Source organism: Anarhichas minor, unplaced genomic scaffold, assembly GCF_050575085.1.
Source record: "Anarhichas minor isolate MPS153535 unplaced genomic scaffold, ASM5057508v1 ptg000079l, whole genome shotgun sequence".
NCBI lineage: Eukaryota > Metazoa > Chordata > Actinopteri > Perciformes > Anarhichadidae > Anarhichas > Anarhichas minor.
Genome location: NW_027466525.1, coordinates 1797113 through 1867504, shown reverse-complemented (window position 1 = coordinate 1867504; position 70392 = coordinate 1797113). Strand labels below are relative to the sequence as shown.

General features: G+C 43.0%; 6 protein-coding genes and 1 long non-coding RNA gene across 9 annotated transcripts in view; 5 read left to right on the top strand and 2 right to left on the bottom strand.

Moving 5' to 3' along the window:
* The window catches only part of LOC142938059 (soluble guanylate cyclase 88E-like), a 14780-nt gene extending 3937 nt beyond the window's left edge, over positions 1-10843 (top strand). The window contains exons 6-18 of the mRNA XM_076081266.1: positions 235-326; positions 1237-1494; positions 1587-1707; positions 2328-2453; positions 2544-2664; positions 3400-3529; positions 3854-4000; positions 5301-5447; positions 5964-6120; positions 7398-7507; positions 7892-7981; positions 8284-8402; positions 9461-10843. Coding sequence (XP_075937381.1) covers positions 235-326; positions 1237-1494; positions 1587-1707; positions 2328-2453; positions 2544-2664; positions 3400-3529; positions 3854-4000; positions 5301-5447; positions 5964-6120; positions 7398-7507; positions 7892-7981; positions 8284-8402; positions 9461-9830 — 1988 coding nt within the window. The 3' untranslated portion in view covers positions 9831-10843. The remainder of the gene's footprint in view (positions 1-234; positions 327-1236; positions 1495-1586; positions 1708-2327; positions 2454-2543; positions 2665-3399; positions 3530-3853; positions 4001-5300; positions 5448-5963; positions 6121-7397; positions 7508-7891; positions 7982-8283; positions 8403-9460) is intronic.
* A 3503-nt stretch (positions 10844-14346) lies between these two features.
* tnfaip8l2b (tumor necrosis factor, alpha-induced protein 8-like 2b) lies at positions 14347-21808 on the top strand. The gene is made up of 3 exons (XM_076081245.1): positions 14347-14717; positions 19481-19809; positions 20524-21808. Exons 2-3 carry the CDS (start codon positions 19492-19494, stop codon positions 20764-20766), a joined length of 561 nt encoding a protein of 186 aa, XP_075937360.1. The 5' UTR covers positions 14347-14717; positions 19481-19491; the 3' UTR covers positions 20767-21808.
* lysmd1 (LysM, putative peptidoglycan-binding, domain containing 1) lies at positions 21330-25210 on the bottom strand. Its single transcript, XM_076081244.1, has 3 exons — positions 24460-25210; positions 23486-23784; positions 21330-23102 (listed from the first exon to the last, which is right to left on the bottom strand). Exons 1-3 carry the CDS (start codon positions 24604-24606, stop codon positions 22907-22909), a joined length of 642 nt encoding a protein of 213 aa, XP_075937359.1. The 5' UTR covers positions 24607-25210; the 3' UTR covers positions 21330-22906.
* Positions 25211-25243: 33 nt separating this feature from the next.
* scnm1 (sodium channel modifier 1) lies at positions 25244-27909 on the top strand. Its single transcript, XM_076081243.1, has 8 exons — positions 25244-25389; positions 25538-25608; positions 25733-25821; positions 26375-26469; positions 26821-26921; positions 27011-27147; positions 27244-27364; positions 27467-27909. Exons 1-8 carry the CDS (start codon positions 25339-25341, stop codon positions 27573-27575), a joined length of 774 nt encoding a protein of 257 aa, XP_075937358.1. The 5' UTR covers positions 25244-25338; the 3' UTR covers positions 27576-27909.
* A 1728-nt stretch (positions 27910-29637) lies between these two features.
* tmod4 (tropomodulin 4 (muscle)) lies at positions 29638-44499 on the bottom strand. Of its 3 annotated transcripts, none has more exons than XM_076081239.1 (10): positions 44326-44499; positions 37214-37390; positions 36279-36435; positions 35475-35594; positions 33123-33215; positions 31678-31808; positions 30914-31021; positions 30490-30633; positions 30240-30384; positions 29638-30080 (listed from the first exon to the last, which is right to left on the bottom strand). In XM_076081239.1, the coding sequence occupies exons 2-10, from the start codon at positions 37313-37315 to the stop codon at positions 30058-30060; spliced, it is 1023 nt and encodes a 340-aa protein (XP_075937354.1). In that variant the 5' UTR covers positions 37316-37390; positions 44326-44499; the 3' UTR covers positions 29638-30057. The 3 variants fall into 3 exon arrangements, with proteins under 3 accessions (XP_075937354.1, XP_075937357.1, XP_075937355.1); XM_076081242.1 differs by lacking the exon at positions 44326-44499 and adding an exon at positions 39532-39556; XM_076081240.1 differs by lacking the exon at positions 44326-44499 and adding an exon at positions 38389-38410.
* LOC142938047 (uncharacterized) lies at positions 34614-43210 on the top strand. The gene is made up of 2 exons (XR_012949479.1): positions 34614-39361; positions 39527-43210. It is a non-coding gene; the product is annotated as an uncharacterized LOC142938047 (long non-coding RNA).
* A 15119-nt stretch (positions 44500-59618) lies between the features above and the next one.
* Positions 59619-61059, top strand: LOC142937985 (tumor necrosis factor ligand superfamily member 6-like). Its single transcript, XM_076081139.1, has one exon. The coding sequence runs from the start codon at positions 59748-59750 to the stop codon at positions 60429-60431; it is 684 nt and encodes a 227-aa protein (XP_075937254.1). The 5' UTR covers positions 59619-59747; the 3' UTR covers positions 60432-61059.
* Positions 61060-70392: the final 9333 nt, after the last annotated feature.

Genomic DNA, 70392 nt, shown 5'->3' with positions numbered 1-70392 from the left:
AATTCGGTTCCAATTGTTCTTTAATTGAAAATCTTACATAACAGATGAATAAATCAATGATACATTAGCCTCGTACAGTAAGCTGCTTCACCAGATCAATCTATCCAAGCAAAGGCATTGACTCAAAAGGAATCAGTGACTCTAGTTAACTGCTCAGTTCGCTCTGTAATTAAGCTCACCCAAGCCCGTTGTGAGTGAAACTTGACCTCCACACACCCCAACTGTCTCCTGCAGGCCAGCTCTCTCAAGTGGGACGGCAGTTCTACAACACGGACATCGAAGTGGAAATCCTGTCCAAAGAGGAGACGGAGAAAATGACGTATGTGGTACGTAGTCGGGGGCTCGGGGGTCAAGTGAGGAGGTGAGCCGTCGAGCGTCCGGCCTCGACCCCGCCTCGGTTCCATCGGCAAAAAAGTGATTTCCGTCACCTTCCATGAGACGCCAGGAGGAGTTCTTATTTACTCTCAGACAGCAAGTGTTTATTGTTTGGAGATAAGTGTTTATTGGGAAGGGACTCCTCCGTATTGTTGCATCACTGTCCATCAACCTCACCTCTAATGTTTGGGAGTTCACATTCAGTACCTAATCAGGTCCACTGAAATCCATTTCATTATTTTAATAAGGCATAATTTATAAGATGTAAATAATTACTTTGTTAATTTAAATAACCATTTAACACTTTATAGATCAGACATAAGATATTTGTAACAAACGTTACTTGATGAGTTATAGAACAACCTTTATGAATGACTCACCTGCATGTTTATCATTAGATTTTACGGCGTATTAGAAGGTGAGAAATGCATTAGTTACGGGTTCTGAAAAGCTAAATATTAACAAGTACGGTTTAGGTTTCGGATGCTGAAACTCTTTTCCAGAGAGACGTAAATGTTGTCTTATTACTGACCTATAAACATTAGTGGGTGCAACTTAAAACCCAATTATAAAGTATGACTAATTAGACAAAGCCGCCTTTTATTTTCTTTAGATATAGGTTTGCCAGTTTATTAGGTACACCGAGCTAAAACTAGTGCAGTTTAAAGACTGATGAATACTTTCACGCACAACTTGAATTTTACGCAGAGAAAAAAGCAGCTTTTTCTGAGCCATCGCAGCGCAAATAAACGAATCGACTAATCAAGTTGTGCGGAATTAGTTGAGTTGTGACTATTTTTATGAAACTACAACACAGAGGCTTTATATACTGTATAAATACATATATGTCTATATATCCAGGTTTACAAGATGAACTTCGACAACGCCGCCTTCAAACACCGCATGCCGCAGCAGATGACGGCGCCGGGCTACGAGAAGCTGCCGATGAAGCGAGGCATCTTTTTTGTCATGTTCCCCTTCAGCGTCATCTTCCGCCGCGACATGATCATGTACCGCATCGGCGACGGCCTCAAAGAGGTCTTCTCCGACCTCCAGGGCAAGAAGGTGGACGAGGAGTTCACCCTGATCAGACCCATGCTGGAGTTCAGCTGGGATAACGTGAGTTCAGAGCGGAGTCGTCCGGTCTTTCTCGTCTTTATTGGTAAATACTAAAATGCTCAAGTGACCTGCTGAAATGTTGTTTCCATCAGATCTACACCCATTTGAACAACGTGTTTGAGCTGCTGACGGTAGCGGTGGTGGAGAGCAAGCAGAAGGTCAACCTCACAACGTCACAGGAAGAGAACGAGAAGGCGAGGGAAGAAGAAAGAGGTGCGGGTCTCTCCATGGCAATCACTTCAAATGCATTATGTATAAAAAAAGAAAAGAAAGAAAAGGTCTCATTACAAATATATGGGATCACAGAACGTCCATCAAGTCACTGCCTCATTTCAGTCACTTCAAGGTCATTGAAAGAGAAATATAAAATATTTATAACATATTCAGGTGGAAAGAAGCCAAACTACTATTATTCATATAATAAAGTGAATGGTCTGCAAGCTCAAATCACATATAACTATATTTAAATACATACTGTAACAAAAACAGTAGCACCAAACCCGTAGCCTGCAGCCCGGTGACTGATAATTATGAAACCGGAAGATTCGGGATGCATATCGCTGAGCGTGTCGTTATTTCAAGAGGAAATGACAACACCAGTTTTTATGTTATGTGTAAGAGTGAAACGTAATGGACGTAATCCAGAGCATGACCATCAAGAACGCATTACAACGGATGAATTTGTAATATAATTCTCATGTTGAACATTGCCACTCTGATTGGAGTTCACCGCACCGTTTTACCACATTCACGCCACACGTTAACTCACTTGCTCAACTCACAACCTTGATTCATTCAGTCATCTGCTTGCTGCTCTCTCCCTCCTCCGTCAGAGCCCAACCCAGTGGAGGAGAAGAAGGGCACGGACCAAGAGCACAGCAGCGCTCTCACCCAGTACAACAGCTGTGCCAACTCCGGCGGGGAGGACATTGAACTGCTGGCGTTCCAGACCATCACCGGTCAGAGCCTTTTTCTTCTTCTTCTTCTTCTCCTCGCATGTATCCGATCGCTCCCGATCCTGTTGACCTGTCCCTCGTGGTTCTCCACAGGAAAGTGCAGTGAGACCATCTTTGAGGACCTGCGAGAGCCTCCGAAGAAACCCCTCCACCTGAAGGGCCAGATGAAGTACGTCCCCCAGTGGGACTCCCTCATCTTCCTGGGGACACCCATGTAAGACCACGGCCGACAGACTGACTGCGTTTCATGGTTTTTAAGTCCACTTGGTTTCTAGAAAGTCTCTTTTTTAAGTTCATTTTAAAGTATATTTGTCATTTTATTAAAAAGCTTTCCTGTTGTCTGACCCGGTCGTTTGTGTTTTAATGAGCTCGTAATGCTAACTCAACACTTCATCCGTCTGTTTCAGGTGTCAGGGGGCATATTAAGACACACACATGCAAGTGTTAGTTTTCATTATGCTAAATTGAGAAAACTCGGTAAATATGTAATAATCAGAATTGAGCAGAATGTGAGGAGAGTATTTCTGTTGAAAAAGGAACGGCAGCACTGCTGGGTTTACTGACGATAGGTGAATCCACCACGTGAGCCACCACAGTACTGGTCATTCTCTTTCTTCCCCAGGTTATATTTAGGACAAACTCAAGTTGTTTTCTACAAAAAATAACCCAGATATATTTTAGATTTTTTCAATATTTGACAACTTATGGTAATTTAAAGACAATTGCAAGACATTAATCTGTCTGAATATAGTATGGAAAACTCTCTTTTATTCCCTAAGAAGGAACATATTTCAGTCGTGTTCCACCCTATTTTGTTCACGGTTGCTTTCCCCCCAGAAATTAATTTTGGAGACTGGATTTATGGATGCTAACTCTGTGAAATAATTTCCATTCTCTTGCTTTTCTTTACAGTTAATTTACCTTCATTTCTTTCTCCTCACTTTTAAAGTATAGAGACAGTGGAGGACATGATAAAGATGGGTGTGTACGTGAATGATCTGAACCTGCACGACTCCAGCAGAGAGCTGATCTTGGCCGGGACACAGCAGTCGGCTGAGCTGCAGCTGGCCCTCGACCAGGTGATGGAAAAAGCACCCTGCTAACAAAGCAGGCTTCAATGGGGAGCTCAAATGTACAAAATCGCCTCGTAAAATGTACTGAAATGATTGTACGATTCAAAGCAGACGTCGTACTGTATGACATGAGTGCACTGAAACAGCCTGACCAGGTGAGCCGGGGTGAAAGCTCTGCTCCCGTATTGATTTCACCCATTAAATTCGACTCAGTCAAGCAGGAGAAATATGGATTAAGAGGATTAGAGAAGGCAAAGAGGTTTTTTATTAATCTTTAAGAGAGGTTAGACTGTAACCGTAGACTCTTTTGTCCCATTTCTGATCCTCTAGGAGCAACAAAAATATGCTCAGCTGCAGGAAACCATCAAGAAGCTGGACGAGGAGAAGAAGAGAGGAGACTCTTTGCTGTACGCCATGATCCCTAAAGCCGTGGCCGACCGCCTCAGGAAGGGGGTCACTGCACTGGAGACATGCCAGGTACAAGGCAGCGCTGCTAACAACGATAGCGGTACTCGAACACCACAGATATCACTGCCAATGTGCACAATGTAACCGCTGACCTGAGGTCATAGATGAACATATGCTGTCATCATAGCACAGACTTCACTCAAAAGGCAGCGCACATCTTGCATTTCAAGTAGGTTTCGCCCCTTCGACACAGCACGTGGAGGTCGGAGGTCAGCCATACGACAGTGCTCGTAGCTTGGCAGTGACCTCCGCGTGAAATGAAACTGCCATTTTCTCACAAGTAAAGAGTGTTTTGACCAACAAAGGGAAAACAAGATTTAACGTCAGCTGCTGCAGCCGTGCAGGAGGAGTGAGGATGAGAAGGCTCATTTCCAGCGCGGTTCAAGGATAAAGCTGTCCTCACCAAAGAACAACAATGTCCGCATAGGTCATCTGTGCAAGCAGCTTCTTACAACCCGTATTTACGTTTGTTGTGCAGCAGATATGACGGGAGCAGAGGAAAGACGTCAGGTGAATGGATGGCTAAAACAAGCAAAGAACTTTCACCCAGGAGACCATGTGAAACCAAAACACAACACATTGAGTTATTTTCAGTGAAGGAGTTATTTTATGTTACAGAACTATGTTAATACTAAACCACGTCATGGTTGTGTTACATAAAGGGCATACTAATTTAACCCAAACTATAATCTTTTCCCAGCCCAAACCAAGTAGCTCGGTTTCACAACGTTCACCATGTGTTTAAAACGGCGACCGCTTCACGTTAAATAGAACGATCAGGTTTCGGGAGTCATTGGCAACGACCTATTCTGCCGGTTAGGTATGAGGACAAGACCATACACATGAACGGTGCACAGCAGAACAAGTGTTTACCCCTGTCCCAATGTGCAAAATAAAAACGCAGATAAAACAGAAACCAGGCGACCTCCGGTTCTGAAGCCAATGCAGAAGTGTGTTAAAGCTGCATTCTCTCTAATGACCAGCAGAGGGCGACTCCTCTGGTTGTATAGAAGTCTATGAGAAAATGACTCTACTTCTCTCTTGATTTATTACCTCAGTAAACATTGTAAACATGAGTTTATGGTCTCAATCTCTAGTTTCATGTCTTCTTCAACACAGCATGATGTTTATTTGGTAAATTATGCACGTCTTACAACAGACGTGCAAAGACAACTATATGGATTAATGTCTATAAATGGTAGATAAAAGCAACAGTTGCAGTTTTTTTCGGACATATAAAATTACAAAATGACATCACCACAAACTAGAAACGAGTATCCATCCAACTTTATGTTTCTCTGTGTCCCAGGTCTTCCCAGATGTGACCATCTTGTTCAGCGACGTGGTCAAGTTCAATGAGATCTGCATCCACATCACACCCATGCAGGTGGTGGACATGCTCAATGAGATCTACATCGTCTTCGACACACTCAGCGAGAAGCACAACGTCTACAAGGTCAGTCTAAGGACGCAGTCTGCATATGATTCAGTAACTTTCTACTAACCGTCTCGTGTATACGGAGGATTATCTTGAAGTGTTTATGATCAGTTTTTGTTGCCTGCTCAAGTTCGTCTATTCCCCAAATGTAAATTGAAAGCAGATGATTTTATTTACACTATAAAGTAGAAAATGACAGCAGAATTTCCCTGTTTCTGAAGATGGGAAAACTTCTGAAACAACATCTTGAAAACAATGAGAAAGCAAACTTCACAAAAACCTATATTTACTAAAGCCAAAGTGAAACGTTGGCTTTAACTGTAAAGTATAAATGTACTACATTTAGATAACAGCTCAGATTTCTATACATTACACAAACAAAAGATGATGGCGTGTTTAAGTTTGAGGTAATACACCTAGAACATACATTGAGAGATAAAGTTGAATTCATGTCGGATTCATTTTAACGAGTCAGAACGTTCTGGTTAGTGTCTCATTACAACGTAGAAATGGCCGCTCTTCCCTTCTGTCCAGGTGGAGACGATCCGTGATGCCTACATGGTGGTGGCCGGCGTGCCCAACAAGACCACCTTCCACGCGCACCACATCTGCGACATGGCCCTGGACATGCTGAGCTCCATCGACCACCTCAAAGACCCCTCCACCGGAGACAACATCACGATCAGAGTCGGTGAGCAGTAACACCATAGAGTTGTTCTATTTACTGCATGTGTGGTTGGAGTTTTGACCTCCTCAGACTTTCCTTTCCGTGCACCTTGGAAGTAAAAAGCCCCCACTTTGTTTTGGGTTTTGGAGGTCACGGCTCCGGGTCACCCATCACTGATTCAATGTCATGATCCTTGTGCTACTAGACTTTTCCAGGTTGGGCTTTTCATCCACTCAACCACCATCTATAAGTAACAGCCCCCACAATATAATCTTGAGATCTTGCTGCACAACAGAACAATTTTTCCAAGGTAAAATAGTTCAAGACACTGTTTCCATACCGCCACAAGGGGTCGCTGTTCTTACGCCAACCCTAACCACAGACACATATCAATCATGCTTTTTTTATCATTTGTACATCCCTACCCCAACTGTGTTTGAGATTTATTAAAATCATTTTACCTGAAGACATGAGACCGTCAGGTTGCCGAATTTGAGGTGCGTAAATTGTGAGTAAATATTGTGGAAATTGGCAGAATTTATGGCAAATACGATCATCTTATGTCCTGCAACTGCAAAGTCATGATGCCGCATTAGAGCCTGGAAAAGCGAAACACTCGGGGCAGAGATACGTCGACGCACAAAGTGGGGATCCATTCATCCATCTGTTCTGTGTAAAGCATTCCTTCTGATCGGGGTTTTTAGGGGGCTGGAGCCCTATCCCAGAATGCATTGTTCTCGAGTGTTTGTCCCTTGATGGGTCACTAATCCTGGTTCTAAACTGAGAGAAAACATTGCTTTCTCCAATGGCAAGAAAATCAACATCCTTCTAATCGCAGCTGGAAAGCAACTCTTTGAGTCATTAGTAATAATCAACAAACCCAAATATAGTATTGTCATGCTAGGAAGACAAGTGGTACATTATATATAAATTACATATCATATAGATTATACTGCTGCCCCTTCGAGGTAAAACAAAGTGCAACTTGTGAATGAATTGTAATGTTTTTAATTGTATTTCCCGCTCTAAACACAGGAGAAAGGACTTATGTTCTGCAGGTTGTAGTTCGAACCTCTCTGTTGTCACTAGTGGTTGCTTATAAAGACAACCTTGGAATTTAAGGGTTTGGATAAATGTTGGCTCAGTGATGAGTGGGAGCTAAATAACTACTTTAACTGTAAACCAGTTCAGACATCTGACAATAGCTGCAACAAAACGTGGGCAGTTTGTTGTTTGCTCATGTTTGTTTCCATAAACCGTTTTCTCTCCCTTCCCCCCCCCCCCATCCCTCTCTCTCTCAGGTGTTCACTCGGGTATGGTGGTAGCCGGCGTGGTGGGTCTGAAGATGCCTCGCTACTGTATGTTTGGCGACACCGTGAATACAGCCTCGAGGATGGAGAGCAATGGAGTGGTGACGACACCAACATATTTTACAAGCCTGGCAAAATGTGCCAAACAACCCACGGCAGTAGCAGCATCCACGATCTCCCTCAGTCACATTCTAAAGCAGATTAGTATAGTTTAATGACGCCATTGTGCGTCCTGCTTTTTAGTTAATGCAACTGGCAAATCGCCTCATTTGCTTTGCATTACTTACATGCATTACTTACTTATATGATGTCATGTTTTGCATGAAATCTGTTTTATGAACAAAGTGAGTCAGGGAGGCAGCTTGTGCGGACTGAATGCCACTTTACTGCCCATGAAAAGGAAGAAAGCCCTGAATGAACTCTCCCTCTCTTTAGAATCCAAACGTTCTCACAGCAGTTGTGTGTGTGTGCGTCTGTCTGAGCAGGGCATGCAGATACACATCAGTCAGACCACCAAAGACAACCTGGAGCACGAGCCCTACATCATCGAGGAGAGGGGCAAAATCTTTGTGAAGGTGAGTCCCTTCGTATCAGCTGCACACCTTTTGCTGGTGATTTATTGAATCAAAGGATGTCTTTCTTCCCGCCATCACTGATTGAGACGGACTTTATGATAACTACTTCGTCAGGTTTAGTCAGTCTGGTAGCTGTGAGACTTCAAGCACATTATTCCAAGATGAGGTGGAAAATTAAAAATATATATTTCTGAAAATACCTGAGCCAATTCTAAGATATTATGTGTTTTATACGGATGGATTTTAGATGAAATGCTCTTTCCAACATCTGATCAACACACTGTCGTCCGGTCTTCTTCCAGGGTAAAGGCTACATGAAGACCTACTGGCTGAAAGGAAAGGGGGATCTGTCGTTCAAGACCCCGGCGGAGATGCGCTACAGCGGGGAGCCGAAGGACTCGGAGGACAGGAGCTCTAATGGGTGAGTGGACAAAAGGAGAGCAGTCAGCACCAAACAACCACTTTTTTTCCCCTCGTCTGTGCACAGTGTGGACTCTGGATGCCCCCCCCCCCCCTGTTGATTCAGACACAGCTGTGCTCATTGGCCCCCTGCAGAACCAGACAGCAAGTAGACCGAGAGGCTGTGTTAGGTGCTTTTGTTTGTTTGGAGGAGTCATGCTAAAAAACAACTACATTTTCAGTCAGACGGGGCAGTGCAACTGTTACTGAGGTTACTGAGGCAACACAAAAACAAAACAGGGCGAGACAAAGCAGGAGAAACAGCACAAACAACTGTTCCTTTAAGTTTTGTTTATACTTTTGTGTGGCACCAAACACGAGATGGCGTGCGCTACGCACAGAAGTATGTTGCATTATTCTCCGAAACACCGGAGGGCGTACAAACAAAATGTACTGAGAAGAAGCAAATGTAACCAAATAAACACCATAAACCAACCTCCACAACGCCCAAGGAGGGATTATAATCAACTGTAAACTCATATTCATGGTTTACTTTATTGCTTTTGTACAAGTCCTGTAAAGAAACAAGTCATGTATTAAATGCATTATAAAGAAACAAAGGTTTAATATCCTGTAAACTATTTGATTTGGCTGCAAAATATTTACTCAAATGTAGATGTTGAAGACCTCCAGTTTCCAAAGCATCTAAAACAATGAATTGACAGTCTTTCTTAAATCTTCAGACATGTTTATTGTGCTTTTATCAGTGAATGCAGGACGCGCCAAGTTACCGCCTGTGCACAACGTGCAGGCCGCGATTATGTCATTTCCTGATGACCTCAGCAAGTATAAACTAGGCTTTAGTCTGATGTCAAGCCTTTGAGACTTGTTCTTCTAACTGTATTGTTATAGAAAATGATTATAAATGTTTTGATCAAGTTGAGAATGTGTGCAATAACGTCACTCCAAGGACAGATTTATTGACTTGTTAGAAGAAACTGTAGAAATGTTTGATTTCCGACAGCGTGACTACACCTTTGTGAATCACTGAGAAACTCTACCACTGTGTAACCGCACTAGTTCCACAAGCACCAACGCCAAGCGCATGGGCTCCAACCTCAACATCGGCGGCAGCGAGGAGCAAGCTGAGCGGAAGCCGAGCACCGGCGACCTCCCGCTGGACGCCCTGCCCCCACCAGAGGTCGCCATCGAGCCCCCCGCCGTTTCCGCCGAGCCTCAGGAGAAGGAGAGAGCCAAAATGACTAAGAACAACAAGGGGGCCAAGCTGGACGTGCCCCACGGGGACGCGATGCCGGAGTGTTCGTCGCCCGCCGACGGGCCGGAGAACCCGGCTCCTCGGCTCAGCGTGAAGAGGAACAGCTTCAGGGAGCAGTACGCCACGCTGCCCGCCAAGCTGCCCATGCGCAGCGCCTCCTGCTCCATTCTGTGAGCAGCCGGTCGCAGTGGGAGAGATTACAAGGCGACTCCGACACGTGACGAGGGTGTGATACGGAAAATATCATTAACGTTTAAATCTGGGGGCAAAACAAAATTGTTTTTCAACATTCACGGCCACCGACGAACTGCATTTTAACGCCTTTTGAATGCCACGTCAAGCCGAGGAGGTTGTGATTTATTGATTAAAGTAAGAGTGAAATGGCAACTTAAACTGATGACCAACACTTTTAAACACATTTAAAGATCTCCTACTTAAGTCCCTTTATATTAAGGTAAAAACGTGCTTGATAATTGGATGCAGTTATCTTGATTACAAGATGCACTCAAAGTCACTGCATTTAACTTTACTTGAGGAAAAGCAGCATGTTGCTGCTTTGTCTCATTGATGACATGCAGCTAAAGAACTTGCCTTGCATAGAAATTGGGAAAGTACTTTTTTTTTCTTCTTCTTTTTATAAGAATACCTAAAATGTGAAACTTTCACAACCTGTTTCACAACATGCCTTCCTTCTGTCGCCTGTTTGTTTAGGGAAAAAAAATAAAAATAAAAATAAATAAAAAAATAAAAAAAAGGAAGTGCAATTTCCTCTACACGAAAACAGCGCACACACAGAGAACCAGAGGACTTTAAAACTGTACTCCAGGTGTTGACAGCCATGACCATGACTTTATTTGCCTTTATGCTATTTGCTGTATCGTTCTACAAGACATTCACCGAGTCACTGCTGCAGAAATGATGTCACAATGACAACAAAATATACAGGATGCTGTGAAAAATGAAAGGGAGCCATTTTGTGAGCGGCCTCACGCGGACGGCTCCAATGAACTCACTGAGAGCAGACGTCATCAGAGGGTGCAGTTTAAATTAGGCATGTAGTAATTCCGTAGGTATTTGGTTGGACCTTCACAACATTGTGTTTAAGAGTTTTGGTTCTGTATGTAGTATGACTGCATTTCACTGTTTGACAGTGTTTATTTATATAAAAACTATATGTACAGCCACTAAAAGTGTCACGTTTTTTTATTTGCTTGTCATGAGGTCATGACCGTCATACTCATCTACCGGTTGAAGGAGTTGGTGGTTTCAAGAAAACATTGAGCTGCCAGTTAAAGGTGGGACCACAATGCACCTGTTTCTGGCTTGTGGCACGGTGTGTGTGTGTGTGCACTTCTATCCGGACCGTTAAGCATCAAAGACGGGTAACGCTTCAATACTGCTGAAGCATAGTTTTCTAATAATTTACGAGTTAGTTTTATTCAATTACATTGTATTTGTTTGGCCAAAATCACAAATCACAACTTTACAATCTGTACAACATACGACATCCTCTGTTCGCTATGTCGCTAACTTGGCTTTTTTGCAACCAGTGAAAGGAAGTGACGTAGGGACGTTTGTTCGGCTCTGGTAGCAACAGAGTGATAAGCACTGTGTAGCCCCGCCCTAAAGCATCCCCTGCTTTATGGTCTATGTGACTTTAAATGGACCATAATGTACTAAATGAACATCATGCTGTATTGAAGAAGACTTGAAACTAGAGATTGAGACCATAAACTCATGTTTACAATGTTTACTGAGGTAATAAATCAAGAGAGAACCAGAGGAGTCACCCCCTGGTGGACACTAGAGAGAATGCAAGTTTAAAACACTTCAGCATTGGCTTCACTTTTCAGAAACGGAGGTTGCCGCCTGAATGTCTCTCGTCCCGGTGAAGTAGCCTCCAAGCAGAGGGAATTAATTCTGGTCTCATTTTTGTTCTGATTAACAGTAAATTCATTAAATTCACTGCTCCGCATCATGTTATTTTCCAAACTACTGGCAGTCATCGTTGTCGACGCCGCGTTCGCGTTCGTCACACGAGAGTGGCGTGACTCACAATTTACAAAATGATGCAGGGGACTTAGGCTCAGACCAGGAGATGAAGTTACATTTAAATAAATCAGGGACTGGGAACAATGAGTGAAGTTCTTCACATCTAAAACAAGTGAGATGGAAGGATCTTATATCTGATCATGCCGTGGGGGGGGAGAGTGAATCCCTGTTAGCTGCAGACCGATCAAATTAACTCTCTGGCCTCTCCTGAACCAACATCTGTTCCTCTCGATCTGTGCTCACCATCTATCTAGTGACGCTGCCAGTGGAAAGCACCTAAGCTCACAAAATCCTCCATCCAATTCAGGCTCCACATCTCCAGGCGTAATGTCCTGACCTCAGCGGTTAGCAGGTCAGTTATTCCTGTCTTAGTCATCTGATGATAACAGGCTGCCATGATGTGAGTGACTGTACGCGCGTGTGTGTGCGTGAGTGTGTAAGGTTGGAAGGTCCATACGATCTTTTAATGAAAGATAAGTGACATAATTGAAGTTCCTCTTATTATCTCATAACCAAAAGAGGCAAGTGTGTAAGCTGTGTACAGTACGAAGGTGAGACAGGTAAGAGCTCATTTCAGGTCAAGTGCACTCCTTCACACACACACACACACACACACACACACACACACACACACACACACACACACACACACACACACACACACACACACACACACACACACACACACACACACACACACACACACACACACACACACACACACACACACACACACACACACACACACACACACACAGCTGAGTGCTCCCTGCCGATGTTTCCTTGTGAGATGTCATTACACGATAAAGAGGAAGCCATCAGGAAACCGCTTAAATGCTACTTCCTGTCTGTTGCCACGACGACAGACCTCATTCTGCAGTTGCAGAAGTTTGCTGCGACTTCACCCGAGTTCATTTCTTGCAGAAGGGGGGGGGGGGGGAACAACAAAGGAGGCAGGTGTGTCGGGGTTTACGCCTGCACGCCGGTGGGGTGTCTCGGCCTCAGTCCAGCTGGGTCTCAGTGTCACCTTTGACCCCGAACATCTGACAACAATTAACATTTGCGAGGAGTTTATTAGACAGGTCCTTTTCTTTTTTTCTTTTGGAATGGCCTGAGCTTCAGCCAGCAGCAGCCCCCCCCCCCTCCCCTCCCCCCCCCCTCAACACAGCTGGTTGCCATTCAGATAAACCTACAGATAAACACTCAAGGGACACTTCCTGGTTTCTAAATTAATCGTTGAATTCATGACTTTGGTTTGCCGTCGTTGCCAAGACTGACTGCTCCGGGCTCGATACTGGTTACTCCTGATTACATCCTGCGCTGCTCCTCATCTGTATTTATGTTTCACTCGCTCAAATGAGACTTTGAAATGGCCGATAAGTTGTATGGCGACCGGCTCAAACAAAGCTCCATTAGGAGTGATGTTGGCCTTCAGATGTGATCAGCCTCTGCTGTGACTACAATGAAAGTCACCACTCCAGAGGGGGGATCATTTATCAAAAAAAGGGACAAAGTGCACTAGTTTGCATCATAATGATGTCAGTGAGTCAGGTTTAGTGGCTATAGTTTTATCTGCAGTTTATTCAGGTTCAACTTTATTGGTCAATTGACATCAAACAAACACACACACCATAAACACATCTAAAGTGTTAATACATAAAAGGCTGACAACATTTAATTTCAGGTTGGAAACATACAGCTGAAGCCCCAACTGCATATAAGAAAAGTCTGCATGTGATTCAAATTTACTGGCATTATCCCCCCCCCCCCCCCCCCCCCGAGTACGCTATCATGGCCCTGCATAACACCGGCTTGTATTAAAATAACGCATACTATATTATATTTGAGTCTAATAGTAATAGAGGCTTATTTATGCTCCGGTGCAAACGGGTCTGTGTAGCGAGAGGAGATGAGCCTCCTGAATTTTCAAAATGCTGTCAAAACTTTCATTTCTAGTTGCAAACAGTCTGCATAGTTCCTCACCCGGAAAGTGGCAGAAAAATAAAGGTGCAGATGACCCGTGTTTGCCAAATACGGAAATCTTTACTTGACAAATGACGTAATTAACTTGGCAGATTCGCACCGGATTAAGATCACAGACGACCTCAGGAATCATTACAAAAGCAGACATCAGCGGCAGATGTTACACAGAAACATGCGGCGAGCTGCATGAAAGTATTGCGTCAGGTTGTCCATAAACTTGATATCGAAAAGCACCACAGGTCAGTAGGAGAGTTTAGTTTCAGTGCAGTCAGCTGGCTGTGATTGTGTGCACGTGTGTGTGTGTGTGTGTGTGTGTGTGTGTGTGTGTGTGTGTGTGTGTCAGACTGAGACACACTCCTGGCTACTCATTGTTTTCGTTCTACCCTGAATAGGTGACACACACACACGGGGAGGGACATGGAGCTCGGCCGCACTGACAGGAGCTGCATTCCAGGGCAGGTGAACACACACACACACACACACACGCACGCACGCACGCACACGCACACAAAAGGGGGGGGGGGGGGGGGTTGAGCCACTCCCCTTTCAACCGGCTGCATCCCTGGATTATTGCTAAATTCTTTCTGGGGTTTTCACTTGTCAGAACAAGCAGAGGCACAACGTCAGCAACACCGAGAAGAGACGGGACAGAATCAGAGAGAGCGCCGAGGTGTGAGGGGCAAAGAGAGAAATACAGCGGGGCTGGAGAGTTCGACTTTCAGAGGGAAACACAAAGATAGGAGAGAGAGCGAAAGAGAGAGCGAGAGAGAGAGACACACTAAGGGGTGTGTCAAAGCAATTTAGTTCCTCAAGGAAGTACAACTCAACATTATCTTAAGACAGGGTGACAGCACTGACAGAAGCGCTGCAGGAGGGCTACTTTTTTTTTTCTCTTTAGGTTTTTGGTTCTGCTCGTGGTGAAGATGAAGGGATCAATTTAAATCAACTCGGCCTGTGCTGTCAACCTGAGAGAGAGAGCAAAGAGAGAGAGAGAGAAAGAGATCTGACAGACCAGCAGCAACACAGGTAAGAGAACTTCTACCGCGTTCATGTGACAGCAAAGAAGAAAAGAATAATCCTCTCGGCCCAGATGTTATGTTCCTCCTTTATTGTTTGTTTGTTTGCGGAAACATTAAGAGTATGATTGGAACAAACTGTGTGACTTCTCTCCACTTCCCCATCTTGAGCTGGGAGTCATGCAGTCATGCTGGAACAAGCACAGTTGACAATGCACAGATGTTGCGCTCACACTTTTTGTTTGCCCGACACTTGGGGGGTTGCTCAACTCAACTCTGGAGACGGTGGACTTTCCCTTCCTCACTGATTTGAAGTAAAGTCATAGATAGACGTTGGGGGGGGGGGGGGGGGGAGACGGATTCTATGTGAGGCCCTCGGCTTGTAAACCAAGCCGACTTAAACCAACGTCTGTCTGTTTCACTTCCCGTTTGAGCAACGACTATCTGGGAGGGTTGTGCAATGTTGAGAGACAGACTGCAATATGTGGAGGATTTCAAAATACCTTCTTGTCTATTATTAAAAAAGCACATAAAACATAAGATTGGTCAAATGAAGAAGTCAACTAGCAAACTAACTGACACGAACCCAATGCTTACAGATTTGCATAAAGAATCCAATACGAGACTAAAGGAATAAAACATTAAGTGTTAAAGACGGAAACAAGACCTTCAGCGCGGTGGCCCCCAGTTCAAAAACGCACAGCGGAAGTGGCATTTCATCCTGACACATCCTGTTTAACTGTTACTCTTTAATCCTCTTTGGTTCATCACCAGGAGAAACTGAAAAGTTTCCACCTGTTAAACTACAACCACTGTAGCTCAGCGAGGACCTTTCAACAATGGCCTCCTTGTTTCCATCCGATTGAGTGGTATGGCTTTTTTTGTTGTTTTTTTCTGGAACATTCTCATTGTTCAATCTGATCAAAGGCTAAAAGAGACCTCAGCCCCCCCCCCCCCCTCTTGCTCATCCCGAGGTGATGAAAGTCAGTGAGGATGTCTATCTGTCGAGCTCAACGAGGCCCTGTAATGCGCTCTAATAACACAAGGCACATTTTGATCGGCTGAGTTAAGAGGGGCCTTCATGAATCCCCCTATACACACACACACACACACACACACACACACACACACACACACACACACACACACACACACACACACACACACACACACACACACACACACACACACACACACACACACACACACACACACACACACACACACACACACACACACACACAAAGAAGTCTCAAGAACACCTGGACGCAAAAAACAACCGGAAACCACTTTTTACTCTAAAAGAGCACGTCCACATACACATGTTCACACATGTTCACGAAAAAGCTGAGGCTCAATGCTGGAGTCATCTGAGGAATGCTAATATTTACCTCTCCTGCATTCCCGGATGGCTCCACCAATTAGCACTCTCCCTCTCTCTGACTGTCCATTAACCTAGAGTCTAAGGACTCCTCCCCTTCTGGCTGTATACGGATAGTTCCACCTCTGTTATTTTTCATTTTGCCCCATCGTCACATCTCACTCGGTATACGGGTGCTTGTCAACTCCAGTGGGCATAAGGGGGGGGGGGGGGGGGGGGGGGGGGGGGGGACGACAAACACTTGAACATGTAATGCAGTCACTCCCCGGTGGATGCAAATGACGAAGCGACCCTTAAAAGCCCTCTTCAATCCATCTGCACCAGAAAAGTGATGCTCAGCAATGGAAAGTGGCCTCGACGTGACCGACTGACTGACACCCATTACGCAAAAAGTGGTTTCATGGCGATGTGCTGCCGCGACACAGAAAGGTTTCAAGGCTCTCGTCAAACGGCCTCAATCTTCTGATGGATCCGCATAAAATAAACAATGTAGGAGCACAAAAGAAGTAAAAAAAAAAAGAGAAGCCAATCAGCCAGCGTTCTCCAGCTGAGGAGTCACATCCCACTGTGGGCCTGTCCCTCAAATCCCCGTCGTCTTTTTTAGCAAAATAAATGAGATTGAAGCATGAATGTGAAACAGCTATCACGCTGCTCCACTTCCATCATCACCATTAAGGGAAATTAATCTAATGAATGTTCTTTAATTCCCCGCGGGGAAGCCCAAGCTTTTGCAACAAAGAGAGCTATTAGAAGTCGTGACACTTGTTCGGAGTGAATGGCTGTGCACGTCAAATGGAACCTGGTGAGATATCCTATTAAAAAAAAAATAAAGTGAATGTTTGCTTATTATGGATGTTGCATGCTGGGAATTGGGGTTGCACATCGGGGACGGGGAGAAGCGCTGCCTATTTGCATGATACGATCGTTAATTCGAGCCGGATCACTTTCTCGTTTATCGGGGAGCCGCGGAGTCGTTTGCTCACATCGCTGACAGTGAATCATCGACAATATTTACAAGCATGGGAGAAACACATTAACGCAACCATTAGGCCGTCGTTTAGCTGATGGCTTATGGACAATATGCTGTTGCTAATGCACAGGGTATTTCAATAACAGAGTAACTGTCTGTTTTTTACCCTAAGCCGGTTATGAAGGTATAGAGTGCTGCAGGAATGAGTCAGCATCTTTGACCTTCTGGTTAACTCAATGGGCTTTTGGTTAGAAAAAAAAAAAAAGTCTGTGGCTAACACAAGATTAAGAGATTCAAACATTTTGTTCTACGACATAAAATACATCTGTAAATTTTTAAGCTTTTACATTTCTTCAACAAGGTGTGCTAACAGGTGTGCTAACAGGTGGCTAGCAGGTGGCTAGCAGGTGGCTAACAGGTGGCTAAATGAGACTACAAAAACGCCGACCAGTCCGCCTCGTTGCCTCGTTCACGTCAAGTTTGTTTATAGCCTATAACGTCAGCTTTTTACTTCTGCCGATTGTAGTCACACGTTAGAACTTTATCTTTCTGAACAAAACATTGAAGTATCATAAACTAAAGAATACCACAAAGCTGATTGTTAAATCCAGTGCAAACACCCATTCTCCTTTTAATCGAGGTAACCAGTGCGATGCTGAACTTCAGGGTTGGCATACAAAAAAAAAAAAACCACGTCATCTCTGCAGCACTCCATCGGGTTCAGGGTGCTCACTTTCTGCTCCGGCCCCGCCACTGATGCAATCTGGGATCAGCAGGCATGGACCTGCCTCAGCTATGCAGCCTGCTCCTCTCACAATACTTGTCCACACAGGCCAGAAGTGGGATTTAGAGCACTGAAAGTTACAGCTGAAAGGTGCTCAGCAAACTGTTTGAACACTCCGGGTCTATAAAAAATGTGTGAACGCGAGGGCAGAACACACAGGAAGTGGGAGAGGACACACGGAAGTCTCAGTGGCACTGATGCATGCGAGAGAGATACTGTACGTCTTTGTCGACTCTGTCTCGCTCATCGCAAATACTTCGGACTGAGGAGCAGTGGGAGTCAAGAATGTAAAATAAGACATGCATTGTTCTTTGTGTGTTTGTGGGATTGGAGATACAACAAGTACCAAGTACTCTACAAGGACATGTATTTGCTTCATGTATTGTCAGAGTCATGTTACTCTGATCCTTTCAGCCTTTATTCACCTCTCTAATTCTCTCAACTAAATCAAACGTAAATGTAGTTTTCCTCTGAATGATTCACTCAGAATCTGCCTGCTTTTATGTTAGAGATCAGGGGGGGGCGGGGGGGGGATTAAACACAATTAAAATGGAATTAATTCTAACTGTGTAGACAGTCGAGGATAAACAGTGGATTTTGTAGCTGTGTCATTGCCTGCAGCATGCATGCTGATGACCTCCCACGGGGGCTTCTCTGTGATGGATGCTAGGTGTGGTTAAAGTCTCGGTGGATAAATTAAAAGCCTCTGTGGGTCTCTTGCGTGGTGTGCTTTTCCCTTTTGGCATCGTATGTTCACGGCAGATACAAAAACAAACACACGCTGGAACTAAAGTTACAGAAAAGCAGTGTTTTCTAACCGACACGATGCGCTGTGTTTTTATAGCGTTAGTAAATAACTCAACCAGCACTTTCATTTCCATAAATGAACAAATATTTGAGCTTCGACTGTTAAGTGTGTCACTGATATGTGCTTGTGTGTGAGCGGTGTCTGGACAAGTGGCAATCTGAAGGTTGGAGAGTCTAAGTCATGACTGGAGGGTTCGCCGGTTTCAAATCCCCAGATCATGTGGGACATGTGGATCAGAGAGGTGAACATATGTCGCCCTCCCGAGCCGCCACAACAACAAACGGTTGGCCCTCGAACGCAGCACTTAACCTCCGACTACTCCACTGGAGCTGCTCGCTGTCTGCCAGCGAAAGAGCGGCAACCAGATGTGGAAACGTTGTTCTTCCTCTTCTTTTTAAGGCCGCGGGGTCTATAAATATCTTCATTATTTTTGGTTGAGTGGGAACTCTCCTCTTACATGGAGCACTTTTGTATTCATGCAGTGGAAAAATAATCTGCAGAAAGAGACAAATTCTAAATGTTACACACCAGTGAGCTCTCACAATCCACTCAGAGAAAAGCTGAGCTGGCAAATGTTCAATTGTTTTTATTTGATGTGCAGTTTGCTAATGTCAGTCATGTATTAGCGTGGTGGGGGTTTCTGGCACAACCTCCCCTACGTCCAAGGTGCATGGAGAAGAGAACTCCAGCGACACTTCTAGTATAAAGAACCACTTTATGGCCTTCAGTCCTAATGTTTGAAACTATTTGCTACATCTAGCACTTTAGTTTTAATCGCCAAACTGTCTCTGGACACAACTTGAAAAATGTTTCTTTCTTCTCCCTCACAGTTCAGGCAACCATGGACGCCTTCAGCTCCAAGGACATGGCCTTGAGGGCGCAGAAGAAGATCCTCAGCTCCATGGCCACCAAAAGCTCCGTCCAAATGTTCATCGACGACACCACCAGCGAGATCCTGGACGACCTGTACCGCGTCTCCAAGGAGTACTCGGGCAATAAGTCGGAGGCCCAGAAGGTGATCAAAGACCTGATCAAGATCGCCGTGAAGATCGGCCTGCTGTTCAGGAACAACCGTTTCAGCACGGAGGAGCTGGGAGTGGCCACGGACTTTAAGAGGAAGCTGCACCAGGGGGCCATGACGGCTATCAGCTTCTACGAGGTGCGTTTCCACGTGAAATGAAAGCGCTTTTCTCTGACATGGATTAATCAATAAATAGATAAATCACATCGGGATAAGGACAACCGAGTCCTTTAAAACTGATGCGGTGAAAATAAACACCGATATAGTCTTTCTATTCTGTATTCAAGAGTCAACATGCACGCGGCTCAACATTGTCATCTAGTCATTTAAGTGCAACTATGCAAACAATTACTTAACGCCATGTTATTTTATTGGGAAACAAAACAACGTGGCAACGGCCGTAATCCAAGTTGGCGATGGCGAAATCGCTGAACTCAAGGTTTCAAAACATCCGTCCACAAAGCGATGGGTGTCACCACGATGACTGTAGACTACATGAAGCCATCATGACATGAGATACGAGTTCCTCCTTCACTCTCACAAACTCCGTCGCTCTCTCACAGCCCCCCAAGAGCTAACTAGCTAGCTAGCCCGGCTACCGGCATCAAAACTGGAAGTCAACGGTAAAGTAACAAAGCCCGCCTCTTGCTCGATTGGCTGGGCCAAGTGTGACATTGGCGAATGGTGCGACTCCACACCTGGCACTAAACACTTTAGAATATTTAAACTTTTATGTCTCAAAACTTCCAGAAAAACTCCCCTTTCCGATGAGTCAAATACAGATATCTGAGATGAACCTCGTACTAATAACGTTCTTACATTTTGTTTGTTTGTTCCCCCCGACTGCTGCAGGTGGACTTCACCTTTGACAAAGCCGTGATGGAAGAACTCCTGACCAGCTGCAGGGATCTGCTGCTGAAGCTGGTCAACACCCACCTCACCCCCAAATCCCACGGCCGCATCAACCACGTCTTCAACCATTACTCGGACCCGGAGCTCCTGACCAAGCTGTACGAGCCCAGCGGCCCCTTCAGACCCAACCTCACCAGGATCTGCAAAGGACTCAACAAACTGTTGGAGGACGGGACAATATGACCTAGAAACAGACACTGGGAGATCAACGGGCATTACGCATCCAAGACTGGTCTTAATGCTGCGGAGGACTGGCAACGCAAGACAAGTGACCCAAGAACAAAGCCGCTGCCACATGGTTCTTAAAGAACGTGTGGGATACAAACACAGCTGGTGGACTTATTCCTCAAGTTTTTATAGGTGATATATAGTGTATATTGTAATGTTGTCTCTTCAGACAAAGTTCAGATCAAACTTGAATATAAAGCGGTTTATTCTACATCAGCTGTTGTATTAGATTAAGAATAGTCATCTCGTGTAAATACTTGAGACCTTGAAATGTTTCATTGTGAACTACTGATGTTGTGTCTGCAGAGGAGGAGGAGTGCATAAAGAGAGCGCAGTGGGAGCGCTGCCACTGTAACACTGCACTGCCCTCTGGTGGTCCAGCGCAGCGTCTTTACTGAGGCGGCAGCAAGACAATAAAGAACATGACCACCTGGTAGACGAGTAATTAACGCTTTGCAGGCTCTGCTTCAACACACGTTTAGAAGCATGAACAAAAACACTGGACTCTTAAAACGGTGTTGACTGAACGAGCTTCAATGTTAATCCTTTAATTTGTGTTTTTCTGAACATTGAATCACAGACAGTGGCTGAGATTAAGACAAGTGTTATTCTTTGGTTTTACATTACACAAGACAATGAAAATCAACAGAGACGGCCGGACACGCTACCAAATATAACTTAGCGTTTAAATTACTTTTATATTTTCTTATTTGTTTGAGCGATAACGAGGAGGAAAGTTAGTTAAACTATAAAGTTACAGAAAGAGGTTTTGAAATATCAAGTGCTTTTCAGAGTCAACAGTTTCTGTGCCGGCACACACACACACACACACACACACGCACACGCACACGCACACGCACACGCACACACACACACGCACACGCACACGCACATGCACACGGGATCAAAACATTTCTTACATTCTAAAATGAACTAATACGAAACTATAAAAAAATGCACATAAATAATAAAGATTTTTCTCAAAATACGCTCTAAAGGATTTGCCACTTGTTGTACTTTTCACTACATTGTCGTTTATATTCTTCAGCAGTAACAAAGAGAACTTTGTGCTCTTAATATTTCAGTGAACATGATTCATATTCTTGCCTCGGCTGAAAGGCTTCAGTCTGAAAACTTGGCCGACGTTTGCAGCGTCAGGCTGTGAGGTATAGCGTCACACTGGGACCGCTGGTTGAGTTGACCGTATGAAGAGTCATGTGACTGAACCAGCCTGTGACTGTCATTCTTACATTTCACGCTCGCTCGTGAAAACAAGCCAAACACGGCTACGGGCCACATGAAGCTCTTCATGAGCTACAATCCAACCTTTTTTACTTCTGACAGCTAACTTGAAGAAATGAAAGTAGCAGAGAGCTCCTCACAGCACCGCGTTGTACATCGTCAATAACAGACATAACTCCCGTCTTAATTTCATGGTCATTTTAAAAACGTTCCATTTCAGTCCTGCTATCCAAAGGAAGCCTCTGGTGCTGCGTTGGCCTTCCTCGTCACTTTGGTAAACAAAGCTAACTAGAAGCCAGAGAGTCCTGAACAGCTGCTGTACCGACACACTCGCACCGCAAACGAGACACGAGCATTTATCATTCACAATTGTGAAAAAAATATATATAAACTATGCAACCCACTCCTCATTAAAATAATATCGGTTTGCCTTTTATTGGCCTAGTTTTCTGTAGTCATAGTTAAATCTGCTGTGTGCTTGCTGGTCCGCCAACACCGTCAAACGTTACGTGAGAAAGGGGGCGGGATGTCTGTGACTTTGAAACAAAACGACTTTGCGTCATCGTTTAACCTTCAGCAAGCCACTCAAACAGGTAGAGCTACTTGCTGGAGGCCCCTGATCTACTGTCAACAAATAAATGAGAAGGCTACATACGTGCATTATTCGTTGTAAAAGACAGTGTAACGTCCCATTGTATAACGGTCTACATTATATGGCTGAAACGTCCATACGGCAGCAGGATCACTGAGACTGTTCCTTTGTCTGCGATGCTCAATTATACGGCTGAACCCTGCGACGTGGCTTTCCGAGAGCGTTTCCTTTAATGATCACAGAGACAGCAGCAACAACATGTCACAGCTGGAAGATCTCGTCCTCCCTGTCTCTCAGTGAGCGATTGGTGTGTTTGGTGTTGCTCAGAGGCACCGCCACATATGACGCCTGCTGCTGCTGCTGCTGCGCTCTGGAAGACAAAACGGCGCTCTGCGACCTTTCAAACGTCCGCCAGTCCGATGTCCCGCTGGTGCAAGCTGCTTCTATGGCCGCAACCCTGTGAAGAATGAACGGATGGAGAAGAAGATGAGAAGTCTGAGGGCCGACGTGATTCACACAGTCAGCCTGCATTCATCTTTGCCAGCTGTCGATTGTATTTGAACAGAGCGCCTCTTGCTCTGAGAGTATGAATCCTGCTAAAATATCAAACAGGTCTCCTGTAACTTACACTCATATGTAACATGCATTGACATTTATATTTTTCAGTCGCAAAATGTGTCTGCTAAAGTGCTGGAAGTGGTTCATAACGATGACGAGGCAAAGGGAGATGGAAGGTGTGTGTTCAGCGTTTGACTCGTACCACAGCCAGCAGCAGCTGGTGTGTATTTAGAAGTTACATAAATAAACAACAGGTAAGCAGTGAGAGCCGGGCAGTCCTACCTCTTCTCTGCGTCCTGGCATCCTTTGACGGCAGCACGCTTGGACTGACTTATCAAGCCATCCAGCCGTTTAAAGAACTCCACTGGAGTGAGGTCCGACGTCCCGTCTTTGTCGTCGTTGTGCTTCCTCTCAGAGGAGCTCCCCGTGAGCCCAGAGCCGGCTACGTCACGGTCCTCTCCAACCAAATGCACCCAGTTACTACAGTGGTCCGGGTCCGACAGCACGGGGATCCACAGGGACTTCTTCAGGAATATCGACTCGTTGGTGTACAGCCGGTTGGCTCTTTTGATTAGCTCCATCTGTAAAAAAAGTTACATCATCAGTTCCAAACATGACTAAAGTCTCACGTAAAAAATATGAAAGTTCAGAGCAACTTTTTTACTAAAATCACCAGCAGGACAGCACACCAATTAATTCATGCAAATTGAATACATAATTTCCTTAAATCATAAGTGCTGTGCTGCTTGTGATTTTGGATATTTAATTTCACTGAACCACAATAAAACATTTAAAAGAAAGACAGCAAGAAAAAATGTAACGCATAAAGTCGTTAAAACGATATTAAATGTTAATTTTGAACATCAGAATATAGCAAATCATGGATATCTTTTAAATCACTTCTTCAAACACATTTTTACAGACTGGCTTTTATGTGACGTCGTCGCTTTACTGTTTTATTTGTTGATTTTACTAAATTATTTATATATATATATATATTTATATATTAGTTTATTTTTATTGAATAAACTGTCTCACTGAGCTCATTACTTCCTTGTTTTTGCTGCTTTTGTCTGTCAAAGCACTTTATAACTCTGTTTTTAAAGGTGTTACATAAATAAAGTTATTATTATTATTATTATTATCCCATTAGGAGGCAGGATATTACAATATCATACATCTCCAATGTCAGTTTTTAGGCCTAAATGTAATGCTGAGAAGAGAAACAGACACTAACTTAAGTAGTGAATACTTACAGAGACTCCATACTTCAGGGACAGGCCTTGCAGTGTGTCTTCTGGCTGAATGTTGTGTTCAACGAGTCTCTGTCGAACCGGAGAAAGCGGAGACCGGACCAAACTCCCGTAAGACCTCGTGCGGCTCCCGTTAAGTGGGCCGGACATGGTCGTGAACCACTTGGCGTCAAGTTGGCGAAACCGAGCAAAACTCCTAAAACCTTAAACTTTCATGTTATTCACATCGTAAGAATACTGGCTGCCATTAGTTACCATGGCTGCCAGAGTTCCGTCAATCCCATGAGTCGTCACATGCGTTGCATTCATGAATAATTTGAATATCCGGTACAAATCGAGGCCGTGAAACAGTATTAATCCATTTGCCACGCGGCGATTGAATATTTCTGCTCATTTGACTGTTTCCTGAGCGTTAGACACACACGACTTGTCGTAAATTACATATATATATCGGCACTAACGTTTCAATATACTATATTGTATATATATGTATTGACCAAGCGAAGGCAGAATATAGTAAATGGATTTGCCTAGTTAATACGTTATCGTGGCTGTATGCCTCTGTAAATTAAGAGAAACAAGAAGAAATCGGTGATCTTTGCCAAACTCTGAAATCAAAAAATGTACCATCTAAAAACTGGGGTGAACCACATATTTCAAACATGAATATTATACTTTCCCATTTTCTTTTTCGATCAGGAACGCAACATTGCTATCATGATTTAGCAGTGGGTGTCCAGTAGGAGGCAGTAATGCAACTAAAAAAAAAGAATGCCACTACCGTTTATAAACCCAAAGAAGAAGAAGAAGAGGAAGTAGCTACCAGGCAGTTATGCTAACCTGTTATTGACATCTGTTTTCAGACTGTCAATCATAACAATCATGTCTTTTAAAAGAGAAGGTGATGACAAGAGTCAGCTAAACATACTTCAGGTACCATTTTACTTTATTTTTTGCCTTTGTAGAATATATTCACTATGTTATTCATGTTGTTATGGTTAGCATCCTGCTAGCTAACTGCATTAGCCACCTGTAGTGTGACAGATACATCTTTTGAAACTGTAATAAAATTGTGTTTCAGAAACGTCGCGTAGCAGATCTTCTGTCTAATTTCATCCCAGAAGATGAAGCGGCTCTGATGAAAAACGGAAGGTGAAATTAACTTTAACACACCGACATGTTTTGTGTAGAAAGTCTTGTAACTTTATGTTGTTGATGGCTGCACAGTTACAAACTACATGAAGTTTAAATCCAGCCTGTTTATTTGCTTTTCTAGATACACGTGCGTTGTGTGCTCTTACCGTCCGGTGTTTGATACGGTCGATACGCTGACGGTCCACAGGAACGGGAAAAGGCATCTGGAAGGTGAGACGTCGGAAGAGCCACTCCTATTTATCATGTTCACTTCATTCCACAGGTTATTCTGTGGACAAAGGGGTTAGGCCTCCTTTTCTACTTAATGGTAAAACTGGACTTGATATCCCCACATCATTTAAAGGAATAACAAACTAAGCCTTAATGTGAAATGTGCTGCTCATCAGTGAATGAATGCGATAGCTGATTTCCAACAGTAGTCACCGTGATTTTATTATTATGCTGAATCAATGAAGAGGCTGTTTATGCATAACATAACCAGAATGCAGAAAATACATTAAACTCCTGATGAGTCAAGTCACTCTCACTTCATCACAATGATTTTTTAAAAATCATAAAATCCAATATTAGCATAAAGCTGACCAGCTTATTGGTTTGCAACATTGCCCATGTTGGAATAATACAACCAGAAAGCACAGCTACACAACTACGGTGTAAATGATGTGGCAAATGATCTGATGTATGTACTGTTATATTTTCTTAAAGTAATTATCAGTGGCATATAAAATAGACATTATTGTTTTGTTGTGTTGCATTTCGTCAGGATTAAAAGCATTCTATGGCAAGAAAGCACGGCTGAAGGATGAAAGGACAAAACGGCTCCACGAAAACTACGTCCAGGCTGAAGACACGCGGCAGGTTGGTGACTAACTGTTGCTGTTTGTGTGGAAAAGTTGTTTCTGGGACGACAGACGGGAGTCGAGTCTGATCATCCAACAGGCAGAAGGTCAATGAATCATCACTGGAGAAGAACAAAGTGAGCTGAACAAACGTAGTCTTTCTTTGTCTGGCTGACACCGTTGAGCCGTGTTGTTGTTGTCTTGTGTTGAAGGCAGTTTTTAGCCCCAGTGTGACTTCCACATGACTCTGACAGATGACATTATTCTGTCTGCTGTGGAAAAGATAAACAACACTTGACGGAGCATTTAGTAGAGCTGACCTCTCTCTCGCTCTCTCTCTACAATTCCACATGCATTGTTTTGTTTTTAGGAACCATCCTGTTCAGCTCCTTTACTGGCACAAACACGGAGGCTGACGCATCACGCTTTATTGAAGACCGTACCATATAACAGCTGCCATACAAAAACCAGGTGAGTGAGTTGGGTTTTTTAATACATCTAAAGTCCCACAAATATTTAAAATACACCATTTTTAACGTGAATCTATTATTATTTTCAAGCACGAAATCTGAAAAGGAACCGCTGAGCACTGGCTCAGAAATCAGCTGCAAGTCTTCCAGCAAAACGGGATCGGAACAAGAAAACGCATGTCGGAAATCTGAAGTTTCAAACAGTTTATCACAAAAACCTTCAGCAGGTGAAGTCCAGAGGAACTCTTTAATGTTCAGACGTTGTTGAGGAGAACCCTGCTCCCAGTGTGCTCTAATTGAGGGCATGTTTTTGTCACCTGTAGGCGATGAAGGCTCGCATCCATCAGAAGACATAAAAGAAGCTGCGGGTGCAGGGACACAGGAGGCGGAGCCTATAACGGCCCAGAGGAGGAGAGAGCTGGAGCACTATCTCAAACTGAAAAGGTACAGGCGTTGTGCGTCATCACTAGTGGAAGTCAGCTCAGTATATATTTAACTGTACCAACATGGTGGCGCTCCTTTCATCTTGCTTCGTCTATTTCTTAGTGACGGCTGGCTGAAGGACCGGAGCGGCCAGTGGGTGAGAGACGAGAACGTGGAGTTTGATTCGGACGAGGAGGAGCCTGCTTCCTGCAAGTCACCGAGGAAGGACTAAGAACTGTGGGAAAACACAGCTTAACTTGTAGCACAGTGGTGCATTCAGAGGCCACGGTGCTGTTTGAAGCAGCCACAGCGCCGTGTTCTATTCATCAACCTTTGTTCTCCGGTGCTGATTCTTCAGCGCCTGTGTGATGTTGGGACTCACTTTGTTTTAATAGAAGCCGGCTGGTCACCAGTGATCATCGGTTGCTGCTCTTGATGCTTTTATTGTGCCAGGAAACTCACAATTTTAGGAAAAGTTATTTTCACACAGCTTATTTTGTACATTATTACATAAGAGCCACAACAAATAAAATAAAATAAATAATAATAAACTACACAAATTGTCCCTCAAATTTTTTGCATTAAATCATACTGGGATGTTGGCTTGATTGGATGTGGCACAGCCCTACCTAGAACATCTTCCACCAGCCGCCACTGCTATTTAGTGTGCCAGAAAAAAGTTTCAGTACGTCCCAATACGTAGTATGTCAAATGCAGGATGCCAAAACATTTTTGCAGTTTGCAAGCCAGCATGCTTTTCCGGCTATTCGTACCCACAATCCTTTGCACAGCAGATATGTGAGCATGAGGGTCAAAGTTCAAGGTGCCATGTTATGAGAGAGTATGTGTGTCCCAATTGAATGCATTCTGCATGAACCAGTACGTACTTTGTGAGGATAGTTACAGTATGAACTCAAAGTAACTACAGAACAAGAGATTTTCATCACCTTTTTATTGTCTATTACATTTCACCCCCCTTTCACTTGAGCTCCAGCTCCTCTGTTAGGCCTCCTCAGTCACACAGCCTGTCGGTGCTAATCTGGGTAGCGGAGCCACCGGTTGGCATTCTTCACAGGGTGTTCGTTCAGCGCTGCTCGCAGCACACGGTTGGTATGAATTGGATAACACCGCCAGGGTCAGCGGGACTTAGCGTGGGTTAGTTTCTGATGACACCGCTAATATGTGTCGAAAAGCACGCGCACTTCATTAGTTTGGAGCCGAGAGCGTCACCACCAGAAGGCCCTTAATAATCTCCCCCTTGTTGTGGAGACTCGTTGGCAGAATGACACGAGAACACTTGTGAAATGCTTTGAAGTCAAATAACCAACGTTTAACTTCTGGTGACCTTTAATATCACACCTGCCATTTCACTTATAGGCCTACTACTTTCATATACGTGTGACACAAACCTGGATATATAAAAAAAGAGAGAAACAGAACGTAATTACAATAAAAGCGTCTGTCTCAGCATGCACAGCACCCAGCATTACTAAAATAGACGGTCAAAGAGGAGAGAAACTCTCAGAATAGTTTGTGGCGAGGCATCGCCGACTCTAAATCATCTCAAGGTGCCAAATGTCAGCGAAGCCCGAATGGCTTTCAAAGATGTGACCTTTCAGAAGTCTGGCTTTCTGCGTTTTATGCGACGGTCGTGTCAAGATTGACATTAAGTCGGAGCGCTTCAAAGAAAATGAGGGAAAAGTAGGAGGAAGAAATGAAAGAGGAGGCAGTGAAAGGATCCTCGGAGGTTAGCAGCTGTTAGTGTTCATAAAACTCTGTGGGTGCAACCCTCTTCAAGTTGGCTCTTGTATATTTGGAACAAGGTAACTCAAGCCCAGCGGACGCGGTTACGGGTCCCATCAGGGTTCAGGGGTAAAAATAGCTCAGGTGCTCGAGGGGAGTCAGACGATCAGGAGCGACTTTAAAGGGATTAAAGCGCTGCGACTCTTTACGTGAAGGGTTCAGCCCTGAAATGCTGCAGTATTTGTCAATTCAAGGGGGGAAATGATCACGTAAAGTTCCCCATAAACTGTGAAGAGAATCATTCCTAATGTTTACTCTTTTTGATGGACCTGTTCAGTCTTACAGAGTTCTGTTTGTGTTAATATGAATATGATTAGAGGTTCATTTGAGCTTCTGCAAAACAATTCTGTCCAGTTTCAGCTGTAGATAATGAAATGCACCGAAGTATGTACCTCTTTGGTGCATTTAAACTTGTTCTGAACGCTCTTCACATATCCGATATAAAGGCGTAGAAACAATCAAATTAAACTTGCCAAACATTTACAAAAAAATTACTTGAATATATATTTTTTATTTAAAGTATTTACAGTTTGTTTTCTTCCCACAGAAAGCACCACATTTGAAAATGTTTTTTTCATGAATGAAAAGTGTGTTTTTGGATGATGATGAAGAGGAGGATGAGGATAAAAGCACAAAAAAAAGAAGACACCTCACATTTTGCTTGTGACCTATACATGCCTTTATGGTGAATTCAGCACAGTCTACAAAAAAAAAAGCTGGCTGCGGTAAATGAAATGAAATGGTTGCACATGGGTGTTAGGTGGGTCGCACCGCGCTCAGCGACCCGGGTTAATTTGGGGAGGATTGGTTCAGCTCCGGCGCTCCGCATGGAGGAAGCTGGCGGGAGGCTGGTCTGTCCAAAGGCTCCACGGGGCTGAAGTGGCTGTTCTTCTGTTCGCTCCTCGCTGCTTTCATCTCAATCTCTGCTGGCGAACTGCAGAGAGAAGAAAGACGAAATATGACACGAAATGAGGAAAAAGACGGTCCTGAAACACACTTTACTTCACACTTCACACATCTTGCTCAGTGCATCTCAAAGATTAGCTCCAATCTTTCCAGAATTCTACGTGGAGATCAATAATTATGTTCTCACTCATGTCGTTGTTTCGTGTGATTGCCATGGCCGCTCTGGCGCGGGGACCCTGCTGGGTGAAGTGGTAGCCGAATTTGAGGATGCTGGAGTTGTTCTCCAACATGGAGGCGATCTCCATCTCAACAGAGTCTCCCAGCTTCTGCCTCTGCATGGAGACACGCTCGCCAGTGTTACAACTCAGAAATCTCACTTGTTGCATTTATTACCGAGATGCTCTGTAGAGCCGTAGTTTCGGTTACGTGTTTCGGACCTGGTTGTCGATCTTGAGCTCCACCAGCGTGGCGTTGCTGGTCATAGCTTTGATGACCGCCAACATGCCGTCCGAAGTGATGAAGTTGGACTCAACATTAAGACTCTGCAAGCTGGTGTTCTCCTGCAGCATCTCGGCACATGACTGGTAGACATACACGTGGGTACAAAAACTTCATTTGAAACATTACATGGTACCACCATTTATTTGACTTGAGGATGGATAGGATTATGGGTTCAATACCCAACAAAATTGTAACGTATAAATGGCAGAGATGCAGAAAAGTGTCTTCTTGCCAGGTTTAAATATCAGTGGCTCTAAGAGTACGTATTGTTTTTCTTTATACTAAAGAAATTCAAACCAAAACATTAGAAAATAAACAGCATCTGTCAGCTGACCGCTTGTCGTTTCATATCGTACTCACGTAGGCCACGGGGTCGTTGCTGCGGGTCGCGGCGATGCTCAGAGACTCCACGTGAGAGTTTCCCTTCATCGCCTCGAAGACCTCCTTCAGTGTTGGGATGGGAATGTCCTGCAGCACAGACACAGTCACCTTTAAGAGCTTCATGCATTCATTTGTTAATAGAGAGCCGAAGGGATGACGGATTTTTGTAGGCCAACCAGGAAGTCAGCGTCACACTGGTTCCCAGTCAACAGCCAATGGGATTCTTTCATTGGATTTTTGGATTATTGCAGAAAATAAACTCTGTGGGCAAACAAACTTTTATGATACTTACATATGTTTTGTTCAGCAAGATAATCTTCAGAAATGAACACCGCTTTTGTAATTTCTGAAGCGTAGATACAATTGCCAGGAGCAAAAAAGCTAACGTTAGCTTGCTGTTAGCAACCGCCTCTAATAAGACACGTAAAAGCTTCAAAATACATGAATCTAGTGATGCATTTTATATCGTAGAACCTTATTTCAGGCATCTCACCAAAACAAAAAAAACACATCGACTTTGAGACGAGGGAACCAGGAGTGCAAACATGCCGACTCATTTATGGGTTTTAGGATTAGTGTTGCACAGTAAGAGTCACTTTCAGAGAAAAGTATAACTATGTTGGCTTGGAAGAGTGTGAACTTCAGCTGCATGGTTCTCTTTGCTACTAATGAATTGAAGGAATAAACTGTTTAATGCATCTTCTCCAGCATCCTGTTACCATCGCAGTTTTCTTTCAGCTGACCTTGATGTTGTTGAGGTTGACTTCGGTCAGGCTGCTGTCGTTGTTGTGGATCCTCTCCAGGGTTTCCTCCACGTTGGTGGGGTTGGGCAGCTCGTCGGGGAAGATCTTGAATGGATCTGGTTTCACTACACCTGTAGGAGACAGTGTCACAGCTTAGGCTCCAGAGGGGCGTAGTGATCCAGTTTAAGGCTTCACTCATTCATTTATTGGTGTTGAACCAAGAAGAGGAAACTTCCTTCTTTCAAATGACACATACGTAACGTCACAGATGAGAAAACCCTCAACATGTTGCAAAGTGCCTTAGTGTTTTATTCTTCATGCAGGGTTCAACCTGCTGTACAAATAGTTCTATTTATTAGTGCTTATCAAACTGTGCAGTATCCGCTCAAATGCCACCGAGCTAAACTTCTGTTTCCACCATAGTTGAAATGCTCACTTGCACTTCAGCTCCATAAACTTTCTTTTTTTTTTTAAACTGCTGCTATTTTTCTTGCAAGTACCGGATAGGAGTGTGCATGTGCAACGCTCTACAGAGATAAGAAGGAAGCGAGATGACTCAAATTTACTGTATTTATAGAGAACATTTTATAAAAGTGCTGTAGAGCTGTAAAAAAACATGATACAATTTAAGAGAAGCTACTTCCACCATCAGTTCTGGTAAATAAAAAAAGGATGGCTTCTATTTTACCATTTACTAGCCCGATGTTACATTATACTTATCCAATGCATGCTAGCAACCCTTATTGTGAAGCTCTGTTCATGTAGTTTATAAAGTGTACAGAGACAATCAGGTCCTGTTTGCCTGAATAAAATATAGTCGAAGAAATAAGCATGATTATGCCGGCTTCCTTCTCTTTTCTGGAAATGATTTCCCAGGAGATGTTCAGTGATGATCTAGCTTCTAGCTGACGTGACAGACGGATGGAGCTTTGCGCTAATATGTTCCTCACTGTGGAAGACGTGCAGACTACGACGATAACTCATCCATGAAACCATCTCTTACATGCTGAGAAACGATGACAAAGGGATTTTAGAGCCGAGTTTCCTAGGATTATTTGCTGCCACTGAACCAAACATGGCAACCAAGTTAACATTAGTCAAACATTTAAAATGAGTAGGGAAGATAGCAACGTTATGTTATGTCCTCCAACCTGCATGTGCTACCATGTCATGTGACTTGGGGGGCGTTTCCACAACATAACAGAGCAGCCTGTTATGAGCCTCTCGTCCATAAACAACCATTTAAACGTTAATATGATCCTGAACAGGACTTTCAGATGACGATGTTCAATCTGTTTTGGGAAGTTCTGTTAGATAAGACGAGTAGTTCTGATCAAGAGACGATGTAGATAAGATTAAGAATCTCACCAGCAGTTTACTTTTCTTGTGACTGTCAATATGAGCTTAGTGTGATACAAAACAATGTTTAAATTGTTCATACGTACTGTTGATGCCCTCGATGTTGGCGATGGTTCCTGTGGTGCCCAGAGCGTCGTAGTACTGCTTGTTGCTCATCAGCGTGTACATTCCCAGGATAGCTGCAAGTAGAAGAAAGCAATCACTGTGAATACCAGATCAGAATGTCTCTGATGTTTGGATGACATCATGCTGAATGTCCTGGATTGTCCAAAGAAGAGACCCAGTTAGGTGTCCCTTGTCTCCTGTGTGGCTCTATGTTTGATGAGATGAGGAAACTCGATCACTGGTTGTAATCTCACAGTAATGAGAGCACACATTTAATCACAAGGTTCAGGGTGGGCCTCGAGCTTTCTCAGTGTTATTCTAGCTGATACTGAGTCAGTGTTAAAAGACCACACACACACACACACACACACACACACACACACACACACACACACACACACACACACACACACACACACACACACACACACACACACACACACACACACACACACACACACACACACACACACACACACACACACTCTTTAGGAGAGGAGAACACTGCTGGAGTCTTGGACAACCTTCTTGTAAAAGACAGAAACCAGCCAGTTAAGAGGCAATGCTGTGAAGTGTGACGTTGGTCCACAGAGAGTGAAAAATAAAATAGATTTTTAGGCTCTCTGTAGATTTTTACATAGAAAATATAAAACCCAGAATGACTTAGAAATAAAATAAAAAGTGAATATCTTCCACATCTCTGTCACTGAACAGATGACTGACAGTTTTCTCTTGTTGTGTTGTTACTCTTGATGACCAGGAGGAGGCAGACTTCCTCCTGTTGTAACCTGACAAACTGTGTCGCACACCAACTGCTGTAACTGCAAGCCCCCCCCCCCTCCACCCTCCACCCTCCACCCTCGCTCCACCTTCCCAGCCTCCTGACCCGGTGTGGGGAACCATAGGAAGGTTCTTGTGAGGAGAGGGAGGCCAGGGAGACAGCTGCCTGCTCGGTGGGTGGGGGGGCTTACCGACCATAAACACCCCCCCCCCCCCCCCCCCCCCCCGTCATCCGGTTTGCCTCCTTAGAATAACCCACGGTAGCTTTACAGCACAAACTAGACTGCAGAAACTAAAAAAAAAACTCAATATAGCAACGTGGCGATATAAATAAAATGTGAAAATGAAGTTGTTGGATCTCTCTCTCTCTCTCTCCCTCTCCCTCTCTCCCTCTCTCTCCGGGCTCATGGAGCGGGTCGGCCCAGCTATTCAGCCCCCTTTTAGTCTGTTTGCCAAAAAGCCCAAACAAAAGCCTGACAGAGTCTAACCGAGGTTTAATCCTCATCTGGACTCCATCCAGGGTTAAAAAGGCCGTCTCTGTGACAGGCTGATGGAGCCGGACAAACACGCTCCCCCGCTCTGCCTTTCCGGATGCCTGCCTCTCTCTGTGTGAGCGCGTGTTCGTGCTGTTCAAAGGATCACACTCAATAAAGAAAACACGCTCTACATTTCAATTTAGCCTAATTTCTGAACAAGGGAGGCGGTCTGATACAGTTTTTGTAACTTAAGGGGGTCAGTTACAGAGGCTCTTTATTTGAAGTATCCGCTGCACATTGGCATCAATCGTGATGTCAATGTGTCACATTGTCACAATATGTTTGTTTGTGATGTTGATGATTGAGGAATAATACTACTATAGATAGTACATGAAAGAATAAAATGTCAAATCCACAAATCCTAAATGGAAAACAATTCTAAATGGTTTCTGAAAGACTCGTCACATCACACTGTTGATTCCAAGCTCTGATAGAAAACACGGTGGCTTGCTTGTCTGTCACCACAGTAGCTTCCCACCGGTCTGTTTCTGACAGATACTGTATCTCGGCCCCCCACCGCCCCCCGTGTTCACTCCTCCCTCCCCTCTGGCCGCGGGCCAGGCTTATTTATTTCTGTGTTGCTGAGCGCGTAGAATTGGACCCCATCGCACGTCTGGCCATGTCTGTAAAGCAGGGACTACTGAAGCCAACAGCAGAGAGATAACTGGGCCTGTACTGTAGAACCATGGTGGGTCAAAACACTGAGGTCTTAATCAGCACCGGGACAAAAAGATGACGTCATAGGACGAACAGAGCTTTCTTTTCACGGCAGATATTTTGACACGTCAACATCGGCAGGAGAAGCATGAAAGCACAGGTGTAATTGATTCCCAGTAAGAGCGACTGCATTCCAGTTGCTATCGTTTGTGCTGTCAATCAAGTGTCTCAATGAAACCTGGGCTGCGTTCAGAGTATACTAACTAACTGCTTACTACACACTCAATCAGTATGAGTTGAAGTATGATTCTAAAGTGCTACAACTGATATTCGTGGTAATGGTAATGGTGTTGGTCTAACCTGCGATGTCACACATCTCTGCGTCGGTGGCATTTTTCAGAGCCTCCTCCAGCTCCGGCTCCAGTATCACCTGCTCGTGCGCAGGGATCTCCGCTGGTTTCTTGGGCACGAAGGACTTTCCTGGAGACGGACAGAAAAGAATGGACGAGTTAAGAGACGAAACGATCAGAGATGAGGACATCCACAGAGCCAGACAGGACGAGAGTGTCGAGTTTCTGACGTTTGTGAGTGTTTGTGCATCAGTCAGCGAACAAAGTGTTTTACTCTATAATCGTGTTTCTTCTGTCTGAATAGTTTAAACCGTATATTTGTCTCTGTTCTGGTAAAAGCTCTGTTTGGATCATGTTTCACAAGTAAGTCAGGGTTTAACTCGGATTTGTGGACCAGCTCTAATAAGCTCTGTGTTTTCCACCGGAGTGGAGATTGTGGTTTCTTATCTTTTTCTCATTTATCTTCACGAATAACAACAAAAGCTCATTTTAAAACAGCACGTAGATGTATCCGGTATTGGTTGTTTACATCGAGTTCCACAAGAACTACAGGACAAATACTCTCAGGTCTGCACATGTCAGCCTGTGGGACTATGATGGAAATTACCCCGAAACTCAGTGAGCTGCAAAAGCCCCACACAGACCTGAAACTAAGAGCCTGAGCTGCTGTGCAGTGAAGCATCGCAGAGTACAACACTGTACAGCTGTGTGAGGGAGACGGGGGGGGAGTCGATGGAGATTTAAGTCTTCGCACACACAGTTTCGTGTCTTTGTCGTGACATAAGATTGAGATGACTTGGTGTATTTAACAGACCTTTCTTCTGCCCAGTGAAGGGCACCAGGTCCTCCCTGTCCTCGTGCTCCAGGGCCTGCTTCTCCAAGTGCTGCTGCAGGGCGTCGCGGTCAAACTCCCCCGTCGGGCCCTTCTTCGTCTGGTCACGCTGCCGGTAGCCAGCGGGCAGCATGGCATTCTGGGAGAACGAGGGGTCAAATGTTATGTTGATGCGGCATTAAGACGAGAGAACACGAGAGAAGAGATTCGTTGTTACTCCAGCGTCTGGACGGACGGAGTGAGTAGAAAATGCTTTAGTTTAGACCCATCAGATGATCTGCTACAGCCGGGGATCTATAATCACCGACTGTGACTTTAATTGGCTCGATGTTCTCGAGCCATCTGTATAGAATACGTCTGTATAGAATACGTCTGTATAGAACTCTGAGGTGCATTCACATGGTTCTGCAGTGACGATACAAGCTACAGCAGTTTATTTTGAGGGCATTTTGTAAATCATACTTGTAGTTTTCTCATTTTGACAACATGTATCACACTTTGGAACATGTGGGTGTTGCCCAATCCGCTGCATCTGCCTGAAGCATTTTCATTTGGGAAACTTTGTTATGGCAACAGTTACTTTTAATGGTCGAGTTTGCCGCTTGATTTCACTTCAATTGATCTTTCGCCCTTTGTTCTCTTGCTGCTCACTTCTTGTAACAAATGTAATCACCGCGTGGGCTCACTGAAGGGAAGACTTTGCAATAAAGTGGAACTGAATGCACCTCTCCTCTTCGAGGTCAGTCATCCTGCAGGTTTTTCTTTTGCTGACCGTTAATAAGATACACCGCGGAGATACAGGAACAAAAAGCTGCAGGATTTCTGGACCCCAAGGCGCCAGATCTGACCACCAAAGCCCTGTGGAATTGGAGACCAGAAGCCAGCTGGTTTGGAAAACATCAAGCGCTCCCTGGTACCTCGGGGTCCATCTCCTGCAGATCAGCATCCAGCTGGTCCAGCTCCGCAGCACTGAGGCCCTTGAGGATGGCATCCTCGTCGATGTCCCGGGGGTCCGACATGGCTCCTGAGGCTCTGGCTCACATACACACGCACTCACTCATACACACCGCTGCACACCTCTGGGCGAGAGGGCACTGTGAGAGAAGGGAAGAGAGAGCAGGGGGGGGGGATATCAGAGTTTGTTTTTCTCTCTTGTGTCCTCTGTTTATTTAGAGTTGAATCCCTTAGCAACACAATTAGTGTAAATAAAGTTACACGGTATCATATCAGTGTTTTCCATCAATTACCTAGACTGTGGCGGCTCGCCAAAGTCTAATTTGTTATGCCATAGTTTCATTATGAGCTGAAATGGGCTGGCTCTCTCCCTGCACAGTTTCTCCACAGCGACAGAATCTAGTTCAATACAGTACACGTCATAGTTTATTGGCTGAATCTGACTCTACAAAGTAGCCAAACTAGTTACAAATATTGTCAAATAAATGTAGTGAAGTTAAACATTTCCCTCTGAGATGTAGTAGAGTAGAAATACAGTGAGTAAATCTTGAAGACACCTCTTTATGACCCACATGTAAACCAGACCATCAGCAAGAAAACTAGTTATTTCTACATAGAAGAAATAGATTTGACAATATATATTAGATATTTATTCACTTCAATGCAGTAACATAGCTGGACCTGTGACTACTGCTGAGTTATTTGTCCCAGGAATGAACGCTGGTTGTAACAAAAGCCAGATGTTAGCAGGTGTTCAGTGGGTCTCTGTCCAGTGGGGAAGGGGCTGGAGTGTGTCCAAATCAAACTGTAGTGGTTGTGAACCGAGGACATTTCAGCTCACGGTCGCCACCTTCACCCTGAGGACACCAGGGCGCACCCAGGTTTTCAAACTATCTGACAAAATTAGAAATCCCTCTGTCCTTACTTTACCTGGGACCCCCCATGGAGTACCAAACAGTTTCATGATCTTCATTGAGCTTATCGACCGCCTTGTTCAGACAGCTTATAATAATAATGCCGTGATGATAATAATAGATGCATTTCCAAAAACAAATCTGCAAGACTCTGGAGGGCAGAGTCAGTATAAATATGCAGCAGCGGCCTCCAGGACGCACGCCGACGTGAGCTTCATTCTCACCTTAAAAAGCACATGAGAGGTGAATACCCACCCACTGATGTCCCGCTGTTTGAAAGGAGAAGAGTTAGAGCGAGGCACAGAAGTGAAGAAAGTTAAAGAGAGAGAGAGAGAGAGAGAGAGAGAGCAAAGTCTTTGTAACTCTAAACCCTTAGCTCACCACACTGAGACTAAGAATAGCAGAATGGAGAGGGGTGGAAAGTGCAACCCCTTATTTATCATTGACGGACACTCGCTCATACAGTAGTGGACACACCCGGACTGTATCTGCACCCAGTGATGAGAAAACACCCAACGACAAACAGGTTTAAAGTACACAGAAGAGCCCTGAAGCTGGGAAATAAAGACCCGCAGTGATGGCTCTGGGTCAAAGTATGAGTAATGCAGCTATCGGGTCTGTGAGGTCTAATGTTTTGATTTTCAGTCCAGATTTCATCCCAACTTGGCCAGAGGACGAAAACCCACCGCAGCTCAGGTCACAGAGTGGCGTCATTGAGCCAGTCAGGAACCAATCACATCTGTGATCTGTGATGGCAACAAGTACACAATCAAACGTGTGCTCAGGGATTCTCTAAGGGATGCAACTTGTACTATACTACAGTATTGATTACATCAATGCAACTTTATCCAACTTCATAAAGGTCTATAACCCCCCATCACAGAAAACAATGTGCCAAACATGACTAGAAATGGTAATTCACTGCCGTCCTAAATACTGTAATGGACCAAGGGCTCGGAGGCGGAGTTAAAGAAATCGCTAATGTGCTCGCTCCACAGGCCCACAGATGCAGAACATCGCCAGAATATCCGGGAAACTGTATCAGAATTTTTTAACTTGGAGGTCAAACTCTTTTTCTTTTACTTCACGTACCGCTGAGCATCTTCCACAGGCATGAACGACGCTGTATCTAGTTCTCTCTATGCATCCGTGCTCCAGGAACACTAACTATGGGACCGTGACCTGGTTCTGCTCAAGGTAACGCCTGTTTGTTTGGAGTCACTGATCAGATTACACTTCATTAGAGAGGACACACACACACACACACACACTGCTTGTGACTGGAGATGGATACACACCATGTGGCTGATGAAACAATACCTGCTAATGAATCAAAGAATGACAACTTGGTGTGCGTGTTAGCATACGTTTCAGATCGTCTCCTTGGACAAGACCTCTGGATTTCTCTCTCACTTTCCCTCGCCGACGCTGTGTGGCTCTAACGCGTAAAGCCAATGACACAAACACCGGATTGCAGAGGAAGATGGAGCAGATTTAAAAGGATGAGGGGAAGGAGGCTGCAGCTCAAAGCACCCGGTGGAGGATATAGACCAGCCTGGCTGTGGGATAAAACGTTGTTATATGAAACACAGCCTCTGAGTCTTAACGGACAGACGTTAAACTCTTTACATCACCTACGTTATTATGGAGTTACCAAGAAACAACTTGATGGTGCATAGTCAGGGCTCAACACAAACTGCAACCAGGGGGCATCAGCTTTGGCTCGCCCAAACTGAAAATACGTCTGCCATTTTTTGTCACCTTATATTTTGAGTGATTGAGATACTGTGAAGTGATACGTCATATATATGTTATGGAGATAGGAGATATTGGTATCTCCCAGCCTTAACGTCGCCTCCCAAGACTTTCCTTTTTGTTTTATGTTCAGGTTCATCTGCTTCTTTGTTTGTTTGAGATGTTGACGAGTTATTCAAAGTTTTCGTCCGACAGTCGAACAACTTAATTTGCTTCACTATTGTCTCGCAAGTAAACACGCCTGTAACAGCAATATTTAAATATCACGAATGCAACAAAAATGATAAATGCATTGCTCATGGGGTGAATGTTTTGCTGTTTGCTGTCTCTGTTTTTTTATCCATTAAAAAGTGGTTGCAACTATTGACAACCAAAGGCCGTACATTGGGCAACCCTCACTGTCGGGCCCTGCAAATATAATCTGTGTAGCTAGTAGTGAGGGGACATTAAACCAAAAGCATCACTCAAGAATTTAGTTTTTATTTCATTTCTAATGCATTAAATTTCATCAGTCAGACATTAATGTTATGTTGTATATTACAGTAAAGCATCAAATGATGGAATATTTATTTGTTTATCATGCTACGATTTATTGATAGATTCATTTATTTAAGCAACTTTTGTTTTGTTTACTCAATAGTTCTATTCTGCTTCATGTAAATCCATTTTCAGGTAACAAAAATGTTAAAAAATGAACCTTTCCCAATCCTGCTTGTTACAGTTTCTCAGTGCTTTTCTTCTGTATTTAACGTAGCGAGTCGTCTGAGACTTAAGGAGTGAATGTGACCCAGAGCTCCATCCCAACAAGGCTCATGTGATTTGCCGGCCGTCGAGCCTTTGAGCCGTGCTTATTGTTGAGTTAAACGCGTGGCTGTTTTCTGACACTTGAGCTAAGTGTGAGGGCTCAGACGACTGCGTGCCAGCAGCCCGCCAGTCAAGGAACCGAAGATCTAAATACTTTGACATATACTCTTTTAGAAAGAGATCACTGGTTTGGGGGTCTTATAATAAAAAGGTACATTTCCTCTTCTCGCATTGTTTAGGGAACTACAAATCCTGAATTCATTTTATCACTGATTGTTTTACAGTAAATTATCATAAAATAGTTGCATGGACTTTGGCAGATAATAAAAAAATAAGCCTCTGGTGAGCGGACAAGCAGCCAGGCCCACCATTGTGTTTACATTTATTTTGACATTTCATTTGGCACGTTCCACGTGCCAGGAAGTCTCCGACCACGCGGCAAACTGACTGGACGTTGAATGTGCATCTGTCACCAGCGGTCCCGGCAGGAACTCTATAAAAACCACAACAAACTGGGAGCGGTGGCCGTCACCTGCCGCTGCCAGCTGGCTCGGGACGTTTCTTTTTCCAGTATTCAAATCTCAACCATCTCCTGCACCTGCAGTTGCTGTTTTTATGAGAGCCGTGACATCAGCTGAGCCTGGTTATAAATGTCTACATTTCATTAGTTCATGACAGCTACTCAATATTCAAACCCCGAGAGAGTGGTCGGATCTTACCCTCGCGTGTGACACAGATCTAATGTTCCCGAAAGGAAAGATAATGACATGCGACTCTTCTTAGCAAGTCAGAACAGAATTTGTCATGAAATCATAATTATGGCTATGTGGGAGAACGAGGGAACGGGACATTAAACAATCAGCTGATTTAATGAAAAGCCTCAAGTCATAGAAAAGCCGGAGGGCTCATTCTGCGAGTGTGTTTTAAACAAAGTGAGGCAGAATGAGAGTGAGTGTGAGCTAGCTTCTCCTCGGAACTGAGATCATCAGATCGGAAATAATCAGCCTAATACTGGATCAACTGGGTCTGAATCCTATGAAATGTGTAGCTCGTCATCCAGTATCTTATTGTGTCTGCACAACCAAAAACAATGCAAGAACTTCAACTCAAGACCAAATGTTCTGTTCAGTATTTGGGAAATAATGACGTGAATCTTCACTTATAAAAGACTCAAGAGTGTGAGCTTCACTTCAATAATTCATTTCACCAACTTGGAACTGAATCAGAAACTGATTATAAGATAAATCAGATTCAAAGCTCAACTGTGAGTCTCGTGCCCCAATTCAGAATTTTAAAATTGAGTCACAGTAGTGCCCTCACACAAATGCTGCTATGGAACAAACATAGTAGGAGTGTGGCCTGTACACTACTATGTGCCAACAATCCCACAATGTGTTGTATATTATAGACGCAATAATCCCTGTTGTGAGACAACACAATGACTGTCGAGTTGCTGCTCACAATAGAGGAAACTACCGAGTCATTCAACCTGAGCCGGTGTAATCAAGCAGAATAACTGAAAACACCTGCGCAGACTATCACAGGGCCGTCAGAGGAGTTGGGCCTTGTTCAGACTGACAGCTTAAATACATTTGTTTTTTTGGCAAATCCAGATTATATTTTGATTGATTTTAGAAAGTTGGACTGCAAGACAAAAGAAAAAAGAAATGTGAGTTTTGCAAGTCGGACACACAAATCTGCTTGCAGTCTCAGACTTGCAGTCTGAACGTAGCCTTTGTGTCCTGATGTCATGTACTCAGATCAGAAGCAGGACGAGATGCCACATACGTGTCTAAACACGGTGCACCACTATTGGCCGACATCCATTTGGTCAAAGTCAAACAAAGCTGAACTCTGGCAGCATGAATTCTTTGTTGTGAAGGTTTCAATAGTAGTGAACAGCAGGCGGAGGACATATTCAGAGCTGTAACGTGACTGTACGAGGTATAACTGGGCTCCACCATTCTAAATCACAGCGAACATGTTTCCTCCGACAGGAGCTGAAGCAGCTGCTGCTCCAACTGCCCCGATTATTGAAACCAATTCGGGTCTTCCCACTCCAACCACCTGTTGAGTTTCGCGCATGGGCACTTCGGTCACGGCCGTTAAAGTATCAACAGATTTCACAGGCTGGCGCTTCATACTGAGTCAGTGCATGTTCGTGGAGTCATTTGAAGAGCAGACTGTCTGTGGGGGAAAGGCACTTATTTTGGCGATACGTGAAGTAAAAACCTGATTCACTGCATGTGAGCTTGTTTGGTTTGTTATTGTCCTCGTGCGTTAAGGAGCTATAGGAGTAGTGCACTGACACACGCAGCAGCGGGGAGTTACTGTGTGTTTTATAAGTCAAAGACCATTACAAGGGTTTGGATTTCACAGTGACAAAGGTTGTACACTCATAAATGCTCCAGAATGATTTACACTCGGCTCCTGTGCCAGGGCCTTTGCTTTTACTGGAGCAGAAAATAAACTTTGATGTCATCTCTTTCTGTTTCCCTGATCTTTGCTAGGTAGAGGTTGATTTCTTTGTTAATAATTTAGTTTTTTTAAATGATCAGGCTGCAAGTTGCCATTCTGCCACCGACCGCTCTTAAGATTTGTCACCATCCGCAGGTTGTCTTCTCCACGTCTTGATGCCCGAGTGTAACATTCCAAATCTGCCCTCAGCTTAATTTTAGCTTCACAAGTCAGCTACTTCCAGCCGTGTGAATCCTCCCCGGCTTGGGTTGCTCCTCCAGACTGTATTAGAGCAACACATTTTGAGACAGACTTTAGGACTTTTGAACAACTTTAGGTTTTGCTCCAAAAGGAAAGTCTTAAAAGTTTAATTCAGTATTTGTTAAACAAAGTCACTCAAAGTTGGAACTGCTGCAGATATTCACAGAGAACGGCATGAAGTGGAGCTGTTTCACGAGACGGATTGTTGTCACAGATTGACACTGTAACAGAGTTGACTCTGCAGGAAGGTCACATCTACATACAACTTCATTGTTCACCCCAATTAAGGCATCAGTCCCCAAAAGACGAATAAATCCAGTGACAGACACTCAAATGTCAAACACTAATGCACCTTAACTGGACGGGGTGTGCAGGCGGAGGGCCAACTTAATCCTCCTTCCCGGTTTCCAAACCCTGCGACCTACTGAGACAACATCTCCAAACCCCCTCTGACGAATTAACGGCACAGCGATGAGCAGCTCAGCCCCACCACATACCACACTGAGAGCTTCATTAGAGAGCGACAGTATGTCAGTTTTGACCCCCTGCAGAAGCCCCCCCATCGAGTGACACAAGTGGAGAGTTTCAGCCTGGACACTCGCATATAAAAACAAGATATATTTATAACAATAAATCCAGTTAAGCATTAAGTCAGCACACTGCTGCACAGGAACATTTGCTCACCCATGTCCCCCATTCATTCTGTAGCTTTGTCCCATCTCAGACACAAATGCACAGTCTCACACAAGAGGGGGTCTAGCTTAAGAAAATGAAGCCCACCCACCCAAACAGGCAACCCAGAGGGGAAGATTTAAGTGGGGACCCCCCCCCCAACAAAAAAAAAGAAAATACAGAGCAACAGAAGGAAGCAGCCTCACACCTACCGTCACAGAAGCGCAGTGATGAAGCCCCTCGGCAAGGCAGAGCCTGCAGTTAGAGAAAGTTGTTTCTCTTTTTTCTTCTTCTCCCCCCCCCTCCTCTCTCTCTCCCTCTCTCTCTCACTCTACTCCCCCGCTCTCTTGAGTGCTATGCTGAAACAGGCATACTGACGGACAGCACTTTGAGAAGTCAGCATTTTGTTATTTTGGCTGAGAGAGAGAGAGAGAGAGAGGGCAGAGAATCATTAGAGAGAGGGAGAGAAGTGGGGCATGAACTCATATGTTCATCAGTCATCCAATTAAAAGTGCAGACAGAAAAAGAAGGGCTGACATCTAGTGGTTTGAGTCGACTTGTACATCGGAAATGAGACTGACCTCTTTTGCTTTCTATTAAAAGTTATTGTACTTTATGTATTTTTCTTACAAATCATATTATATTAGTTTGATTCTAAATTTCATGATTATTTGCTCTCATAAAAAACATGCACTTTCTGCATGGATTGTGCGGAAGATACCAAGTTTAAGACTATCATTATTTTTTGTTTTTTTTTAAGGTTTCAGCTTCTACAATGCTAACAGAGGACTGCCTATTTTCCTCAACATATGGACATATCAATGCTACTCTGTATATCAACGACATTTTACAGGCAAAAGCATTGAATTAGTATCTTGACTTGATATTGTAAGCAAGTCATATCCTGTCTTAATTGGAATTAACTAGCAACTTGTTAGCCCTTTAGCATTAACCCATATTTAGCTAAGCTAGCATTAGCTGGCTAACATAGCAGACCATTTAGCGGCTAAATAAGTTATTAGCATGACGTCATCCAGCTAGCCAAACCTGTCTGGTGTGCAGCTAGTGGAGAAGCTTCGCATGCAACGTTACTGCTTCCCTTCCCCGCTAGTCTGCTGTCTGATTGTGAGGTCAGGCTGATGTTTTCCGGTTTCGGTTCCGATTCCGGTTCCTGAATTTCAAAACGTACAGACGCAAATAATTCATAAATAAGACGATCGCATTCCGCCGGTAGAAATGGATCCTGATCTTATAAACAGAACACAGGACACAGTTTGTTAACAGACTACAGAGAGAAACACCTCTACAGTGGTGATTACTGTGTGTCTTTATTAGTTATTAGTATTATTAGTTACTGTTATTAAGTACAGTGATCATGTGAACACACAAATTATCAAAAGTCTCTCCAGCTGTTAGAGCCGACTGACAGCTGGACCAGCTGTGATCATCAGCCACTGGGCCAGATTCAGCCATTGGGGCAGAATCGAGTCTGCTGAATCTATTTGAGGATGCTGATTGGCTAAATTGTATGTCACACATTTATATCTTTAATCAGCAATTGGCTAAACTGCTTCATAAGACCCGCCTCTTTTGGGCAGTTTCTCCAGCGCCCCAGAGCTGCTGAGACGTGCACACGCGGAGAGGACGTGCAGGAAAAGCATATATTTACCGCAGATATCATATTTTACACATATTACTGGGTGATTCCATATTTCAAAAACGCAAATATTGACAATTTGTATAGTTTATTATTATTTATTATATTTTATTTGTTGTGGCTCAAGGTGGGGCGGCGCCCTATAGCGCCCTCTATTGACCAGCCGCCACTGCTCATCTCTTTTGTTCCTCACTTATTTTCTGATCTTAAGGCAAGTGTGGCGAAGTATTAAGTCACGTCAAAAATCTGTCATCATATTATAGTAACACCATTACTTACAGTAAGTCCCTGGTTTGTGATTTAAGAGGTAGCAGTTAAGGAATTCCCCTCCAGGTGGAAAATGAAGGACTAGATTACCTCATCAAACCTTCTCTGTAATCCACCCGTTTACCCTGAAAAACCCTTTTCATACCTGGACTAAGAGAGGAACTTTTCTTTTCCCAATTTAAATTCCCGGGAAACTGTACATATACATCATCTTAAATTTACAACAATTTTTGTAATAATTTTCTGCACTTTATAGAGTTTTTTTTAAACCGGACTGCACACATCCACATGCCTCCTCGACGGCCACTAGATGGCAGCAGATAGACACTAACGATGTAAACACAGCAGCTCTGATGTTCTTATGAAATCATTGCCTTCAAACAGGCAACCCTGTGTGCTTTTACTGTACAATGCCCTCCAGTGTTTGGCACTCGGGCTATACATGAGCCGAAGGGCTGCATGAGGAAAACAAGACATGCAAGGAGCAATAGTGAGCTCATTATTGAAAGGGATAAATGTGCCATGTTAGGGGGGAAAAACATTGTGTGGATGATTTAGAAAGTGATAAACCTCCTTTGATTCTATTCAACAGAATACTTTTAAATGTGCTTTAAATACAACAATATCATAAGATAAGTATGTAGCTGACCAAGCCCTGTAACCTATTACACAACACTAAATGCCATTCATGCTTTGGATCCCTGACAGATGCTTCACATGCTGTACACCTTAGTGTTTACATGCTACCTGACTGCATTCTGTTTCATGATGACTCTCACCATAGAAGTACCAACAACAAACAAAGTGCGCTCAGCATTCATTTGTTTTTCTTTTCCCAGCAGTGTTCACATAATCCGACACGAGTGTGAACAAAAAAGCAGCCGAGTTCTCACACTGTTTGTGCTTTTTTTATTCTGTCATATAAGCACTTACTTTATGTGTTCAGTGTCTCTGTTATTGCAAAGTCGGCACATTCCTCTGCACGCCCTGATGTGATCTATTGCACCTGCAGCCTTTGCACGTTAAGGACTTTCTTAAAAAGGGTCGGTTCGCGAAAAGGAAGGGCTTTAAAAGTGGAGAGTCAAATGCAAACGATTCCAAGACACAAATGGTCTAAAAAATGATGTGGATCATATGTCACAATATATATCCTCACTCATGCAGACAGTCTCAGTTATATCCACTTAGGTTTTGATAAATCTATCTCTGAGATGTTTGCCTCCGAACCAATGCAATCAAGATGAATAGAATAAAATATGTGCTGCTGGGAATATTGCAAAATTAAATTTTAGACAAATATATGATAAGTAATGTGTCTTTCTAAGAGCAATGTCCTGGGTTACCCTGGATAAACCCAGGGTAACCGTCTTTGGTAGAAAGTACTTTCAATGACAAAAATAGTCCCTACGAAATATGTTAGCAGTGATGTGTTGGGATTATCCACAGACACAACAATGTTTCTTTCTCCTCACTTTGAGCTCCACAAATTAACTTCTGTTCACGTCAGCTGTGTTGGTTCGACGGCAGAAGTTTCAAAATCAAAACTTTCTGCATTTCTAGGTGAAAAAGTACTGTTCGTGCACTGAACTTTTAAACTAATGATTTTGTCTTGAATTTCCTTTGAAGTTTTGCAACCCTAAACTTCTGCATTTTCTTTGGAACCTTGAATTCAATTTTAAATAAAGTGTATGTTTGAACAATGCCTGGTATGTAAAGATGAACAAAGCCACAATATATGAGCCTCGGACAATAAAACCTGAAATGTTTACATTTTCAATGAAGTCAAATCAAATCTACATTGTTTTAAATGGAACTAACTGAAGTGATATTGTTATGAAATATGTTGTTTCCCCTCAAGTCAGCTTCCTCCTACTCTCGTTTTCAGTTTGACTCTTAAACATCCTGAGTTTATTGTTTTTTTCACTGGTTCATAATTAGTCCAAAATATATTGAAGTACTGAGACTTCCCATAAGTCACTTATGTACTTTTGTACCAGAGATTGTGTGTGTGTGTGTGTGTGTGTGTGTTTGAGCGTATGTGTGTATGAGCGTGTGTTGTGCGTGGGTGTTTCCAGTTAAATGACTCAGTCACCAGATATGGAGGGGGAAGTGTGATCCAGTTAAGTGATACGAAACAGAACAAGTGAGTAAGATAGAGAGAGAGAGAGAGACTGGAACTTCTGGAAGAGAGACCGGGGACAGGGGAACAGATACACAAACATGGGGCTCAGCATTGGAAGTAAACTGCAAAGCTAGTTGGCACTGTAGACACAAGACTGATGGTTTAATCAACCAGAAACTGATAACCACATTGAATGAAAACACTCTGCGAAACCAGCAACCATCTGGACATTATGACTGGCCAACACAGACAAATGTTAATACGCAGAAGAAGAAAAAACAGACTGTGTCAGTTCTGCTGAGACAGAGACACACTTCCTGCTGCACTGCAGGGGCCCAACGTGTCAGGGGCCCTCCTGGCCTTCACCTACGAAATGTCCCTCAAAGGGACACTTACCAAACCAGGAAGAGACTCAACACTACAAAGAGATACAAAACAGCTGCAAAGAGACACAGAGGGAGACTCACAAAGACTATGAAAAGGGACGAAATAACACAAAGAGACTCAAAGCAACTACAAAGAGACTCATAATGACCACAACATGACCAAAACATCTGCAAAGAGATGCCGAACAGCTGCAGAGAGGCCACAAAGAGACACAAAACAACTACAAATAGAGGCCAAACAGACAAAAAAAACTACAAAAAGGCAACACAACTATTAGTCTGTGTGTCTTGCTTCACATGCTGCTCAAAGGCAAGGCCTTACCCTGTCTCCCTACCGTTAACAGGTGCACCGTGTGACCTGACTAAACCCTTTATCAATGCAACTTGTCATCTGTTTTTTCTTTTCAAGCTCTGTATAAATGCTAATTTGACTCGTACAAATAGATTACGATCAGGCTCATTGTCTCATGATCCGCTCACGTCTGCAGCTCATAGAAGACATGTTGACCGAGTTTTCTTTTCCAGAATATTACTCAAATAGCAAAACAAAATTCAATATTTTCTTGAGAAGAGAATATGTCAGAGCAAGTCACATGCTGAAGGGAAGAAACAACACTACGATAAGTCATCGTGTTCAGTTGTTAAAGGGACAGTTCAATATTTATATATAAGCTTAAACGATTTTTCTAGCTTAGCTTAGCACAAAGACAACAGGGGGAAACGGCAAACAAATCCTTAAAACTATATCTGATCTTATCATATTTATTTATTTATTTTTATGATTTGTCTGCATGGTCTTGTTGCATTGTATATAGAGTATAGTGTGAACTCTTTGCAAAGTACAAGTAACTTTATTTTACCGTATTTAGCACCTTTCTAGAGCAGAGGTGAGAAAGTGCTTCACAATAATATATAATAATTCACACTGAGCTTTCTGTTATTGTTATTATTGCTTAGCTTTTGCTGCTTTGTCTGTCAAAGCACTTTGTAAATTCAGTTTTTAAAGGTTCTATATAAATAAAGTCATTATTATAATAAAAGACAAAAGCAAGACATACTAAACTTATGTTTTCAATTCATGCCAATAAAGCAACTTTGAATGTGACTGATGAGGCGGGGTTCTACCGCTTCAACAGGAAGCCTGCGGGGCTCCCCCTCATATTCAAACACAGGAACCTCTGGGGACGAAAACCAAAGCGATAACAAGGACTCTTTTTCCCTCTTTGTGGGACAAATGATCACAATTCTTTCCTCGTCCCTCTGCTCCTCTCTCACACATCCGCATTGTCTCCTCTCACAGACACCTTCAGACCACCTGCTTCCTCATTCACTGAAAAGAGGAAATACATTGATGGAATTCCTGTAAGACATCCTCGTTGTGTGGAGTTTCCACCACTAGAGGGGGCAAATGAGGCGTTTTTTTTTTTTTCGAGTGACATTTTTCCAAACCGGAAGACAAAAGGTCTTTGTCTCATAAAGATGCAGCCCCTTCTTCTGCTTCTCTTTTTCCTTTGTGTGCGTGTGTGTGTGTGCTACGTGTGCAGCGTGATCACAGCAGGAGGACTTTAGCTGTGTTGACAGCAAACACAAGCGCTCTCCTTCGCTGTGTTTGTGATGTTCCCAGTGGAGAACTTTTATTCCACTTGGCCCCGAAACACTGAGTGAATACCAAACACAAAACCACATGAGGAACATTCCACTGGGTCGTACTGTGCGAAGACTAAATCAATCTCAAAGCTGTCCCGAACCAGTCTCTCAGAGCAGTGTATGCTATGTTGCAGTTAAAGTCTCACAAGGTGTTGTTCCCTCGCCTGAATGTGTGCCAAAGAACACAGAGTTAAAAGTCATTAGATACATAGAACACTATGTTGTTGAGGAAGTGTTCTGTTTATTCACCCATAATTAAATGGGGACTGAATAAGTTTGTACAGAGAGGAGTGGCGCCGGTGTTCAGTCCACTCGTTTAATATATCAGGTTATGAGCAATTAGATGGAAGTTAAATGCGGCAATGGTTACACTTGATTATAGCAGGGGTTAGCAGTTAGCTCATGATGAGGTATAGGGCACTTTAGTTACAGTGGTAAGAGCTAAGGTATTAGCTCAAATAACCACGTGTAATGTGAAAGAGGTTCGCTCATAATGACGACGCCACAGAGAATCATCACTCAGCTGCACAGAGCTTTTTAGCATCTTTTAGCTCGCCGTGGCTTTACCAGGCGGCGACTTTCGGTTCTGCCGAGTGAGCCGATGTGGAAGTGTCTTAAAGCTGCATTCTCTCTAGTGTCCACCAGGGGTCCTCTGGTTGTATAGAAGTCTATGAGAAAATGACTCTAGTTCTCTCTTGATTTATTACCTCAGTAAACATTGTAAACATGAGTTTATGGTCTCAATCACTAGTTTCAAGTCTTCTTCAATACAGCATGATGTTCATTGTGTAAAAATATATGTTGAGGCCACGATTTATCAATTCCTGCACACAAAATATAATTTGTTACCTCAATCTTAATTAAATTGTTCCCGTTTTCATTCATTTGTGCTCACAAAATTTAGTAATTAAATCATTTTGTCAGTGTAAAAGACCAAGTCACTCATCCCAGACGCAACCTCCTTCAGGTAATTTTCCTTGGTTATTGATAGCTATGGATAGGGACTCTTTAATTAGCTTTACTTTAGCTTGGAGATTAGTTTAGACAACATCTGCCTTCCAAGAGATTATTGTGCGTAAAAGGCAATTAACGAGGGTATTGAGAGCTCGGATTATGCTATCAATTAAGTATGGTCAATTGGAAGGCCACCGACAACTTCATGGTTACTGGTGGATGTATGTACTTGAAGCAGGTGCACTGCAGCCTCATGCTTTGGGGAGGAAAGCTGGTCTGTTGTGCTGGCCCTCTGCATATACACTTACATACATACATAAATGACATCTTGTGTGAGGAAATGAATAAAACGTGACCAGAGCTCAATGTCAGTATTGGTCTTACATTGACCACATGAATGCTAGCATTGCTCTGTTGTCGGCTGGTTGTGTAATTAAGCCACTGCTTGCTAACAAGTTCACCACCATACAACTTTTGTGTTTACAGCATGAAGCACTGCCCCCAGTGGCCACAACAAATCCACTAATGCAGGTTTCAGTAAAAGTAGCAATACATGAGATGCAAAAGTGCTCAATGACCCTTTGCTAAGCCCCGCCCCTTACTGCCATTCTGTCAAGCTGTCAGAGCCCACACTGTCACTAACTGCACTCCTGGAAAAAAGCTACAGATCTCAGTGTTAAAGTACACCACCACATCAGCTGGTGACCGAGACAGAAGACGGTGAAATTAAGAAACACTTCCTGTAAAACTGGGTAGATCGTTCACTGTTACAATCATTAAATACATTTGCAATATCTTCAGTAGCTAGCGTAGCATGGAAGTGCTAAAGCTCCTGTTGTGCTAACGTACCCTGCTAACGTTAGCGCCACTAGTTTTCATGTAGAAACGTAACGTTTTAGAAACGTATATCTCCTTCCAACCTCTCCAGGTAACGAGTGTCACTATTACACAACGTTTAAACATGACTAGCTACAAATACACAAAACCAGCCTGAATATAAAGAAAATGTGAAACGATTGCATGAGATTCTACGGAGCAGAGGCGGATAGTTGGCGGACCACGGTCGGAGATGCTATGCTATGATTGGCCAGTCTGTGTTTGAGGGGCGGGACTAAAATTGTCAAGAAAAAGTCCTGCATGCAAACTTACACTTATAGTATAATCAGCTTAAAGTACTCATTATGCAGAATGACCTCTTTAAGAGTGTTACATCATTCAATTTTTGATACTGATGGACACGTGAGCACCTTTTAAATATTGTAGTTGCTGAAGGTGGAGTTGATTACTCTTCTCAAAGCCTTTCGTTCTTTGGACTCGGTTTGCTGTGGCTGTCTTTATTACCGGCAGTGTCCTATCACTGTGTACTGTCTGATAGGGTTGGTTAGACCTCTCTGTCTGTACATAGACTCACATACCAGAACAAACTAATCTACAAAGACATTCTGAGCATTTACCCGAGCATTTATTATCTCAAAAAAGGCTGATGACTGTAGTTTACATCCCGGAACTTCTATATAAGGAAGAAAGCCGACTCACTCTGACTGGAACAGGCTTTAGTACAAGCAAATACAACTTATCTCCTTGCTTGAAAACAGTCATTATGATTTGGAAGTACAAAGGACTTTTTGATCGTTGTTTTATGATTTTATTTATGCATTTCAGGAATCAATTTCCTATTATTTCAATACATTTATTGTGATTTCGTTGTTCATATTTCTTGTATTTTGACAGATATTATTTTATCAATTCTACATCTGTTCTGTTGATCTTTTATTACATTATGGATTGATCAATTGTCACTCCATACATACTGGATAAATCACACATTAAATGGCACATTGTCCGAGTATAAACCCAGAAAGGACTCATCGTGTAAAATTATTATAATAACTTTATATACTGTTGGTTTAAATGCAATATATGTTAATACTGGTTATATGTTGATCTTAATCTACAAAGTAACTATTAACTATACCTGTACATGGTTAGAAGAAGCAGCTCTGCAGCCATGAATATAGCAATGACTTGCAGTCTGTTCTAGTCACACCCAGCGTCAGTGCAAAGGTGTAGTCACATAAATACAACATGTACTGGGACTTTAAGATGTGTCAGTATTGACTAATTAGGTTTCATTTATGCAATCAGAATGTTCTAATTCCTTTAATGGATGACAAATTACATGAATGAAGTTTTGTGGGAAAGGAGTGGTCCATCATGAGCCTCGAGAACACAATCAGAACGGGACATCTTGATCATAGAGATGCAGAGACGATAATAATGTTGCCCGGCTGGTTTGAGAGGTTTTTACAGTCACCTTTTAGTTATTTTGGGTGAAGTATCCCATTTTAAATTTCAGGGGCCAAAGCCATGAAAGGTCATAAAGGTGGTACAGTTGAAAACAAAGACTGTAAACCCGCAGGAGAACAGATAAACAGCTCCCTTCCAGACACTTGGTGATGGGAAAAGAACTCTTGTATTACTCAAGCACCCATCAACACATTAGTCGTCCCTCTGGTGAGGGCGTCAGCCTGACAAGTAAAGGTGAGAGGTGTCGTGGAAGAACACGTTGGACATGTTGAGGCAAATGTTCTTGATGTTGCACTTGCCCTCCTCATTATGTGTTTTACTGCATTACTGAGGAGCCTGCGTGATGAGTAAAGGCTGACTGTGCATGATGTCACCATGGTAAAACAACAAGGTTGTTATGAAATTTGGCCAAATGTAAGCTACTGAAATGTAGTGCAATTCAGCCATACTACCCTAATCATGACATGCAAAGTATACCATATGTGGAGTTTCTTTCCAAGAGGAGATATCCACCATTAAGACAAATTTACATCACAACAAAAGGTTCCTCAGTTTTCTCTCAGGTCTCCAATAAGAATTTTCTTCCCTCTAATTTTTTATAAAAACACATAGAACATGGTACAATCAGGACGTATAAACCTACAAAAGATGGATTGATAATACAGTTATTGACTCAGGAAACAAATGGAGAAGAAGTCAGATCACGGTCAGAACACAGTTAAGTTTATCAAGATACGCAGCGCAAAAGGCTTGTTGACGTAGCGACTGCTCGCGGGGCTAGCTGGTGGACTACTGTAGGTGGCGAGCTAACAGCTAACATTGCTATCACTGTTTTCAGAGTTGAGAAGCACAAAAGACATATTTGTACCATCAATCTCTGTCTCCTAAGTGTTTACAATCCATGCCTCTTTAGTGGAACAGCTTCTACGGCAACAAGTTAAATATAACTTCATGTTGCAACACAGCTAGAACAACAGCTTCCTCCAGTTTGAACACTTGTTGCCTCACATGTCAACACTGTTGAGTCTGTTTGTTGTTGGTTACCAGCACAAATTTAGGTGTCAAAGTTCACCAAAGTTAAAACACAAAAGATGAACCATGATTGCATTTAAATGAATTGATTTTGCTGCTTTAATCGGTGCAGTGAACAGGCCTTAGTGCTGTTCTGTCAGATTGGTGGAACCAGCTGGACGCAACTGGGAACTGTATCAAATGTAAGGACACCAATGCTCAGAAATCATGTGACTTGGCTTTAATGGATTACCAGCATAAAGCGTGTTGACCAACCGAGCTGGTTTTTGATGTTTTACGCCAAACAAAGGTGTAAATGTCGTCTCAGCTTTAACATCTGCTGAGAACGGCTCAATCCACTGCAGTCCTCTGTGTTTTCCAAACAGGAGCTACTCTCTGAAATATTCTGCATATGTAAACATGCATATACCCAGACCTGAACAGTGTGGAAACAGCCATGTTCTTAAGGCCATATTTACAAAATAATAGCAATAATGATAAAACATAGTTCATGTCTATTGTTCATAAATAACCTGTTGTAGCGGTTAAAAAGCTGCCTCCAGATTCACATGAGAACATGGACATTTCAGATGCAGAAAAATATATTTTTGTAAAAGAAATAATGTAATATAAACACACACACTCACACAGACATACTTCTTATCCAAGTGCATAAAACTGTCTATAATTGTGATTTCTGCCTTTGAAGGATTCCTGGCTGATTCCTTTAAAACATCTATCTATTTTATTCCAATAGAAAAAGTACAACTTTACAAGCCCAAATTGGGTCTTTGTCAGGTATTGTACTTTTCCTAATGTAATACAATTTTAAAGGGAGCATCCAGCAATGCTTTGAGTCCGTGGGGGACAGAACTCATTATATTTGTAGGAGACGGATTGTCTTTAAATGTCTCTTCTTAAGGTCAGGAATTAAATCCACAAACTCAGTTTTATCAAAATGACACATCACAATGTTCGTCAGAATTATAAGAATAAAAATGAAGTCTGACTCTACATCATCACCGTTATCTTAGTCTGCGTGATTCTAATTCCCTTTGTTTTGTCATTTTACCAGTGTGACCATGAATATGACTCTAAACAAGTAAAACGTCTGCAGTATATTATTTGGTGCAGTCCCCCCCCCCCCCCAAAAAAAAATAACTGTTGCACAACAGCAGGTCGACAGGTGCGTAGGAGAACGTCTGGGGTACACAAAATGAAACAGAAAAATTCCCCCATATTTTACACCTCCATATATTTTGTTTGACATTTCTGTATGATCGTCAAAAAGGCATCGATAACAAAGAAAGGGTGGTTTCCCTCGAACAACAATGGAAAACAGCAACCAAAAACGTCTTCAAAAATACAACTAAAAACTCTAAAAAGGAACAAAACAGATATATTTATATATTTATATATATATATATATATATATATATATATATATATATATATAAATAAACAAACTAAATAGAAACTCTTTCACATTAAAGGGGGCAGTTGCGGTGGTCTCAGTGCTTGTTGTGGAACTGGGTCTGATAAAGTTTGAATGAGTGAAAAGCTGAATGGAGCCAGACGGGGGAGGCATGCGTGGCGTTCACGGTCACGTGGTGGATCGCGTTTCCTTTGTCTCTGAACCCCACGGCCTGCTTTGTGTGAACGAGGGGATCCGATTTCCCCTCGTCTTTGATGTCTCCTCCTCCCACGCCTCCTCTCTTCAGCCATTATCCCCCCCCCCCCACCCTCCCCCACATACCAACCCACTCGCCCTCCCACGCAGCGACACACACACACACACACACACACACACACACACACACACACACACACACACACACACACACACACACACACACACACACACACACACACACACACACACACACACACACACACACACACACACACACACACACACACACACACACACACACACACACACACACACACACACGGCCTTGCCTTCTGCTTACGGAAAACTCAACACAAGGCTGCATCTGGAGGTGAATGCACGGCCAAGAGCCTGAATACCTCATCGAATGACCAGCAGGGAAAATATTCAGGATGAAACAAACAACAACCATGAAAGCAAAAACTGAAGACGCCATCAGCTTTATGTCCGAACAGTAACATGTATTTGCTCAGTTAAGTAGAAGGGACATTACTTGAGTTTTCTTGTGTTCTGTACTGAGTAATGACGATAAACAAATCTTTAATCCTGAATTCCTCACCAGTCTTTATCCAATTTTAGCCATGCTGAACTGAAGGTCAGTCTTTCTTGCACACAGATTGCCTTATAAGGAAAAAATGTGTTGAGAGAAAAAGAAAAAAATCCACAAATATAATGATTTATAAAAAATGATTTACAGGAACAAAGCGTCGATTTTAAATGAGTTGCTTTCCAGAAAAACACAAGTTTCTTTCACACAACCATTGAACACACTCAGCATGGATGAAACATCAGGACCATTGTGCAAGTTCATCGAAAGAAACTTGGGTAATTAAAATAGGCAATTTTATTACTTTTTACAGCCCATATGTAGAAGTTTGAAGGAGTCCTACTACTTGAATATGAACAGCTAATAAATGAATCAATAGATTCAACTATTGTCTTTACTTCTGCCTTTAAAGCAGTTGAATAAATCCTCCCAAACATTGTTATTGTGTTATCATCTAAACACAAACAGGTGGGTGGCTGTTAAAGGGTTAAATACCTGTACTGCTCAGCTCTGCACCCTTTCATTATATGTCAAGTTGTCCAAACGTAAGGGACTTTGAGGTCCGGACTCATCTTTGGTGCAAGATAACAGGTTATTAGTGTGTGCCAGGTTCCTTCAGTCATGAATATAAAGTCTGTTATTGTTGTATTTTGTGTTGCATCAGCAATATAATTTGTTGTTTATATATTTGCCTCACTTTCAAAGTTTATAATTGTGTCTTTTTCTCTAAGTCTCTCTTGATTTGTAGGCTATGATTTTTAGATCCACAGTATGGATGGTGATGTTGGTCCGCCACTTTGATCGAGACTGAAATATCTCAACAACTAATTAGATTTCCACGAAACATTCATGGTCCTCAGGATGAATCTCAGGGTCTTTGATATTTGTGGTTTTGAGCAACGTATCCTCATAAAACGTTTGTATGATATCTTACGAAAAGTTATGATTTTTCATCCGTTTTACCTACGAATGTGCAACAACGTATCAATTTCCGCTCGTTACATACAGACTAAACTTCCGTCTTCACAGGAAACAACTTGGATAGGTTTTGGAAAAGATCATCGTACAGCGCATTAACTATTCGTAGGTATAGCTACGAACGCTGCATGAGAACAGCCTGTTTAGTGTGAAATGTCTCAACAGCTGTAGGATGGATTGCCATGCTTCTTTTGTACAGACATTCAAGTTTACCTCAAGATGAAGTGTAATATCTTCAACAATCCCTTCACTTTTCTTCTAGCGCCATCAACAGGTCAAAATTGAAGCATGATACAGCTAAGCCTGCTAGCATGTCATGATGAGCCTGTTAGCATGCTGAATCCTGTGTATCATAGACACACAGACCAGTCAAACCCAAGATTTTTCCTTAATGAATTTAAAACTTAAAACTTGATACAGCTTGATGTTTAGAGAAAAGTACCAACACACATTCTCTGCTAAACCTTCACCGTGTATTAATATGCTAAAAGTTGACGATAGAATCTGTACTACACTGAAATGCTACAGGCCTGGAACCAACCCTAAACAAGTCGTCAGTTGCCTTCACGCTGCAATTTCGCAAAGCATAATATTTACATTCAGCATGTGACCTAAATTTCCATATGGCCCGCCGTCTATGTGGGGATAATCCATCTTAACCATCGCTGGGCATCGCCATATAATTTATGCCGCAAAACAACATGTGGTATGCAAAGCATCCCTTTGATTGCATTGTTGTTGGGGGCTTGTGCGGTCCGAAATGGCGGGGGCCCCCCACCCTGGCGGGGTCCGCCAGCCAGACTGCCGGGGTCAAGGGGGGGCCTCTTCCCGCACACAGCCGTTTTCGCTATTGAGGCAGCGTCCTTCCTGCAGCCGGGCTGATGTCAGGGTCGAGGAATGTGAAAAAACAGAGCACACTGGGGGGCCTTGTTCTCCCACAGTGAATAGTCCTTGGGTAGGAATCCAAACCACATGCCACACACACACAGCCAGAGTGAAGGGGGGGGGGGGGGGGCAGGGAGGGAGGAGGACAGGGGAGGACCAAACTGAGAAAACAGACCCCTCTGGAAACCAGCGTGTAGTTTGAGGTCTGGATTCACGGTCGGTTTGAGGTGATTACGTCTGAATTATGCAAGAGAGGAAATGTCTTGTTAGGAGATAAGTTCATCATCTGCAAACAATTAAATGAAATCCAGCACTGTCAAAGAAATGGGGCACATGGAGCAGATTTTCAAGGAAAGGAAGCATGGACTTGGATATTATGTTTCTTTGTTTTATTGTTTCTAAATTATTTGTTTTGGGCAATTTATTACAGTCGATACTGATCATAAGTCTAAGCATTACCCATTTCCTTGGAAATTTGCTCTGTGCCAACTTTCTACGAGAGTGTTTGATATGATTTTATTCTTTGCACTTGCCTGACATCAAACAGAATTGTCAACTCGTTGTTTCCATCGTCAGTCTAAAGGATTTCCATCACTAGAGACCTATGCATCCACCTGAATGACACGTCGTTTTAAGTCGACAGGTGATGTGTTGACATGACAACATATACTTGTGTTTAAGAGTTAGAAGAGGAAGTTAAAAAGACAAACCTAGGCTACAATGTCGGACGATGTTAGGAAGAAATGCCATAGATGTAAAATTAATTTGTTAATCAAGGGGGTCAGATCAAGCGTAAGCCTGGCGAGAGGTTGTGTGCGCGGTCGTACGTGTGTGTGACTGTGCATCCATGACTGATTGAGTGTGCACCTCTGTGTACTACCAGTACACTGGTTAGCCGTACTACCAGTACACTGGTTAGCTGTACTAGTGTACTGTAAACATCAGTGGTTGTTGCAGACACACCTGGCGGAGATATGCACTCTACTGAGTGGACCTTTCTAGTTTATTTATTTGCTCACAATCACCATTGTTTTCCCCATCTCTTCTGCTATTTTGTCAATTTATATTTTCTCACATTCATTTGTTATCGAAAAAAGGAAGTAACTCAGAAAACCTCAGTTCCTTGAGGGAGGTGTGGCTCAGAAGTGAATGGGATGTCTCGGAGGCCAGGCCTCTCCGGGTTTCACTACTCCTCATCATCATGGTCAACACTCACCAGACTAGCCTGGAACTGGTGCATCCGCGCCGCAGCAGGTCCGACCCGGTCCTCACTCCGGCGGCTCCGCTTCTGTCACAATGCCACGACAAGTCTTTCCACCGTATTCTGGTTGGTGTAGTGTCGCTGAATGTGTTGCTGTCGGTCGGAGGATTCATCTTTCTCTACCACAAAGGCGGAATGCAGCTTCCCTCTTCAGAAAAGCAGAAAACAACAAACCAGCAACAATTCAAAGCCTTAGCACGCATGGTGGTTGAGCCGCGATCACACACATGGAATCAGAAATCTATACAGGGTTATCTCCAGTGGGACCTGAACCAATCAGTTCGAAGGAGCATCAAGTACAGAAACAGCTGGTTGACTATCCTGCAGCCCGGTGACTACTACATCTACTCCAGGGTGACCTTTTCGAAGGGCGACATTGAGCAACCGCTGGTCAGCAGGGTGATGCTGAGGAAGAACGAGACAGTAGAGGACACGGTTGTGATGCAGGCCTACTGCAATCTGCACAGCGACAGCAGGTCGGCATCGATCCCTCACCTGTGCACGGCCACGCAGGGAGAGGTGATCCCACTGGAGACAGGAAACCAGCTCAGTGTCTGGGTGTTAGACCTCTCCCTGGTGAACTACGAGAAAGCAGCCACAGCCTTTGGGTTGTACAAACTGTGACCTCAATGCAATGGATGTGGATGTGGATGTTTTTAAATCAAATTTAAAAAAAGATAATTCATGTTTGTGGCTGTTAGTCTTGTGAGAAATTTAAGTTTAAAAGCATTCCTAGTATGTTTAAAAGGACTCCGAGTGGTGGATATTATATGTCACAATATATTTACTTATAGAAGTCTTAAACCAAAAAGTATAATCATTGAATGTATTGAACACTGTGAAGAAGATTTGCTGAAATGTATTAGGTGTTAGGTGAGAGAGGGTATTACAGGTATGGTAATAGATGAGCCCAGCAGAGGCACCGTCTTCAAAAAGGAAGCAGGAAGTGGTCAAGGAAAGACACACTGGCCTCAACGGAGGACGGACCATCGGGTCAGAGGCCAAGGAGGAGCTTGTTGGATTTCAGCCAATCATTGAGCTGATATGAGTCATTCCAGAGACATTTGAAACAACAGACAGTGATTCTGAGGAGAGAATCAGACCTCGTGACTTTTGCTTTACAGCTAACCGGAATTCGCCGGTCTGCTGGGTGAAACACATGTGGTCTCTGCTCCATGGAACATATTGCTATTAATAGTGTATTCAGTTTGTAACTGTTTTCGCTTTTGTTAAGTAATTAAATACCAGTTAATTTGAACTTGAACCAGCTGTTTTGATTTGGAGACCGACGAGAAAAGTCCATGCAGGGACAGGAGCGGCTTCTTCCTTTGTTCTGAAGTTTTGAACTCAACAGTCTCCTGAATTGTGCATGAATTAATACCCCAAAAAATGAAGAACTCAAATATTTGTAAACAAGTCATTTTTAATGACAAAAAATATTGGTTGTTTTTTCATCTTCTTCATGAGTGATCCTGGTCTACTTGTATGCTAGCCTCTGTGCTAGCTATATAACTGGGGCTCTAATAGGCTAAATGCTAATGCTAAGCTAGACAAATTAGCATGGCTTTAATCATGGACTTTATTTATAGCAACTTAAAGCAATAGCTTGGGAAATAAATACACTTTGCTTTCTTGAAGAGATGAGTAAAAGCACCACTCCTTTCGGATTAAACAGAATACATGTTAATTGTCGGTAGCTGTATTTTTTAATTTTGGGCTGGCGAGTTAATATAGGCTAGGCTAAATTTGGCTAATCATCTGGTAGTTGTGATAGTGTTATCGTTCTTCTCATTTAATACAAAGGAAAGAAAGTGAATATCATTTTTGCCAAATACACACACCACGAATGAGACCTCAAATGTGCCAGCTATGTAACTGGAGGGCTAATAGGCTAATTGCTAAAAACATTGGTGCCTTCAAACAGAAACTCAAATAGGCTACAGGTGACAAACTGATGGGTGTAAAATAGAAAAGCCCCAAACTGATAATCATGTTATCTGTCTGCATAGTAAATCACAATTATTCCAGTCAATGAAGGGAAACTTCTCCCAGCAGATAAATCATGTTACATGCCAAGTTAAATAAAGCAGACTGATTCAGAACGAAAACAGAAAAGGGAGGATGAAAGCGAAAGGAGCGAACTGTTAGAAGAAGGCACATAAAAGCCTCTGGCAGAACCCAGCGGTAACAGGCATGTTGGGAAAATGTTCTTGATCCATGTTTAAATCATGTAAATATCCTAAAATGCTTGGTAAAGCCCTGCAGGCTGCCACAATGCAGAAGTCAAAGATGTCTTGTGATGATTCTTGTGCACAGATGAGTTTTCTAAAGAAATCAAGAAGAAATCAAGCAAGAAAGGATCAAGGAAATATGTAGATAAGGCATGCAGATAGATTCAAGACTTAAAGACAGTCATCGCAGAACTAGCAGAGCCTGCGTCACAGAACTTGAGGTAAAAACACGATGATACCACATCACGAAAACAAACATACACATATCATACAGGTATATGACTAAAGCCAAAGGACAGCCTCTAGTAGTTACACCTAACAACAACATGATGTCTCTCTCTTCAACTAAAACACCTCCATTGTCTAATCAAACACTCTGATACACATCATCGTGTCTGGGACTCAATGTTCTCATGCATTACACACTCATGAGACATGTCCCCACCCAGCCTCGACTTGTCCCATGAATGGATTGCAAATTCCTGAGAAAGAATGTGTCACTAAACATCTGTATCTTTCTCAACCTTTCCACTGATACACCTACAAGGACGTCAGAGGATTCCTTACACAGATGTACTGATATTTCAACGTATCCTCACACAACGGTCCGTCTGATTTCTTATAAAATAACGCTAGTCCCATTTTTGTGCCTTTTTCTACGAATTTCCACTCGTTACATTTACACAGTCTTTTAAAAACAAACCTCCGTTTTCACAGGCAACAAAACTACTTGATTGTAAAGATTGTGTTTTGGGCTGAAATAACCACGGAAGTGTGTAGGATCTTGCGACATCTAGTGGTGAGGTTGCAACGTTTCCCGTGTGCCAAGTGTGTAGGTAAATCACGAATGGCCGAAGTGAAAATGCAAAAGGCCCTATCCAGAGCCAGTTGTTTCAAGATTAGCGTAGGTTATTTAAGGAATAGCAGAGCCGATGTGTGTGCAGTGGGAAGTTGCGTGAGCGAACGAGTTGGCAGTAGAGAACAACAGAGGTTTCCAGTGTTTATTTTTCCAGCCCTTGAGACAAAAACAGCAGTGTCCCCTCAGTGTTTTGATGACCACGGTCGTGGAAGCAAGTTGGTTTGTCCGTTCAGGGCTACCGTAGAAACATGGCGGCCGGCTCCGTGAAGAGGAGCTCCGTATGTAGACAAACGGCTCATTCTAAGGTAACAAAAACACAATGTGTCTTAAATACTCTAAAGAAAACACTTATTAATATTATATCCCATTTCTGCAAATAAATCCGCCTAAATGCCAAGTTACGTGACAAATAAATTAACATTGACTTCCATTGTTTGCTGGGTGAGAGAAAGGTTTTTGTATGATTCAACCACCAACCCTACCACCCACCTTGTGTGGGTTATTCCAGTCGTTATACTTTCTGGTTCACGATTAGGTGGCTTACATACAAATTGATTTTGTGGAATGTCTACGAATTAAAAAGTAGGTTTAACTACAAACGCTGTATGAGAACAGTCTGGATATTTGATATAAAACTTCCAGAAAAGAGTTGGCACACACCTGTCCCCTTACGTACCGCTATATGAATGAATTTTCTTTTTCTTTTTGTGTCAAATCAATGCAATGGTCCATCCCGCATGGGATTAGCTACATGACATTGCACATGTACCAAATACCACATGAATAAGGATGTTTGGTAATTAACCTTCATTTTCCAAAGAGAAACTATTTGCTTTACACAGAACAGAAGAGAAACTAATATTTGTTTGACAAAGAACAGAAGAGAAACCAAATGTAAAAGATACCAATGCAACATGTTTTTTTTAACACTTCAAACACCTCTACAGTTTGTAAGTTATGATAACGTACGTAAGTGTGAGCACGCAGTTTGGCAACGGAAGTACGGCAATGTGAAATAACTCATCGTGCTATGCAAGGGCATTAACCACCAGACATGGCGAATGCAACCTAAGCATGTTGACTTTCCAGTGCAATAAGTGAGTGGGTAGAATGAATTAGCAAGTGAAACCTAGAGCGTAGCGTTACACCTGCCAGAAATTACCAGCATATAAACCATAAGAAATGTATCTGTGTTCATGTCCATCATGTACATCAAACGCCACGATACAGACTCACAGGTTTGACTTCATTGAGTATTAAAATGGGCGCTACTAACAGTCCAGTGTAGTCCACATGTTTAATAGCTTGCAGCCAGACGCTGCCGATGTTGTGGTTTAACCGGTGACCTTCCGGTAACAAGTGACTCTCAGCCGATTGAGTCATGGTTGCTAGTAGTGACGGCAGCTGTTGAAAACAAAAACAGAACATGTAGGTGTCCTTGTAACAGCCTCCAATCAATATTAATTACATAATCATTTCTGTTTATTATCTGCGCCTTTTACTTAAGTTACTACAAGCAACAACGGACGCATTTGGCTGAAAGTCACCAGTTAACGCGGTCGCACTTTAAATTGAAGCACCTGTTGCTCTGAAACGGTCGTGATCCTGTCTGAATTCTGCAGAACTTCAGTCTGCTGTTTCGAATATTGATTCTGACAACAAACAGACATTTTGATGCCGTTAAGGGTTTTGATTTTACGTTTAAAGTGTGCTAACTCGTCTGTATAGCTGGGGCAAAACGCCATTTCCTTTGCCAACATGCGGACACATTTGTGACGACGTCATCTGTAAAATGGTCGACATATCATCCAGATACTCTGACGAAGTTGAATTGTGTCCAGTCATTAGAAACCTTTATAAGGCTACAAAATTACCAGAAAAGGTCTGGTTCTCTCTGGTATTTGAGGTAAATAAAGGACCCACAGTTTGAGAATTTGCATTATAAAAATAGGCAACCATGTGTCCTCGAGTTAGGGTTAAAGATATAGACAGTACATTGCAGTCCATGTGTCTGTAATGATGCAGTGCGTCATGTGAAAAAGCCCAGTAGCACTTCTTCTCATCTTCCTGCCTTGTTCTTGCGGTGGTGTGTCATCACTAAAGCGTGGAGTCGGGCCAGCGTCTGACCTCCTTCAATCTTATGAACCTCCCGTGTTATTGTAAGGCCCAGTCACGTCTGATGGGATTACATCCACCTCTTACGTAAGGCTCGGCAAGTCCGGACATGCACTTTTCAACCAGTTAGTTCAGCCTCGTGCAGGAATCTGCCTCGCTACTGCAGCTGAGAACAAGATGTTCCCATCTACCGATGCAGCATTTGAGGACTGTCAGGCAGCATCAAAACAAGCGGCCGTTCTGCATGTCCTCAACGAACACTCTAAAGGCCGTGCTATGCTCAACAAACAGCTGTTTTCCTTGCTTTTTGCAGCATTTTTACCTATTTGTTCCAAAATATATTTTTCCTGGACAAACTACCATAAACTAATATGATTTTTCAAATAATGCAGGGAAATAATTATTATAACGACATGTTAAGCCGTTCTAGCAGGATGGCTCTAGATCTAGGCTCTATCCAAACAGCCATAGAGTGGATCACCAAGAAATTTTAGATATTCATGGTTAGTAGAGGATGAATTCTAATGAACGTGGCTATCCCCGTTTCCTGTAGTGCCTCCATGCGGTTGACATTTGTAGTTTTTAGTCATATGTCTCGACTACTATTAGATGGATTGCCATTCAATTTGGTTCAGACATTCATGTTTCCCATCAGGATGGATTGTAACTTTGGTGATCCCTTAACTTTTCATTGAGAGACAATCTTTGTCAAATACTTTGGTTTCCTGCAAAACTAATTTCATTCCTTTTCATGTTTGTTTTTGGCCGTCGCCATGTTGTTGTTTGTTTCACCCAAAAGTGACACGAGAGGGTGGCTCGGTTTTGTCCAGGTTGAGCTTCAGGCGGTGTGTCGCCATCCACTTCAAGATGTCAGCCAAGATGTCAGCCAAGCACGCAGCGATGTGTGCCTCCACTTGAGTGTCACCGGGGGGGAAATGACAAGACCAGCTGGGTGTCATCGGCATAACAATGGTAAGAGAAGTCATGCGAGCGAATAACAGAACCCAGAGATGTTGTGTAGTGCGAGAAGAGAAGGGGGCCCAGGACTGAACCTTGTGGAACCCCTGTAGTCAGCATGCGTGGTTCCGACACGGCCCCCCTCCATGTCCCCTGGTAGGATCGACCTGTCAGGTAGGATGCAAACAGGGAGAGTGCAGAGCCTGAGACGCCCATCCCCTCGAGGGTGGAGAGGAGGATCTGGTGGTTCACCGTGTCAAATGCCGCAGACAGGTCCAGGAGAATCAGGACAGAGGAGAGAGAGTTCGCTCTCGCGGCGTGAAGCGACTCCGTCACCGTAAGGAGGGCTGTCTCAGTCGAGTGACCCACTTTGAACCCGGACTGGTGGGGGTCCAAGAGGCTGTTCTGGTGGAGATAGTTAGACAGTTGGTCAAAGACAGCACATTCAAGTGTTTTGGATAGAAAGGGTAGAAGAGAAACCGGTCTGAAGTTCTTGACATCAGAAGGATCAAGTGATGGTTTCTTCAGAAGGGGGGTGACTCTGGCAGTCCTGAAACAAGAGATGTGTTGATGAGGTGGGTGAGGAAAGGAAGGAGTTCAGTCGCAATAGACTGAAGAGGGGAGGGGATCGGGTCAAGGGAGCACGTGGTGGGGCGGTTAGATTTGTAACAAGGTTACATCTGCCTTAAACAGCTGCCATTTTACCACTTTGCTCTTTATACAGTTACAACTATCTCTCTCTATATTATCTGCTTCATAAAGTGGCTGAGTTTCTTGATTAGAACTTCCAAAATAAAATGTATTTTTATCATTAACCGTCTCAAACTCCATGTTGTCACATCATCTGCCTCCTATAGCATCATCACAGACAACACAGTGCCATATAGGTCTTGTAATTTAGATTTTAAAGTAGGCCAGTGCTGTTTTAAAAGGCTTATATCCTCACACACATTCTGTTTCCAATGACATGATGCAACACTCAATTATACACACCTTACAGTCTGAGATGTCGAATGTTAAAGAACGAATGTAAACACCACTTAAGGGTACGTCACGTCTGCAGGCTTTGTGATTGGTTGACGCAACAGGAGACGGTGGTTAAAAAAAAACAGTCTTTATTTCACAGAAATCCAACAGAAATCCCCTCCATAATCCAGCAGACTCCCCAGAGACATCCAACAACTGTAGCGAGGAAATAAAACATGCCCGCCCACATGCTTTCGGTTCTATTGAAAGCATTTGAGGGAAATGGAAAAAAATGCTTTGGGGCAACACGTCTGATTCCAAAATCATAGCTTAAGGATGTAGGGAGGGATTTAAAGGACAAGAACGTTTGTAAAGAGTGAACAACATGGTGCATGGTGTTAAAGTCAGGATAGGAGCTTATTTGCATTTGTATAGAAACATCCATGAGAACAAAGAGCCCATGAGTTTCATTCCAAAATAAGACGTCCACCTACACAAATGTAGAAACGTTTCAGAAAAAACAACATGCTGGAATGAATTTCCTTACATTTTCACATTTGGTTCAAGAAAATAATACAATTATTAAATATGTTGTAAAGTGCAAAAAGCAAAGCATTTCCCTGTAGTGACACAACTAAAAACTTATTTTCTGTCTAATATTATGAGATCTGTTTTATATAACGCAAAGGAACTAAGTACGGAGGACCATTCGGGAAAAATGAAAAATAAAAACAAATGGTTTTTTTCAGTTATATTACTTTCAGAATTCTGATGACAAAAATCAGGCAAAAACTAACTGAGAATAAATGAAGCGCTCTGATTTCTAACTAGCGATGCACAGATCCGATACCGATATCGTCTGATTGCACGTCCGCCTACGACATCGGTAAACCGCAGAGCCGAGGGAGAAAACAACAAACGTGTCAGCTGTTCGGATGTTTTTCACACTTGCCACGCCAACAAGTTCTACGGCTTCTTGTCATATGTAGCCAGCGTTTGGAGGCAGCAGCACTGAAAAACCTAAAAACGTCAACCTCCTCCAGAAGCATTTCACCGGCTTTATTATTTTATAATCGGAACTGAAATTACTATTTGCACCAAATGTTTACAAATAATTTAATTGAATGTTTATTATTCATCAAGTTTGTTTGCACTTGTATGTGACTTCGACGTGATTAGTTTATATTTGAGTTGTATTGATATCTACTGGAATTTGTATTCATTTTAAGTTTTTACCAATTTGTTGCTGCATTTAAAAGGTTTTGCTTTATGTTGTAATTCCTGTTCATTTTGAAGAGGTTTTTACCAAGTTGCTGGTGCATGATTTATTATATTAATAATAAATGATTTATTTCTGTGTATGTCTTCGTTACATTTTGTTTGGAAAGCGATGTTTTTACTTACACATACAATAATGATCCCCGTTTCTTGCACACATTCACACAGCTAATTATCAACACTGGCGTCAGATCAGTGCTCGTATCGGCCGATAAAATAGAAAGTAAGTTATCAAGAATAAAACTATTTCACATTAAAACTGTTTTTTTCCCACATTGCCTTAATCGTCATCCGTACACAACAAATCAACAGATATAAAGCAAAACAATAATTAACGGATTACTTTTGTATGAATGACTCAAGTATATGAAGTCTGAACTGTGTGGTCGTGAAACAAAGACCAAGACATTAACAAACCACCTCGTGAAAATAAAGACGACGATTAAAATCCCCAAATTCACCGTGAAAAGTCTTGTGAGGAAAGCCAATGAATACTATTTCTCTCTCTCTTACTAACCTACAGTCATATCGAGCCATGCAATTTCAGTTTTATGTGCCGAGGTTTAGAGATGTCTTTCTCTAAAACTTCTGCTTCCACACAGAGGCTCGTGGAATTATATTTTTGCAGCTGAAAGCCACTTAAGCGGGGTGGTGAGGTCAGATTTTATAGGAACTACTCCTCACTGTAAAGCAGTGACAAAGAAAGCTGCTGAGAAACAGAAAAATAGTTTCTGCCGAATGTTTTTAAACGTCCCTTTTCAATCATGTGAGCAACAGAAACAAACTCTCACCCGTCTCCATTGAATTAGGGCGGGGGCAGAAGTCTCGGACACATATCTCAAAAACATTTTGCATGGTTAGATACCACTAAAGGCAAGTCTTTTTGTAATTTGGGTGAACTGACCCTTTAACCACAGGTTATCCCAAAAAAGGTGCTCAGTAGAATGAAGTTAACATAATGGATGCACAGATAATTAAAAACATAGATATTAAAGTGCTAATATAACCCAGAGATATGTGCCATGATTGGGATAAAGTACTTGTGCCATCAGTCAGAGTGTTGAGGGAAGGGCTCCATTCAGTAATGGATGGGACACAGAATCACATGGCGATGGGAGACGCAGTAAATAATGGCATTTTTTTTTTGTTGGGGGGGGGATACTTCCTTCCAGTTGCTGGTTTCATTCCAGAGCAGAGTGTCGAAGGTCACTGGTCCTCACATTACGGCGCAGCGGCTGCAGAAGTCAGAAAACAGAGATTATTACGTCCATCCACAGCAAACACTCAACCCAACAATCATCATCCAGGAGACCTGCAGAACTCTGCTTTCACTCCTTAAATGCTGAATGCAACATTAGATAAATAAAAAAAAAAACTAAAATGTAATAATGGCTAGTCTAGAATTGGGTTTTATGCCTCCGCCAACCAGTTACAGCTTACATCCATGTCTGTGTTGGACCTTCGTGACACATTTGAAGAGATTCGCCCAAGATGTCTTCCGAGATATCATGAGAATGGGACGGACGTGAGGTACAAGTGACTTAAGTCGACCAAAATCGAGTCCGTTCATCTTTGAGTCCAGTTGGACGTTTGTGCCAAATCCAAACTAATTCCCTCAGACGTTCCTGAAATACTGCGTTCACAAGAATGGACCGGAGGGACAGATGAACAACATTGCCTATTGACAAATGGGCCTCATCATCTCTTTGGTGAGCTGTTCTAGTGAGAAACCAATCATGCCTTTGTGTTTTCATTACAAATCAAAAATAAATGATTCACCAAACCAGATAAGAGGCAATGTGCTTTCATTTCAAATATTGGCACCTTTTTCCGTGCTGCCAGTGGCGGGCCGTGCATCGTATACCTGGGCCTTCACTGCTGTCCTGCAGTTGAACCGCCTAACGGTTATTATTTGTTTCGTGTAAAAATTAAGCTCAACACCTGTAAATAATACACTAACACCGCACACTGAGGAGCACGGGCCATTCAAATATTATTCACATCAGAGGGAACAATATTAAATAGACACATGAACACAGGAGTAACGCTACGATCACTCCCTCCAGGAAATACACGAAACCGTAGTTCTTGTTACTGACGGATTTATTCGTCTGTCAACACCGAGAGGGGAAATGAGTCCACTTGAAAACACATGAATCTTCAAAGATGATCACTTTCA

What these genes read in the sequence shown, in the direction of transcription:
- tnfaip8l2b (XM_076081245.1), top strand. Translation starts at nt 19,492, where the DNA reads ATGGACGCCTTCAGCTCCAAGGACATGGCCTTGAGGGCGCAGAAGAAG. An exon ending in CGGCTATCAGCTTCTACGAG is followed by an intron (nt 19,810 to 20,523) that starts GTGCGTTTCCAC and finishes CGACTGCTGCAG; the next exon opens with GTGGACTTCACCTTTGACAA.
- lysmd1 (XM_076081244.1), bottom strand. Translation starts at nt 24,606, where the DNA reads ATGTCCGGCCCACTTAACGGGAGCCGCACGAGGTCTTACGGGAGTTTG. An exon ending in CCCTGAAGTATGGAGTCTCT is followed by an intron (nt 23,785 to 24,459) that starts GTAAGTATTCAC and finishes CTTTTTTTACAG; the next exon opens with ATGGAGCTAATCAAAAGAGC. An exon ending in TGCCAGGACGCAGAGAAGAG is followed by an intron (nt 23,103 to 23,485) that starts GTAGGACTGCCC and finishes CATTCTTCACAG; the next exon opens with GGTTGCGGCCATAGAAGCAG.
- scnm1 (XM_076081243.1), top strand. Translation starts at nt 25,339, where the DNA reads ATGTCTTTTAAAAGAGAAGGTGATGACAAGAGTCAGCTAAACATACTT. An exon ending in GTCAGCTAAACATACTTCAG is followed by an intron (nt 25,390 to 25,537) that starts GTACCATTTTAC and finishes ATTGTGTTTCAG; the next exon opens with AAACGTCGCGTAGCAGATCT. An exon ending in CACTATCTCAAACTGAAAAG is followed by an intron (nt 27,365 to 27,466) that starts GTACAGGCGTTG and finishes TCTATTTCTTAG; the next exon opens with TGACGGCTGGCTGAAGGACC.
- tmod4 (XM_076081239.1), bottom strand. Translation starts at nt 37,315, where the DNA reads ATGTCGGACCCCCGGGACATCGACGAGGATGCCATCCTCAAGGGCCTC. An exon ending in TGCAGGAGATGGACCCCGAG is followed by an intron (nt 36,436 to 37,213) that starts GTACCAGGGAGC and finishes TCGTTCTCCCAG; the next exon opens with AATGCCATGCTGCCCGCTGG. An exon ending in CAACATCGAGGGCATCAACA is followed by an intron (nt 31,809 to 33,122) that starts GTACGTATGAAC and finishes TGTCTCCTACAG; the next exon opens with GTGTAGTGAAACCAGATCCA.
- LOC142937985 (XM_076081139.1), top strand. Translation starts at nt 59,748, where the DNA reads ATGGTCAACACTCACCAGACTAGCCTGGAACTGGTGCATCCGCGCCGC.